The sequence below is a fragment of the Cavia porcellus genome, unplaced genomic scaffold (genome assembly GCF_034190915.1).
Source record: "Cavia porcellus strain 051 isolate PalLab524CR breed Dunkin Hartley unplaced genomic scaffold, mCavPor4.1 scaffold_64, whole genome shotgun sequence".
In the NCBI taxonomy this organism is placed as follows: Eukaryota; Metazoa; Chordata; class Mammalia; order Rodentia; family Caviidae; genus Cavia; species Cavia porcellus.
Genome location: NW_026947547.1, coordinates 1,552,483 through 1,624,571, shown reverse-complemented (window position 1 = coordinate 1,624,571; position 72,089 = coordinate 1,552,483). Strand labels below are relative to the sequence as shown.

The 72,089-nt window shown below is 43.3% G+C and overlaps 1 protein-coding gene across 1 annotated transcript; it reads left to right on the top strand.

Annotated features, from left to right (window-relative positions):
• The first annotated feature begins 36,501 nt into the window (after positions 1-36,501).
• On the top strand, positions 36,502-44,546 carry LOC134475123 (endogenous retrovirus group K member 18 Env polyprotein-like). The gene is made up of 2 exons (XM_063244510.1): positions 36,502-37,090; positions 41,960-44,546. Exon 2 carries the CDS (start codon positions 43,007-43,009, stop codon positions 43,970-43,972), a length of 966 nt encoding a protein of 321 aa, XP_063100580.1. The 5' UTR covers positions 36,502-37,090; positions 41,960-43,006; the 3' UTR covers positions 43,973-44,546.
• The last annotated feature ends 27,543 nt before the right edge of the window (positions 44,547-72,089 follow it).

The following is a 72,089-nucleotide window of genomic DNA, read 5'->3' as shown; positions in this document are numbered from 1 at the left end:
CCAAAGTCTAACCCTAACCCTAACCCAAACAATAAAACCTGACCCAACCCTAACCCTAACTCTAACACTAAACCTAATCCTATTTCTAATCCTAACCCTAGGTCTAAGACTAACGTTAAACCTGACCCTAACCCTAACCCTAACCCTAACCCAACCCTAACCCTAACCCTAACCCTAACAAAAACCCTAACACTAACCCCTAAACCTAACCCTAACTAGAACCCAAACCCTAACCCTATCAGTTACCCTAACCCAACCCTAACCCTAACACTAACGGAAACCATAACACTAAGCCTAAGCCTTAACCTAAACCTAATCCTAATGCTAACCGTAACCCTAACACTAAGCCTAACCAAATATAACCAAACCTAACCCTAACCCTAACCCTAACCCAACCCTAACACTAACTCTATCCCTAACACTGACACAGCCCTAACCCTAAACCTAACCCTAACTCTAACTCTAACACTAGCCCTAACCCTGACTCTGAACCTGATCCTCACCCTAACCCTAAATCTAATCCTCACCCTAACTCGAAACCAATCCTAACCCTAACCTAACCCTCACCCTCACCCTAACGCTAACCCCAAGGCTAACCCTAACCGTAATCGAAAACTAACCTTAAGCCTATCCATAAGCATAACCCCTAACCCTAATCCTAACCGTAAACCTAACCCTAAACCTAACTCTAACCGAACACTAATCCTAACCCTAGCCCTAACCCTAAACCTAAACCTAACCTAACCCTAAACCTAAACCAACGCTACACCTAACCCGAGCACTAACCCTAAATTTTACCCTAACCCTCCAACACTAACCCTAACACTCAAACACTAACCCTAGCCCTAACCCTAACCCTAACCATAACACCCACTCAAGCCTAACCCCAACTCTAACCCTAACCTTAAACTAACACTAACCCTAACACTAACTCTAAGCCAACACCTAACCGAACACTAAACGTAACACTAACACTAACCCCAACCCTAACCCTAACCCAACCCTAATTCTAAACCTAACCCAACCCTAAAGCTAACTCTAACCTGAAACCGAACCCAACCCTATAACTAACCCTTACCCAAACACTAACCCTAACCCTAACACCTAAACCTAATGCTGACCATAAACCTAACCCTAAGCTCAAACGAAACCAACCTTAACTCTAATCCCAACCATAACCCTAACCCTAAGTCTAACCCGAACCCTAATCTAAACCTAACCGTAACCCTAACCCTAACCCTATCCCTAACGAACCCTAACCAAAACTAAACCTTACCCTAACCCTAAGCCTAAGCCTAAAGCAACCCTAAACCCTAACCCTAAACTCTAACCATAACCCAAAACTAACCCTAAACCTAACCCTTACGCTAAGCCTAACCAAAAACCTAACCCTAACCAAACCCTAACACTAACCCTATCTCTAATACTAACACAGCCCTAACCCTAAACCTAACCCTAAGCCAAACGTAACCCTAACCCTAAGCATAACCATAACCCAATAATATTAATCCTAGTCCGAACCCTAACCCTAACCCTAACCCTAACTCTAAACCTATCCCTAAAACAACCCTAACCCTAACTCTAACGCTAGCCCTAACCCTGAACCTGAACCTGATTCTCACCCTAACCCTAACCCTAATTCTCACCCTAACTCTAACCCAATCCTAACCCTAACCTAACCCTCACCCTCACCCTAACACTAACCCCAAGGCTAACCCTAACCCTAACTCTAACCCAACACTAATCCTAACCCTAGCCCTAACCCTAAACCTAAACCTAACCTAACCCAAACCCTAAACCGAACACTACACCTAACCTGAGCCCTAACCCTAAATTTTACATTAACCCTCCAACACTAACCCTAACCCTCAAACCCTAAGCCTAACCCTAACCCTAGCACTAACCCTAACCCTAAACGTTACCCCCACCCAAAGCCTAACCCCAACTCTAACCCTAACCTTAAACTAACCCTAACCATAACCGTAACACTAACTCTAAACTTACACCTAATCCAACACTAAACGTAACCCTAACCCTAACTCTAAACCTAACTGTAATCTAACCCTAACCCAAACACTAACCCTAACCCTAACCCTAACACCTAAACCTAATGCTGACCATAAACCTAACCCTAACCCTAACCCTAACCCTAACACAACCCTAACACTAAACATATCCCTAAGACTAACACAACCCTAACCCTAAACCTAACCCTAACCCTAACTCTAACACTAACCCTAACCCTGACTCTGACCCTGATCCTGACCCTAACCCTAAACCTAATCCTCACCCTAAATCTAAACCAATCCTAACCCTAACCTAAACCTCATCCTCACCCTAACACTAACCCCAAGGGTAACCCTAACACTAACCCAAAATTAACCCTAACCCTATCCATAAGCATAACCCCTAACCCTAATCCTAACCGTAAACCTAATCCTAACCCTAACTCTAACCCAACAGTAATCCTAACCGTAACCCTAACCCTAAACTTAAACCTAACTTAACCCTAAACCTAAACCAATGCTACACCTAACCCGAGCCCTTACCCTAAATTTTACCCTAACCCTCCAACACTAACCCTAACGCTCAAACCCTAACCCTATCCCTAACCATAACCCTAACCCTTACACCAACTCAAGCCTAACCCCAACTCTAACCCTAACATTAAACTAACCCTAAACCTAACCCTAACTCTACGCCTAACCCTAATCTAACCCTAACCCAACACAAAATCTAAACCTAACCCAACCCTAAACCTAACTCTAACCCGAAACCAAAACCAACCCTATACCTAACCCTAACCCAAACACTAAGCCTAACCCTAACACCTAAACCTAATGCTGACCATAAACCTAACCCTAACCTTAATCCAAACCAACCTAACACTAACACTAACAACCCTAACACTAACCCTAACACTAAACCTAACCCCACACGAACCCTAACCATAACCATAACACTAACGATAAGAGTACCCTAACCCTAATGCTACCCTTACCCTACCATAGGCCTAACCCTAACCCTAACCCTAACCGTAACACAACCCTGACACTAAACCTAACTCTAAATGTAACCCTAACTCTAAACCTAAGCCTAAGCCTAAGCCTAACCCTAACCAACTGAAACCAACCCTAAATTAACCCTAAACTTAAATCTAACCAAAAGCCTAACCCTAACCCTAACCTGAAACCCAACCCAAAACCTAAACGTAAATCTAACCCTAACCCTAACCCTAAATGTAAGCCTAACACTAACCCTAAGCCAACCCTAACCCTAACCCTAACACTAACCCTACCCTACCCATGGACCTAATCCTAACACTTACCCTAACAAACCCTAACCAAATCTAAACCGTACCCTAACCCTAACCCTATTCCTAAACCTTGCTGTAAACCTATCGCCAACCACAACCACAACCCTAACCCCAAACCCAACCTTAACCATAACCAGAACCATAACACTAACACTAATGAAACCCTAACCCTAACACTAAATCTAACCCTACGCATAACCTTAACCCTAACCCTAACCATAACCTAACCCAAACGTAACCATAACCCTAGCCCTAACCGTAACACTAACCCAACCCGAAACCTAATACTAACCTTAACCCAACCCTACCCAAAACATAACCCTAACCCTAACCCTAACCCTAACCCAAACTCAACCATAAACCTAATCATAACCCTAACCATAACCCAATAACACTAACCCTAACCAAAAACCCTAACCCTAACCCTACCCATAACACTAACACAACCCTAACCCTAAACCTAACCTTAACCCTAACACTAGCCCTAACCCTGACTCTGAACCTGATCCTCACCCTAACCCTAACCCTAATCCTCACCCTAACTCTCAACCAATCCTAACCCTAACCGAACCCTCACCCTCACCCTAACGCTAACCCCAAGGCTAACCCTAACCCTAATCCAAAACTAACCTTAACCCTATCCATAAGCATAACCCCTAACCCTAATCCTAACCGTAAACCTAACCCTAACCCTAACTCTAACCCAACACTAATCCTAACCCTAACCCTAACACTAACACTAACCCTAACCCAACGCTAACCCTAACCCTAACCCTGAACCTAAACCAAAGCCTAACCCTAACCCTAACCCAAACAATAAAACCTAACCCAACCCTAACCCTAACACTAAAACTAAACCTAATCCTATCTCTAATCCTAACCCTAGCCCTAAGCCTAATGCTAACCCTGACCCTAACCATATCAATAACCCAACCCTAACCCGAACCCTAACCCTAACCCCTAATCCTAAACCTCACTTGAACCCTAACCCTAACCCTAACACTTACCCTAACCCAACCCTAACCCTAACACTAACCCAAACCGTAATCCTAACACTAAGCCTAACCCTAACCCTAAGCCGAAAGCTAATCCTAACACTAACCCTAAGGCTAACCAACCCTAACCAAACCTAACCTTAACCGTAACCCTAGCCTTAGCATGTAACATAAACCAAACCCCAATGCCAACACCAAACAGAAACACAACCGCAAACCCTACCCTAACCCAACCCTAAACCTATCCCTAACCCTAACACTAACCCAACCCTAACCCTATCCCTAACCCTAACCCTAGCCTAAACCTAAACTTGAACCTTGCCCTAAACCTATCGCCAACCACAACCACAACCCTAACCCCAACCCCAACCCTAACCATAACCCGAATCATAACACTAACACTAATGAAACCCTAACCCTAACACTAACTCTAAACCTACCCCTAACCTTAAGCCTAACCCTAACCCTAACCTAACCCAAACCCTAACCCAAACTTATCCCTAACCCTAGCCGTAACCCTAACACTAACCCAACCCAAACCCTAATACTAACCCTAACCCAAATCTAACCCAAAACATAACCCTAAACCTAACCCTAACCCTAACCCAAACCCAAACATAAAACCTCACACTAACGCTAACCTTAACCCTTACGCTAAGCCTAACCATAACCCTAACCCTAACCAAACCCTAACACTAACCCTATCCCTAATACTAACACAACCCTAACACTAAACCTAACCCTAAGCCAAACGTAACCCTAAACCTAACCATAACCATAACCCAATAATATTAATCCTAGCCCGAACCCTAACCCTAACCCTAACTCTAAACCTAACCCTAACACAACCCTAACCCTAAACCTAAACCTAACCCTAACTCTAACGCTAGCCCTAACCCTGAACCTGACCCTGATGGTCACCCTAAACCTAACCCTAATTATCACCCTAACTCTAACCCAATCCTAACCCTAACCTAACCCTCACCCTCACCCTAGCACTAACCCCAAGGCTAACCCTAAACCTAACTCTAACCCAACAGTAATCCTAACCCTAGCCCTAACCTTAAACCTAAACCTAAACTAACCCTAACCATAAACCGAACACTACACATAACCTGAGCCCTAACCCTAAATTTTACCCTAAACCTCCAACACTAACCCTAACCCTCAAACCCTAAGCCTAACCCTAACCCTAGCCCTAACCCTAACCCTAACCCTTACCCACACCCAAAGCCTAACCCCAACTCTAACCCTAACCTTAAACTAACCCTAACCATAACCGTAACACTAACTCTAAACTTAGACCTAATCCAACACTAAATGTAACCCTAAACCTAACTATAAGCCTAACCCTAATATAACCCTAACCCAAACGTTAACCCTAACCTTAACGCTAACCATAACCCTAACCCTAAACCAACCTTAATTCTAAACCTAACCCAACCCTAAACCTAACTCTAACCCGAAACCGAACCCAACCCTATACCTAACCCTAACCCAAACACTAACCCTAACCCTAACACCTAAACCTAATGATGACCATAAACCTAACCATAACCCTAACCCAAACCAACCTTAACTCTAATCCCAACCATAACCCTAACCCTAAGCCTAACCTGAACCCTAATCTAAACCTAACTGTAACCCTAACCCTAATCCTATCCCTAAAGAACCCTAACCAACACTAAACCTAACCCTAACCCTAAGCCAAACCCTAACCCAACACTAACCCTAACTCTAAACCTAACACCTAACCTTAACCCTAACACTAACCCTAACCCTAACCCCAACCATAAACCCTCACACTAACTCTAACCCTAAACCTAAACCTAACCCTTATGCTAAGCCTAACCCTAACCCTAAACCTAACCCAACCCTATACCTAACCCTAACCCAAACCCTAACACCTAAACCTAATGCTAACCAAAAACTTAACCCTATCCCTAACCCAACCCAATCTTAACTCTATTCCTACCCGAACCCAAACTCTAACCCTATTGCTAAACCTAAACCTAACCCTCAACCTAACCCTAACCCTAATCTAAACATAAATGTAACCATAACCCTAACCTTAAGCCTAAACCTAAGCAACCCTAACCATCACTAAACCTAACCCTAACCCTAAGGCTAACCCTAACCCAACCCTAACCCTAACCCTTACCCTAACCCCTAACCCTAACCCTAACACTAACCCTAACCCTGACCCTAACCCTAACCCAACTCTAACCCTAATCCTAACCCTGACCCTAACCCAAAGCCTAACCCTAACCCTAACCCAAAAAATAAAACCTAACCCAACCCTAACCCTAACACTAACACTAAACATAATCTTATCTCTAATCCTAAAAATAGCTCTAATCCTAACGCTAATCCTGACACTAACCGTAACCCTAACCCAACCCTAAACCTAACCCTAATTCTAACCCATAATCCTAACCGTAACTCGAACCCTAACGCTAACCCTAACACTTACCCTAAACCAACCCTAACCCTAACACTAACCCAAACCGTAACCCTAACACTAAGCCTTACCCTAACCCTAAGCCTAATGCTAACCCTAACCCTAACCAACCCTAACCATCACTAAACCTAACCCTAACCCTAAAGTTAACCATAAGCCAACACCAACCTTAACGCTAACCCTAACCCCTAACCCTAAACCTAATACTAAACATAACCCTTACCCTAACCCTAACCCAACGCTAACCCTAACCCTAAACCTGACCCTAACCCAAAGTCTAACCCTAACCCTAACCCAAACAATAAAACCTGACCCAACCCTAACCCTAACTCTAACACTAAACCTAATCCTATTTCTAATCCTAACCCTAGGTCTAAGACTAACGTTAAACCTGACCCTAACCCTAACCCTAACCCTAACCCAACCCTAACCCTAACCCTAACCCTAACAAAAACCCTAACACTAACCCCTAAACCTAACCCTAACTAGAACCCAAACCCTAACCCTATCAGTTACCCTAACCCAACCCTAACCCTAACACTAACGGAAACCATAACACTAAGCCTAAGCCTTAACCTAAACCTAATCCTAATGCTAACCGTAACCCTAACACTAAGCCTAACCAAATATAACCAAACCTAACCCTAACCCTAACCCTAACCCAACCCTAACACTAACTCTATCCCTAACACTGACACAGCCCTAACCCTAAACCTAACCCTAACTCTAACTCTAACACTAGCCCTAACCCTGACTCTGAACCTGATCCTCACCCTAACCCTAAATCTAATCCTCACCCTAACTCGAAACCAATCCTAACCCTAACCTAACCCTCACCCTCACCCTAACGCTAACCCCAAGGCTAACCCTAACCGTAATCGAAAACTAACCTTAAGCCTATCCATAAGCATAACCCCTAACCCTAATCCTAACCGTAAACCTAACCCTAAACCTAACTCTAACCGAACACTAATCCTAACCCTAGCCCTAACCCTAAACCTAAACCTAACCTAACCCTAAACCTAAACCAACGCTACACCTAACCCGAGCACTAACCCTAAATTTTACCCTAACCCTCCAACACTAACCCTAACACTCAAACACTAACCCTAGCCCTAACCCTAACCCTAACCATAACACCCACTCAAGCCTAACCCCAACTCTAACCCTAACCTTAAACTAACACTAACCCTAACACTAACTCTAAGCCAACACCTAACCGATCACTAAACGTAACACTAACACTAACCCCAACCCTAACCCTAACCCAACCCTAATTCTAAACCTAACCCAACCCTAAAGCTAACTCTAACCTGAAACCGAACCCAACCCTATAACTAACCCTTACCCAAACACTAACCCTAACCCTAACACCTAAACCTAATGCTGACCATAAACCTAACCCTAAGCTCAAACGAAACCAACCTTAACTCTAATCCCAACCATAACCCTAACCCTAAGTCTAACCCGAACCCTAATCTAAACCTAACCGTAACCCTAACCCTAACCCTATCCCTAACGAACCCTAACCAAAACTAAACCTTACCCTAACCCTAAGCCTAAGCCTAAAGCAACCCTAAACCCTAACCCTAAACTCTAACCATAACCCAAAACTAACCCTAAACCTAACCCTTACGCTAAGCCTAACCAAAAACCTAACCCTAACCAAACCCTAACACTAACCCTATCTCTAATACTAACACAGCCCTAACCCTAAACCTAACCCTAAGCCAAACGTAACCCTAACCCTAAGCATAACCATAACCCAATAATATTAATCCTAGTCCGAACCCTAACCCTAACCCTAAACCTAACTCTAAACCTATCCCTAAAACAACCCTAACCCTAACTCTAACGCTAGCCCTAACCCTGAACCTGAACCTGATTCTCACCCTAACCCTAACCCTAATTCTCACCCTAACTCTAACCCAATCCTAACCCTAACCTAACCCTCACCCTCACCCTAACACTAACCCCAAGGCTAACCCTAACCCTAACTCTAACCCAACACTAATCCTAACCCTAGCCCTAACCCTAAACCTAAACCTAACCTAACCCAAACCCTAAACCGAACACTACACCTAACCTGAGCCCTAACCCTAAATTTTACATTAACCCTCCAACACTAACCCTAACCCTCAAACCCTAAGCCTAACCCTAACCCTAGCACTAACCCTAACCCTAAACGTTACCCCCACCCAAAGCCTAACCCCAACTCTAACCCTAACCTTAAACTAACCCTAACCATAACCGTAACACTAACTCTAAACTTACACCTAATCCAACACTAAACGTAACCCTAACCCTAACTCTAAACCTAACTGTAATCTAACCCTAACCCAAACACTAACCCTAACCCTAACCCTAACACCTAAACCTAATGCTGACCATAAACCTAACCCTAACCCTAACCCAAACCAAACTTAACTCTAATCCTAACCATAACCCTAACTCTAAGTCTAACCTGAACCCGAATCTAAACCTAACTGTAACCCTAACACAAACCCTATCCCTAACGAACCCTACGAACACTGAACCTAACCCTAAACCTAAGCCTAAACATAACCCAACCCTAACCCTAACTCTAAACCTAACACCTAACCCTAACCCTAACACTAACCCTAACTCTAACCACAACCCTAAACCCTCACCCTAACTCTAACCCTAAACCTAAACGTAACACTTATGCTAAGCCTAACCCTAACCCTAAACCTAACCCAACCCTACACCTAATCCTAACCCAAACCCTAACACTAACCCTAACACCTAAACCTAATGCTAACCATAAACTTAACCCTATCCCTAACCCAACCCAACCTTAACTCTATTACTACCCTAACCCAAACTCTAACACTAAACCTAAACCTAAACCTAACCCTCAACCTAACACTAACCCTAACCTAAACCTAAATGTAACCGTAACCCTAACCTTAAGCCTACCCCTAACCAACCCTAACCATCACTAAACCTAACCCTAACCTTAACACTAACCCTAAACCAACCCTAACCCTAACCCTAACCCTAACCCCTAACCCCAACCCTAACACTAACCCTAACCCGAACACTAACCCAAACCAACCCTAACCATCATTAAACCTAACCCTAACCCAAAGGTTAACCCTAACCCAACCCTAACCCTAACACTAACCCTAACCCCTAACCCTAAACCTAACACTTCACCTAACCCTGACCCTAACCCTAACGCAACGCTAACCGTAAACCTAACCCTAACACTAACCCTAACACTAGCCCTAACCCTGACTCTGAACCTGATCCTCACCCTAATCCTAACCCTAATCCTCACCATAACTCTAAACCAATCCTAACACTAACCTAGCCCTCACCCTCACCCTAACGCTAACCCCAAGGCTAACCCTAACCCTAATCAAAAACTAACCTTAACCCTATCCATAAGTATAACCCTTAACCATAGTCCTAACCGTAAACCTACCCTAAACCTAACTCTAACCCAACACTAATCCTAACCCTAGCCCTAACCCTAAACCTAAACCTAACCTAACCCTAACCCTAAACCAATGCTACACCTAACCCGAGCCCTAACCCTAAATTTTACCCTAACCCTCCAAGACTAACCCTAACTTTCAAACCCTAACCCTAGCCCTAACCCTAACCCTAACCCTTACAGCCACTCAAGCCTAACACCAACACTAACCCTAACATTAAACTAACCCTAAACCTAACCCTAACTCTAAGCCAACACCTAACCGAACACTAAACGTAACCCTAACCCTAACGCTCAGCCTAACCCTATTTCTAAACCTAACCCAACCCTAAACCTAACTCTAACCCGAAACCGAACTCAACCCTATACCTAACCCTAACCCAAACACTAACCCTAACCCTAAAACCTAAACCTAATGCTGAACATAAACCTAACCCTAACCTTAACACAAACCAACCTTAACTCTAATTCCAACCATAACCCTAAACCTAAGCCTATTCTGAACCCTAATCTAAACCTAACTGTAACCCTAACCCTAACGCTATACCTAACGAACCCTAACCAACACTAAACCTAACCCTAACCCTAAGCATAACCCTAACCCAACCCTAACACTAACTCTAAACCTAACAACTAACCCTAACCCTAACACTAAGCCTAACACTAACCCTAAACCCTCACCCTAACTCTAACCCTAAACCTAAACCTAACACTTATGCTAACCCTAACCCTAATCCTAAACCTAACCCAACCCTATACCTAACCCTAACCCAAACCCTAACACTAACCCTAACACCTAAACCTAATGCTAACCATAAACTTAACCCTATCCCTAAGCCAACACAACCTTAACGCTATTCCTACCGTAACCCAAACTCTAACCCTAAACCTAAACCTAAACCTAAACCTCAACCTAACCGTAACCCTAACCTAAACCTAAATGTAACCATAACCCTAACCTTAAGCCTTCCCCAAACCAACCCTAACCATCACTAAACCTAACCCTAACCCTAAGGCTAACCCTAACCCAACCCTAAACCTAAACCTAACCCTAACCCCTAACCCTAACCCTAACACTAACCCTAACCCTCAAACCCTAACCCTAGCAATAACCCTAACCATAACCCATACACCCACTCAAGTCTAACCCCAACTCTTACCCTAACGTTAAACTAACCCTAACCCTAACACTAACTCTAAGCCAACACCTAACCGAACACTAAACGTAACCCTAACCCTAACTCTAAGCCTAACCCTAATCTAACCCTAACCGAAACGCTAAAAATAACCTTAATGCTAACCCTAACCCTAACCCTAACCCTAACCGAACCCAACCCTATACCTAACCCTAACCCAAACACTAACCCTAACCCTAACCCTAACACCTAAACCTAATGCTTACCATAACCTAACCCTATCCTTAATCCAAACCAACCTTAACTCTAATCCCAAACATAACCCTAACCCTAAGTCTAACCCGAACCCTAATCTAATCTTAACCGTAACCCTAACCCTAACCCTATCCCTAACGAACCTTAACCAAAACTAAACCTAACCCTAACCCTAAGCCTAATCCTAAGCCAAACATAAACCCTAGCCATAAACCTAAACTCTAACCATAACCCAACACTAACCCTAACCTAACCCTTACGCTAAGCCTAACCATAACCCTAACCCTAACCAAACCCTAACACTAACCCTATCCCTAATACTAACACAACCCTAACCCTAATCCTAACCCTAAGCCAAACGTAACCCTAACCCTAACCATAACCATAACCCAATAATATTAATCCTAGCACGAACCCTAACCCTAACCCTAACTCTAAACCTAACCCTAACACAACCCTAACCCTAAACCTAAACCTAACCCTAACTCTAACGCTAGCCCTAACCCTGAACCTGACCCTGATTCTCACCCTAACCCTAACACTAATTCTCACCCTAACTCTAACGCCATCCTAATCCTAACCTAAACCTCACCCTCACCCTAACACTAACCCCAAGGCTAACCCTAACCCTAACTCTAACCCAACACTAATCCTAACCCTAGCCCTAACCCTAAACCTAAACCTAACCTAACCCAAACCCTAAACTGAACGCTACACCTAACCTGAGCCCTAACCCTAAATTTTACCCTAAACCTCCAGCACTAACACTAAACCTCAAACCCTAAGCCTAAACATAACCCTAGCCCTAACCCTAACCCTAACCCTTACCCCCACCCAAAGCCTAACACCAACTCTAACCCTAACCTTAAACTAACCCTAACCATAACCGTAACACTAACTCTAAACTTACACCTAATCCAACACTAAACGTAACCCTAACCCTAACTCTAAGCCTAACTCAACCTTAATTCTAAACCTAACCCAACCCTAAACCTAACCCTAACCCGAAACCGAACCCAACCCTATACCTAACCCTAACCCAAACACTAACCCTAACCCTAACACCTAAACCTAATGCTTACCATAAACCTAACCCTAACCCTAACCCAAACCAACCTTAACTCTAATCTCAAACATAACCCTAAAACTAAGCCTAACCTGAACCCTAATGTAAACCTAACTGTAACCCTAACCCTAACCCTATCCCTAACGAACCCTACCAACACTAAAACTAACCCTAAACCTAAGACTAACCATAACCCAATCCTAACCCTAACTCTAAACCTAACACCTAAACCTAACCCTAACACTAACCCTAACCCTAAACCCTCACCCTAACTCTAACCCTAAACCTAAACCTAACCCTTATGCTAAGCCTAACCATAACCCTAAACCTAACCGAACCCTATACCTAACCCTAACCCAAACCCTAACACTAACCCTAACACCTAAACCTAATGCTAACCATAAACTTAACACTATTCCTAACCCAACCCAACCTTAACTCTATTCCTACCCTAATCCAAACTCTAACCCTAAACCCAAACCTAAACCTAACCCTGAACCTAACCCTAACACTAACCTAAAACTAAATGTAACCATAGCCCTAACCTTAAGTCTACCCCTAACGAACCGTAACCATCACTAAACCTAACCCTAACCCTAAGGCTAACCTAACCCAACCCTAACCCTAACCCTAACACTAACCCCTAACCCTAAACCCAACCCTAACCCTAACCCTGACCCTAACCCTAACCCAAAACTAATCCTAATCCCAACCCTGACCCAAACCCAAATCCTAACCCTAACCCTAACCCAAACAATAAAACCCAACCCAACCCTAACCCTAACACTAACACTAAACCTATTCTTATCTCTAATCCTAAACCTAGCTCTAAGCCTAATGCTAACCCTAAAGCTAACCCTAACCCCTAACACTAACCATAACACTAACCCTAAACCAACCCTAAACCTAACACTAACCCAAACCATAAACATAACCCTAAGCCTGACCCTAACCCTAAGCCTAATGCTAACCCTAACCCTAACCAACCCTAACCATCACTAAACCTAACCCTAACCCTAAGGTTAACCCTAACCCAACCCTAACACTAACCGTAACCCTAACCCCTAACACTAACCCTAAAACTATCCCTTACCCAGACCCTAACCCTAACCCAACGCTAACCCTAACCCTAACCCTGACCCTAACCCAAAGCCTAACCCTAACCCTAACCCAAACAATAAAACCTAACCCAACCCTAACCCTAACACTAACACTAAACCTAATCCTGTCTCTATCCTAACCCTAGCTCTAAGCCTAACGCTAACCCAGACCCTAACATAACCCTACCACAACCCTAACCCTAACACTAACCCTAACCCTAACCCCTAATCCTAACCCTAACTCGAACCCTAACCCTAACACTTACCCTAACCCAACCCTAACTCTAACACTAACCAAAATCGTAACCCTAACCCTAAGTCTTACCCTAACCCTAAGCCTAATGCTAACCCTAACCCTAACACTAAGCCTAATCAACCCTAACCAAACCTAACCCTAACCCTAACCCTAACCCTAGCACTTACCCTAACCCAAACCCCAACGCCAACCCCAAACCGAAACACAACCGCAAACCCTACCCTAACCCAACCCTAAACCTATCCCTAACCCTAACACTAACCCAACCCTAACCCTACCCCTAACCCTCACCCTACCCTAAACCTAACCCTCAACATAACCCTAACCTTAAACCCAAACCCAACCCCAACCCCAACCTGAACCACAACCCCAACAGCAACCCTAACCCAAACCTAACCCTAACCCTAAACCTAACCCAACACGAACCCTAACCCTAACCCCAACGCCAACCCCAAACCGAAACACAACCGCAAACCCTACCCTAACCCAACCCTAAACCTATCCCTAACCCTAAAACTGACCCAACCCTAACCCTACCCCTAACCCTAACCCTAAACTAAACCTAACCCTAAACCTAACCCTAACCTTAAACCCAAACCCAACCCCAACCCCAACCTGAACCACAACCCCAACAGCAACCCTAACCCAAACCTAACCCTAACCCTAAACCTAACCCAACACGAACCCTAACCCTAACCATAACCATAACCCTAACGATAAGAGTACCCTAACCCTAACGCTACCCTTACCCTACCATAGGCCTAAATCTAACCCTAACCCTATTCCTAACCGTAACACAACCCTGACACTAAACCTAACTCTAAATGTAACCCTAACTCTAAACCTAAGACTAAGCCTAACCCTAAACCTAACCAACCGAAACCAACATTAAATTAACCCTAAACTTAAATCTAACCAAAAGCCTAATTCTAACTCTAACCTGAAATCCAACCCTAAACCTAAACGTAAATCTAACCCTAACCCTAACCCTAACTGTAACCCTAGCACTAACCCTAACCCCACCCTAACCCTAAACCTAACACTAACCCTACCCTACCCATAAACCTAAGCCTAACACTTACCCTAACCAACCCTAACCAAATATAAACCGTACCCTAACCCTAACCCTATCCCTAAAAATTGCCGTAAACCTATCGCCAACCACAACCACAACCCTAACCCCAAACCCAACCCTAACCATAACCTGAACCATAACACTAACACTAATGAAACCCTAACCCTAACACTAACTCTAACCATACATCTAACCTTAACCCTAACCCAACCATAACCTAACCCAAAAACTAACCCAATCGTAACCCTAACCCTAACTCTAACCCTAACACTAACCCAAACTAAACCCTAATACTAACCCTAATGCAAGCCTAACCCTAACCCTAACCCTAACCCTAACCCTAACCCAAACCCAACCATAAACCTAACCATAACCCTAACCATAACCCAATAACACTAACCCTAACCCTAACCCTAACCCTAACCCAACCCTAACACTAACCCTATCCTAAACACTAACACAACCCGAACCCTAACCCTAACCCTAACCCTAACCCTAACCTAGCCCTAACCTCAAATCCAAACCGAACCCAACCCAAACCCGAACTGCAACCCCAACACCAACCCTAACCCAACCGTAACCCTAACCCTAAACCTAACCCAACCCTAATCCTAACCCTAACCCTACTCTACACCTACCCCAAAACCTAACCCTACACCTAAACCTAACCCTAACTCTAACCCTAACCGTAACCCTAACCCTAACCCCAATGCCAACTCTAACCCCTACCCTAAACTAACCCTAACCCTAAAAGTAACACTAAACCTAAACCTACACCTAACCCAACACTAAACGTAACCGCAATCCTAACCTTAACTGTAACCCTAACTCTAAACCTAACACTAAACCTAACCCAACACTAAACGTAAACCTAACCTAACCTTAACCCTAAACCTAACCCTAAACCTAACCCTAAACCTAACACTAACCCTAACGCTAAACCTAACCCTGACGCTAACACAAACCATAACACTAAATCTAACCGTAAAACTTACAAAACCCAACCCAAAAATTAACCCTAACCCTAAGTCTAACCTTAAGCAAACATTTACCCTAAACATAACCCTAAGCCTAACCATACACCTAACCCAACACTAAACGTAACCCTAACCCTAACCATAACCCTAATCCTAACCCTCACCCTCAAGCTAACACTAACCCTAACCCTAACCCTGAACCTAACACTATAACACTAACCCTAAACGTAAACCTAAACCAACCCAAACCTAAACCTAAACCTAACCCTAACCCTAACGTGAAAACAACATATACCCTAAACTTAAACTTAACCCTAATTCTAGCCCTAAACCCTAACCCTGACCCTAACCCTAAAACTAACCCAACACTAAACCTAACCCTAACCCTAACCCTAAACCTAAACCTAACCCTAACCCAACGCTAAACCTAACCCTAACCCTGACCCTAACCCAAAGCCTAACCCTCACCCTAACCCAAACAATGAAACCTAACACAACCGTAACCCTAACACTAAACCTTATCCTATCTCTAATCCTAACCCTAGCCCTAAGCCTAACGCTAACCCTAACCCTATCCCTAACCGTAAGCCAACCCTAACCCTAAACGTAACCCCTAATCCTAACCCTAACTCTAACCCCAACCCTAACCCTAACCCTTACCCTAACCCAACCCTAACCCTAACACTAACCCAAACCGTAACCCTAACCCTAAGCCTAACCCTAACCCTAAGCCTAACCCAACCCTAACACTAACCCTATCCCTAACACTAACACAACCCTAACCCTAAACCTAACCCTAACCCTAACTCTAACACTAGCCCTAACCCTGACTCTGACCCTGATCCTCACCCTAACCCTAACCCTAACCCTGACCCTAACCCTAACACTAATCGAACCCTAACCCTAACCCTAACCCTATCCCTATCCGTAACCCTAACCCCTAACCCTAAACCTAACTATAAATTAATGCTAACCATAACCCTAACACTAGCCCAAACCAACACTAACCCTAAACCTAACCCTAAACCTAAGCCTACCAGTAACACTAACGCTAACACTTAACCTAAAAAACACTAACCAAATCTAACCCTAAATCTAACCCTATCCCTAACCCTTGCCCTATCCCTAACCCCAACCCCAACCAAAACCACAACCCTAACCCAAACCCCATCCCTAATGTAACCCTAACCATAAACATAAACCTAAACCAAACCCTAACCATAACCCTAACCCTAAACCTAACACTAACGCAACCCTAACCCTAAACCTTACCCTAAACCTAACCCTAACCATAACCCTAAACATAACCCTAACCCTTAACCTAGCCCTAACCTCAAACCCAAATCCAATCCCAACCCCAACCCGAAACTCAACCCCAGCAACAACCCTAACCTAACCCTAACACTAACCCTATACCTAACACAACACGAACCCTAACCATAACCATAACGATAACCGTAGCCTAACTCTAACGCTACCCTAACCATCCCATAGCCCTAAAACTAACCCTAACCCTAACCCTAACCCTAACCCTAACCCTAACCCTAACCCTAACCGTAACACAACCCTAACAGTAAACCGAACCCTAAACCTAACGTTAAACGTAAACCTAAGCCTAAGCCTAACCCTAACCCTAACCGTGACCAACACACACAAACCCTAAATTAACCCTAACCCTAAACATAACCAAAAGCCTATCCTTAACCCTAATTTGAAACCAAATCCTAACCCTAAATCATCCTTAACCCAAACCCTAAACCAAACCCAACCCTAACCCTAAACCTAACCCTAACTGTGACCCTAACACTAACTCTAACCCAATCGTAACCCTAACCCTAACACTAACACTAAGCCGTCCCATAAACCTAACCCTAACACTTACCCTAAACAACCCTAACCAAATCTAAACCAAACCCTAACCCTAACCCTATCCCTAACCCTTGTTCTAAACCTAACGCCAACCCCAACCACAACCACATCCTTAACCACATCCCCAAACCTGAAGCAACCTTAACCCTAATCCTAAACCTAACCCTAACCCTAAACCTAAACCTAACAATAACACTAACCCTAACACTAACCCTTACCCTAACACTCACCTTAACACTAACCCTAACCGTATACCTAACAAAACACCACCCTAAGCCAACCCTAAACCTAACCCTAACCATAACCATAACCTTAACCCAACATTTACCCTAAATTTAACCCTAACCCTAACTCAAGATCTAAACCCTGACCCTAACCCTGACCTTGACCCTAAACCTAACAATAACCCTAACCCTAACCCTAACCCTGACCCTAACACTCACCATAACACTAACCCTAACCATATACCTAACCCAACCCAACCCTAAACCTAAACCTAACCCTAAGCTAATCCTAACCCTAACACAACTCTAGCCCTAACACAATCCCTAAACCTAACGTTTAGCATAACCCTAACACTAACCCTAAACATACCCAACACTAACCCTAACCCTAAACCTAACGAAAACCAACACTAAACCTAACCCAGCCCTAAGCTTAACCCTAACCCAACACTAAACCTAACCCTAACTCTAACCCAAATCATGACCCTAAAGTAACCCAAACCCTAACTCTAACCCTAACCCTAAACCTAACCCTAAACCTAATCCTAACCCAACGTTAACCCTAAACCTAAACGTAACCGAAAACTAAACCTAACCCTAACCATAAGCTAAGCCTAACCCAAACACTACCCCTAATCCTAAACCTAACCCTAACATTAAACCTAAACCTAAACCTAAACCTAACTCTAAACCTAACTGTAAACCTAACCCTAACCCTTAACCTAGCCCTAACCTCAAATCCAAACCGAACCCAACCCCAACCTGAACCGCAACCCCAACACCAACCCTAACCAAAACCATAACCCTAACCCTAAACCTAACCCAACCCTAACCCTAACCCTAACCCAACTCTAAACCTACCCCAAAACCTAACCCTAACCCTAACCCTAACGCTAACCCTAACCTTAACCCAACATTTACCCTAACCCTCACCCTAACCCTAACCCTAACCGTAACCCATACCCACACCCTAACCCCAATGCCAACTCTAACCCCTACCCTAAACTAACCCTAACCCTAAACGTAACACTAACCCTAAACCTACACCTAACCCAACACTAAACGTAACCCTAACCCTAGCCTTAACTGTAATCCTAACTCTAAACCTAACACTAAACCTAACCCAACACTAAACGTAACCCTAACCCTAACCTTAACCTAACCCTAACCCTAAACCTAACCCTAAACCTAACACTAAGCCTAATGCTAACCCTAACCCTGATGCTAACACAAACCATAACACTAACTCTAACCATAAACCTTACCCAACCCAACCCTAAAATTAACCCTAACCATAAGTCTAACCTTAACCAAACATTTACCCTAAACATAACCCTAAGCCTAACCGTACACCTAACCAAACACTAAACGTAACCCTAACCCTAACCATAACCCTAATCCTAACCCTAACCCTCAACCTAACACTAACCCTAACCCTAACCCTGAACCTAACAGTATAACACTAACCCTAAATGTAAACCTAAACCAACCCAAACCTAAACCTAAACCTAACCCTAACCTTAACGTTAAAACAACATATACCCTAAACTTAAACTTAACCCTAATTCTAGCCCTAAACCCTAACCCTGACCCTAACCGTAAACCTAAACCAACACTAAACCTAACCCTAACCCTAACTATAACCCTAACCATAACACAACAATAGCCCTAACATTATCCCTTATCCTAACGCTAAGCATAATTCTAACACTAACCCTAAACCTAACCCAACACGAAACCTAACCCTAACCCTAACCGAAACCAACCTAAAACAACCCTAACCTTAACCCTAACCCTAAGATTAATACTAACCCTAACCCTAAACAACCCTAACCCAACCCAGAACCTAACCCTAATAATAACCCAAAGCATAACCTTAACCTAAACCTAACACTAACCCTAACGCTAAACTTAAAACTAACACTAATACAAACCCAAAGTTAACCCAAAACTAAACCTAACCCTAACCCTAAAGCTAACGCAAACGCTAAACCTAACCCTTAACCTAGCCCTAAACTTAAACCCAAACCCAACCCCAACCACAACCTGAACCACAACCCCAAAAGCAACCCTAACCCAACCCTAACCCTAAAACTAAACCTAACCCAACACGAACCCTAACCCTAACCATAACCATAACCCTAACGATAAGAGTACCCTAACCCTAAGGCTACCCTTACCCTACCAGAGGCCTAAAACTAACCCTAACCCTTACCCTAAACGTAACACAACCCTGACACTAAACCTAACCCTAAATCTAAAGCTAACACTAAACCTAAGCCTAAGCCTAAGCCTAACCCTATCCCTAACCAACCGAAACTAACCCTAAATTAACCCTAAACATAAACCTAACCAAAAGCCTAACCCTAACCCTAACCTGAAACCCAACCCTAACCTTAAACATAAATCTAAGCCTAACTGTAACCCTAACAGTAACCCTAACCCAACCCTAACCCTAACCCTAACACTAACCCTACCCAACCCATAAATCTAAGCCTAACACTTAACCTAACAAAACCTAACCAAATCTAACCCGAACCCTAACCCTAACCCTACCCCTAAACCTTGCCCTAAACCTATCGCCAACCACAACCACAACCCTAACCCCAACCCCAACCCTAACCATAACCCGAACCATAACACTAACACTAATGAAATCCTAACACTAACACTAACTCTAAACCTACCCTTAACCTTAACCCTAACCCTAACCCTAACCTAACCCAAAACCTAACCGAAATGTAACCCTAACCCTAGCCGTAACCCTAAAACTAACCCAACCCGAACCCTAATACTAACCCTAACCCAAACCTAACCCAAAACATAACCCTAAATCGCACCCTAACCCTAACCCAAACCCAACCATAAACGTAACCATAACCCTAACCATAACACAATAACTCTAACACTAACCCTAACCCTAACCCTAACTCAACCCTAACACTAACCCTATCCCTAACACTAACACAACCCTAACCCTAAACCTAATCCTAAGCCAAACGTAACCCTAACCCTAACCATAACCATAACCCAATAATATTAATCCTAGCCCGAACCCGAACCCTAACCCTAACTCTAAACCTAACCCTAACACAACCCTAACCCTAAACCTAAACCTAAACCTAACTCTAACGCTAGCCCTAACCCTGAACCTGACCCTGATGCTCACCCTAATCCTAACCCTAATTCTCACCCTAACTGTAACCCAATCCTAACCCTAACCTAACCCTCACCCTCACACTAACACTAACCCCAAGGCTAACCCTAACCCTAACTCTAACCCAAATCTAATCCTAACACTAGCCCTAACCCTAAACCTAAACCTAACCTAACCCTAACCCTAAACCGAACACTACACCTAACCTGAGACCTAACCCTAAATTTTACACTAAACCTCCAACACTAACCCTTACCCTGAAACCCTAAGCCTAACCCTAACCCTAGCCCTAACCCTCACTTCACCCTTACCCCCACCAAAAGCCTAACCCCAACTCTAACTCTAACTTTAAACTAACCCTAACCATAACCGTAACACTAATTCTAAACTTACACCTAATCCAACAAAAAACATAACCCTAACCCTAAATCTAAGCCTAACCCTAATCTAACCCTAACCCAAACGTTAACCCTAACCTTAACGCTAACCCTAACCCTAACCCTATCCCAACCTTAATTCTAAACCTAACCCAACCCTAAGCCTAACCCTAACCCGAAACCGAACCCAACACTATACCTAACCCTAACGCTAACCCTAACCCTATCCCTAATGAACCATAACCAACACTAAACCTAAACTTAACCCTAAGCCTAATCCTAACCCAACACTAAAACTAACTCTAAACCTAAAACCTAACCCTAACCCTAACACTAAACCTAACCCTAAACCCAACCCTAAAGCCTCATCCTAACTCTAACCCTAAACCTAACACTAACCCTTATGCTAAGCCTAAATCTAACCCTAAACCTAATGCAACCCTAACCCTAACCCTACCCAAATCCTAACATTAAAATTAACACCTAAACCTAATGCTAACCATAAACATAACCCTAACACTAACCCAACACAAACTTAACTCTAATCCTACCCTAACCCAAACCCTAACCCTAAACCTAAACCTAAACCTAACCCTCAACCTAACCCTAACCCTAACCTAAACCTAAATGTAACTGTAACCCTAAGCTTAACCCTAACCTTAACCAACCCTAACCATCACTAAACCTAACCCTAACCCTAAGGCTAACCCTAAACCAACACTAAACCTAACCCAAAACCTAACCCCTAACACTAACCCTAACCCTAACCCCAACCCTAACCCTAACCCTAAACCAACGCTAACCCTAACCCTAACACTGACCCTAACCCAAACCTAACCCTAACCCTAACCCAAACAATAAATCCTAACCGAACTCTAACCCTAACACTAACACTAAACCTAATCCTATCTCTAATCCTAACCATAGCCCTAAGCCTAATGCTAACCCTGACCCTAACCCTAACCCTAACCCAACACTAACCGTATCTCTAACCCTAACCCTAACCCCTAATCCTAACCCTAACTCTAACCCTAACCCTAAACATAACCCTTACCCTAACCCAACCCTAACCTTAACACTAACCCAAACCGTAACCCTAACCCTAAGCCTAACCCTAACCCTAAGCCTAAAGGTAACCCTAACCCTAAACCGAAGCCTAACCAATCCTAACCAAACCTAACACTAACCCTAACCCTAACCCTAGCACTTACCCTAACCCAAACCCCAACGCCAACCCCAAACCGAAACACAACAGCAAACCCTACACTAACCCAACCCTAAACCTATCCCTAACCCTAACACTAACCCAACCCTAACCCTATCCCTAACCCTAACCCTAACCTAACCCTAACCCTAACCCTAAACCTAACCCTAACCCTAAACCTTACCCAACACGAAACCTAACCCTAACCATAACCATAACCCTAACGATGAGTACCCTAACCCTAACGCTACCCTTACCCTACCATAAGCCTAAACCTAATCCTTACCCTAACACTAAACGTAACACAACCCTGACACTAAACCTAAACCTAAATCTAACCCTAAACCTAAACCTAGGCCTAAGCCTAACCCTAACCAACCGAAACCAACCCTAAATTAACCCTAAACTTAAACCTAGCCAAAAGCCTAACCCTAACCCTAACCTGAAACCCAACCCTAAACCTAAACGTAAATCTAACCCTAAACCGAACCCTAACTGTAACCCTAACACTAACCCTAACCCAACCCTAACCCGAACCGTAACACTAACCCTACCCTACCCATAAACCTAAGCCTAACACTTACCCTAACCAACCCTAACCAAATCTAAACCAAACCCTAACCCTAACCCTAACCCTAAACCTTGCCCTAAACCTATCGCCAACCACAACCACAACCCTAACCCCAACCCCAACCCTAACCATAACCCGAACCATAACACTAACACTAATGTAACCCTAACCCTAACACTAACTCTAACCCTACCCCTAAACTTAACCCTAACCCTAAACCTAACCCTAACCTTACCCAAAAGCTTACCCAAACGTAACCCTAACCCTAGCCATAACCCTTACCCTAACACTAAACCTAAGCCGACCCGTAAACCTAACCCTAACACTTACCCTAAACAACCCTAACCAAATCTAAACCAAACCCTAAACCTAACCCTATCCCTAACCCTTGTTCTAAACCTAATGCCAACCACAACCACAACCACAACCTTAACCACATCCCCAAACCTGAAGCAACCTTAACCCTAATCCTAACCCTAACCCTAACCCTAAACCTAACACTAACACTAACCCTAACCCTCAAACCCTAAGCCTAACCCTAACCCTAGCCCTAACCCTAACCCTAACCCTTATCCCCAACCAAAGCCTAACCACAACTCTAACCCTAACCTTAAACTAACCCTAACCATAACCGTAACACTAACTCTAAACTTACACCTAATCCAACACTAAACGTAACCCTAACCCTAACTCTAAGCCTAACCATAATCTAACCCTAAACCAAACGTTAACCCTAACCTTAACACTAACCCTAACCCTAACCCTAACCCAACCTTAATTGTAAACCTAACCCAACCCTAAACCTAACCCTAACCCGAAACCGAACCCAACCCTATACCTAATCCTAACCCAAACACTAACCCTAACCCTAACACCTAAATCTAATGATGACCATAAACCTAACCCTAACCCTAACCCAAACCAACCTTAACTCTAATCCCAACCATAACCCTAACCCTAAGCCTAACCTGAAACCTAATCTAAACTTAACTGTAACCCTAACCCTAACCCTATCCCTAACGAACCCTAACCAACACTAAACCTAACCCTAACCCTAAGCCTAACCCTAACCCAACCCTAACCCTAACTCTAAACCTAACACCTAACCCTAACCCTAACACTAACCCTAACCCTAAACCCAACCCTAAACCCTCACCCTAACTCTAAACCTAAACCTAAAACTAACCCTTATGCTAAGCCTAACCCTAACCCTAAAGCTAACCCAACCCTATACCTAACCCTAACCCAAACCCTAACACTAACACTAACACCTAAATCTAATGCTAACCATAAACTTAACCCTATCCCTAACCCAACCCAACCTTAATTCTATTCTTACCCTAACCCAAACTCTAACCCTAAACCTAAACTTAAACATAACCCTCAACCTAACCCTAACCCTAACCCTAAGCCTAACAACAACCTAAACCTAAATGTAACCGTAACCCTAACCTTAAGCCTACCCCTAACCAACCCTAACCATCACTAAACCTAACCCTAACCCTAAGGCTAACCCTAACCCAATCCTAACCCTAAATCTAACACTAACCCTAACCCTGACCCTCACCCTAACCCAACGCTAACCCTAACCCTAACCCTGACCCTAACCCAAAGCCTAACCCTAACCCTTACCCAAACAATAAAACCTAACCCAACCCTAACCCTAACACTAACACTAAACCTAATCCTATCTCTAATCCTAACCCTAACTCTAAGCCTAACGTTAACCCTGACCCTAACCCTAACCGTAACCCAACCCTAACCCTAACCCTAACCCCTAATCCTAACCCTAACTCGAACCCTAACCCTAACCCTAACACTTGCCCTAACACAACCCTAACCCTAACACTAACCCAAACCGTAACCCTAACCCTAAGCCTTACGCTAACCCTAAGCCTAATGCTAACCCTAACCGTAACACTAAGCCTAACCAACCCTAACCAAACCTAACCCTAGCACTTACCCTAACCCAAACCCCAACGCCAACCCCAAACCGAAACACAACCGCAAACCAGACACTAACCCAACCCTAAACCTATCCCAAAGCCTAACACTAAACCAACCCTAACCCTATCCATAACCCTAACCTTACCCTAAACCTAACCCTAACCTAAAACTCAAACCCAACAAAAAACCCAACCTGAACCACAACCCCAACAGCAACCCTAACACAACCCTAACCCTAACCCTAAACCTAACCCAACACGAACGCTAACCCTAACCATAACCATAACCCTAACGATAAGAGTACCCTAACCTTAACGCTACCCTTACCCTACCATAGTCCTAAACCTAACCCTAACCCTAACCCTAACCGTAACACAACTCTGACACTAAACCTAACACTAAATGTAACCCTAACTCTAAACCTAAGCCTAAGCCTAAGCCTAACCCTAACCCTAACCAACCGAAACCAACCCTAAATTAACCCTAAACTTAAATCTAACCAAAAGCCTAACCCTAACCCTAACCTGAAACGCAACCCTAACCCTAAACGTAAATCTAGCCCTAACCCTAACGCTAACTGTAACCCTAACACTAACCCTAACCCAACCCTAACCCTAATCCTAACACTAACCCTACCCTACCCATAAACCTAAGCTTAACACTTACCCTAACCAACTCTAACCAAATCTAAACCGTACCCTAACCCTAACCCTATCCCTAAACTTTGCCGTAAACCTATCGTCAACCACAACCACAACCCTAACCCCAAACCCAAGCCTAACCAGAACCCGAACCATAACATTAACACTAATGATACCCTAACCCTAACACTAACTCTAACCCTACCCCTAACCTTAACCCTAACCCTAAACCTAACCTAACCCAAAACCTAACCCAAACATAACCCTAACCCTAGCCCTAACCCTAACACTAACACAACCTGAAAACTAATACTAACCCTAACCCAAACCGCAACCAAAACATAACCCTAACCCTAACCCTAACCGTAACCCTAACCAAAACCCAACCATAAACCTAACCATAACCCAATAACACTAACCCTAACCCTAACCCTAACCCTAACCCAACCCTAACACTAACCCTATCCCTAACACTAACACAACCCTAAACCTAAACCTAACCCTAACCCTAACTCTAACACTAGCCCTAACCCTGACTCTGACCCTGATCCTCAACCTAACCGTAACCCTAATCGTCACCCTAACTCTAAACCAATTCTAAGCCTCACCTAACCCTCACCCTCAACCTAACGCTAACCCCAAGGCGAACCCTAACCCTAATCCAAAACTAAACTTAACCCTATCCATAAGCATAACCCCTAACCCTAATCCTAACAGTAAACCTAACCCAAACCCTAAATCTAACCCAACACTAATCCTAACCCTAGCCCTGATCCTAAACCTAAACCTAACCTAAACCTAACCCTAAACCAACGCTACACCTAACCCGAGCCCTAACCCTAAATTTTACCCTAACCCTCCAACACTAACCCTAACCCTCAAACCCTAACCCTAGCCCTAACCCTAACCCTTACTCCCACTCAAGCCTAACCCCAACTCTAACCCTAACCTTAAACTAACCCTAACCCTAACACTAACTCTGAGCCAACACCTAACAGAACACTAAACGTAACCCTCAATCTAACTCTAAGCCTAACCCTAATCTAACCCTAACCCAAACGCTAAACCTAACATTAACGCTAACCCTAACCATAACCCGAACCCTAATACTAACCCAACCCTAAATCTAAAACTAAGCCAACCCTAAACCTAACTCTAACCTGAAACCGAACCCAACCCTATACCTAACCCTAACCCAAACATTAACCCTAACCCTAACACCTAAACCTAATCCTGACCATAAACCTAACCCTAACCTTAACCCAAACCAATCTTAACTCTAATACCAACCCTAACCCTAACCCTAAGCCTAACCTGATCCCTAATCTAAACCTAACCGTAAGCCTAACCCTATCCCTAACGTACCGTAACCAAAACTAAACCTAACCCTGAACCTAACCATAACCGTAATGATAACCGTAGCCTAACTCTAACGCTACCGTAACCCTCCCATAGCCCTAAACCTAACTCCTAACCCTAACACTAACCCTAACCCTAACCCTAACCCAATGCTAACCCTAACCCTAACCCTGACCCTAACACAAAGCCTAACCCTAACCCTAACCCAATCAATGAAACCTAACCCAACCATAACCCTAACACTAACACTAAACCTAATCCTATCTCTAATCCTAACCGTAGTCCTAAGGCTAACGCTAACCCTGACCCTAACCCTAACCCTAACCCAAAACTAACCCTAACCCTAATCCCAAACCTTACCCCTAATCCTAACCGTAACTCTAACACTAACCCTGACCCTCACCCTTACATTAACCCAACCCTAACCCTAACACTAACCCATACCGTAACCCTAACCCTAAGCCTAACCCTAACCCTAAGAATAAACAACCCTAACCAAACCTAAACCTAACCCTAAACCTAACCCTAGCACTTACCCTAACCCACACCCAAACGCCAACCACAAACCGAAACACAACCACAAACCCAACCCTAACCCAAACCTAAACCTATCTCTAACCCTAACACTAACCCAACCCTAACCATATCCCTAACCATAACCCTACCCTAACCCTAACCCTAACCCTAACCCTAAACCTAACCCTAACCTTAAAACCAAACCCAACCCCAACCCCAACCTGAACCCGAACCCCAACAGCAACCCTAACACAACCCTAACCCTAACCCTAAACCTAACCCAACACGAACCCTAACCTTAACCATAACCATAACCCTAACGATAAGAGTACCCTAACCGTAACGCTACCCTTACCCTACCATAGGCCTAAACCTAACCCTAACCCTAACCCTAACTGTAACACAACCCTGACACTAAACCTAACCCTAAGGCTAAGCCTAAGCCTAACCATAGCCCTAACCCTAACCAACCGAAACCAACCCTAAATTAACTCTAAACTTAAACCTAACCAAAAGCCTAACCCTAACCCAAATCTGAAACCCAACCCTAACCCTAAATGTAAATCTAATCCTAACCCTAACCCTAACTGTAACCCTAACACTAACCCTAACCCAACCCTAACCCTAACCCTAACACTAACCCTATCCTACCCATAAACCTAAGCCTAACACTTACCCTAACCAACCCTAACCAAATCTAAACCGAACCCTAGCCCTAACCCTATCCCTAAACCTTGCCCTAAACCTATCGCCAACCACAACCACAACCCTAACCCCAACCCCAACCCTAACCATAACCCGAACCATAACACTAACACTAATGAAACCCTAACCCTAACACTAACTCTAACCCTACCCCTAACCTTAACCCTAACCCTAACCCTAACCTAACCCAAAAACTAACCCAAACGTAACCCTAACGCTAGCCGTAACACTAACCCTAACACTAACCCTAAGCCGACCCGTAAACCTAACCCTAACACTTACCCTAAACAACCCTAACAAAATCTAAACCAAACCCTAAACCTAACCCCATCCCTAACCCTTGTTCTAAACCTAACGCCAACCCCAACCACAACCACATCCTTAACCGCATCCCAAAACCTGAAGCAACCTTAACCCTAATCCTAACCCTAACCCTAACCCTAAACCTAACACTAACACTAACCCTAACCCTCAAACCCTAAGCCTAATCCTAACCCTAGCCCTAACCCTAACCCTAACCCTTATCCCCAACCAAAGCCTAACCACAACTCTAACCCTAACCTTAAACTAACCCTAACCATAACCGTAACACTAACTCTAAACTTACACCTAATCCAACACTAAACGTAACCCTAACCCTAACTCTAAGCCTAACCATAATCTAACCCTAAACCAAACGTTAACCCTAACCTTAACACTAACCCTAACCCTAACCCTAACCCAACCTTAATTGTAAACCTAACCCAACCCTAAACCTAACCCTAACCCGAAACCGAACCCAACCCTATACCTAATCCTAACCCAAACACTAACCCTAACCCTAACACCTAAACCTAATGATGACCATAAACCTAACCCTAACCCTAACCCAAACCAACCTTAACTCTAATCCCAACCATAACCCTAACCCTAAGCCTAACCTGAAACCTAATCTAAACTTAACTGTAACCCTAACCCTAACCCTATCCCTAAAGAACCCTAACCAACACTAAACCTAACCCTAACCCTAAGCCTAACCCTAACCCAACCCTAACCCTAACTCTAAACCTAACACCTAACCCTAACCCTAACACTAACCCTAACCCTAAACCCAACCCTAAACCCTCACCCTAACTCTAAACCTAAACCTAAAACTAACCCTTATGCTAAGCCTAACCCTAACCCTAAACCTAACCCAACCCTATACCTAACCCTAACCCAAACCCTAACACTAACACTAACACCTAAATCTAATGCTAACCATAAACTTAACCCTATCCCTAACCCAACCCAACCTTAATTCTATTCTTACCCTAACCCAAACTCTAACCCTAAACCTAAACTTAAACATAACCCTCAACCTAACCCTAACCCTAACCCTAAGCCTAACAACAACCTAAACCTAAATGTAACCGTAACCCTAACCTTAAGCCTACCCCTAACCAACCCTAACCATCACTAAACCTAACCCTAACCCTAAGGCTAACCCTAACCCAATCCTAACCCTAAATCTAACACTAACCCTAACCCTGACCCTCACCCTAACCCAACGCTAACCCTAACCCTAACCCTGACCCTAACCCAAAGCCTAACCCTAACCCTTACCCAAACAATAAAACCTAACCCAACCCTAACCCTAACACTAACACTAAACCTAATCCTATCTCTAATCCTAACCCTAACTCTAAGCCTAACGTTAACCCTGACCCTAACCCTAACCGTAACCCAACCCTAACCCTAACCCTAACCCCTAATCCTAACCCTAACTCGAACCCTAACCCTAACCCTAACACTTGCCCTAACACAACCCTAACCCTAACACTAACCCAAACCGTAACCCTAACCCTAAGCCTTACGCTAACCCTAAGCCTAATGCTAACCCTAACCGTAACACTAAGCCTAACCAACCCTAACCAAACCTAACCCTAGCACTTACCCTAACCCAAACCCCAACGCCAACCCCAAACCGAAACACAACCGCAAACCAGACACTAACCCAACCCTAAACCTATCCCAAAGCCTAACACTAAACCAACCCTAACCCTATCCATAACCCTAACCTTACCCTAAACCTAACCCTAACCTAAAACTCAAACCCAACAAAAAACCCAACCTGAACCACAACCCCAACAGCAACCCTAACACAACCCTAACCCTAACCCTAAACCTAACCCAACACGAACGCTAACCCTAACCATAACCATAACCCTAACGATAAGAGTACCCTAACCTTAACGCTACCCTTACCCTACCATAGTCCTAAACCTAACCCTAACCCTAACCCTAACCGTAACACAACTCTGACACTAAACCTAACACTAAATGTAACCCTAACTCTAAACCTAAGCCTAAGCCTAAGCCTAACCCTAACCCTAACCAACCGAAACCAACCCTAAATTAACCCTAAACTTAAATCTAACCAAAAGCCTAACCCTAACCCTAACCTGAAACGCAACCCTAACCCTAAACGTAAATCTAGCCCTAACCCTAACGCTAACTGTAACCCTAACACTAACCCTAACCCAACCCTAACCCTAATCCTAACACTAACCCTACCCTACCCATAAACCTAAGCTTAACACTTACCCTAACCAACTCTAACCAAATCTAAACCGTACCCTAACCCTAACCCTATCCCTAAACTTTGCCGTAAACCTATCGTCAACCACAACCACAACCCTAACCCCAAACCCAAGCCTAACCATAACCCGAACCATAACATTAACACTAATGATACCCTAACCCTAACACTAACTCTAACCCTACCCCTAACCTTAACCCTAACCCTAAACCTAACCTAACCCAAAACCTAACCCAAACATAACCCTAACCCTAGCCCTAACCCTAACACTAACACAACCTGAAAACTAATACTAACCCTAACCCAAACCGCAACCAAAACATAACCCTAACCCTAACCCTAACCGTAACCCTAACCAAAACCCAACCATAAACCTAACCATAACCCAATAACACTAACCCTAACCCTAACCCTAACCCTAACCCAACCCTAACACTAACCCTATCCCTAACACTAACACAACCCTAAACCTAAACCTAACCCTAACCCTAACTCTAACACTAGCCCTAACCCTGACTCTGACCCTGATCCTCAACCTAACCGTAACCCTAATCGTCACCCTAACTCTAAACCAATTCTAAGCCTCACCTAACCCTCACCCTCAACCTAACGCTAACCCCAAGGCGAACCCTAACCCTAATCCAAAACTAAACTTAACCCTATCCATAAGCATAACCCCTAACCCTAATCCTAACAGTAAACCTAACCCAAACCCTAAATCTAACCCAACACTAATCCTAACCCTAGCCCTGATCCTAAACCTAAACCTAACCTAAACCTAACCCTAAACCAACGCTACACCTAACCCGAGCCCTAACCCTAAATTTTACCCTAACCCTCCAACACTAACCCTAACCCTCAAACCCTAACCCTAGCCCTAACCCTAACCCTTACTCCCACTCAAGCCTAACCCCAACTCTAACCCTAACCTTAAACTAACCCTAACCCTAACACTAACTCTGAGCCAACACCTAACAGAACACTAAACGTAACCCTCAATCTAACTCTAAGCCTAACCCTAATCTAACCCTAACCCAAACGCTAAACCTAACATTAACGCTAACCCTAACCATAACCCGAACCCTAATACTAACCCAACCCTAAATCTAAAACTAAGCCAACCCTAAACCTAACTCTAACCTGAAACCGAACCCAACCCTATACCTAACCCTAACCCAAACATTAACCCTAACCCTAACACCTAAACCTAATCCTGACCATAAACCTAACCCTAACCTTAACCCAAACCAATCTTAACTCTAATACCAACCCTAACCCTAACCCTAAGCCTAACCTGATCCCTAATCTAAACCTAACCGTAAGCCTAACCCTATCCCTAACGTACCGTAACCAAAACTAAACCTAACCCTGAACCTAACCATAACCGTAATGATAACCGTAGCCTAACTCTAACGCTACCGTAACCCTCCCATAGCCCTAAACCTAACTCCTAACCCTAACACTAACCCTAACCCTAACCCTAACCCAATGCTAACCCTAACCCTAACCCTGACCCTAACACAAAGCCTAACCCTAACCCTAACCCAATCAATGAAACCTAACCCAACCATAACCCTAACACTAACACTAAACCTAATCCTATCTCTAATCCTAACCGTAGTCCTAAGGCTAACGCTAACCCTGACCCTAACCCTAACCCTAACCCAAAACTAACCCTAACCCTAATCCCAAACCTTACCCCTAATCCTAACCGTAACTCTAACACTAACCCTGACCCTCACCCTTACATTAACCCAACCCTAACCCTAACACTAACCCATACCGTAACCCTAACCCTAAGCCTAACCCTAACCCTAAGAATAAACAACCCTAACCAAACCTAAACCTAACCCTAAACCTAACCCTAGCACTTACCCTAACCCACACCCAAACGCCAACCACAAACCGAAACACAACCACAAACCCAACCCTAACCCAAACCTAAACCTATCTCTAACCCTAACACTAACCCAACCCTAACCATATCCCTAACCATAACCCTACCCTAACCCTAACCCTAACCCTAACCCTAAACCTAACCCTAACCTTAAAACCAAACCCAACCCCAACCCCAACCTGAACCCGAACCCCAACAGCAACCCTAACACAACCCTAACCCTAACCCTAAACCTAACCCAACACGAACCCTAACCTTAACCATAACCATAACCCTAACGATAAGAGTACCCTAACCGTAACGCTACCCTTACCCTACCATAGGCCTAAACCTAACCCTAACCCTAACCCTAACTGTAACACAACCCTGACACTAAACCTAACCCTAAGGCTAAGCCTAAGCCTAACCATAGCCCTAACCCTAACCAACCGAAACCAACCCTAAATTAACTCTAAACTTAAACCTAACCAAAAGCCTAACCCTAACCCAAATCTGAAACCCAACCCTAACCCTAAATGTAAATCTAATCCTAACCCTAACCCTAACTGTAACCCTAACACTAACCCTAACCCAACCCTAACCCTAACCCTAACACTAACCCTATCCTACCCATAAACCTAAGCCTAACACTTACCCTAACCAACCCTAACCAAATCTAAACCGAACCCTAGCCCTAACCCTATCCCTAAACCTTGCCCTAAACCTATCGCCAACCACAACCACAACCCTAACCCCAACCCCAACCCTAACCATAACCCGAACCATAACACTAACACTAATGAAACCCTAACCCTAACACTAACTCTAACCCTACCCCTAACCTTAACCCTAACCCTAACCCTAACCTAACCCAAAAACTAACCCAAACGTAACCCTAACGCTAGCCGTAACACTAACCCTAACACTAACCCTAAGCCGACCCGTAAACCTAACCCTAACACTTACCCTAAACAACCCTAACAAAATCTAAACCAAACCCTAAACCTAACCCCATCCCTAACCCTTGTTCTAAACCTAACGCCAACCCCAACCACAACCACATCCTTAACCGCATCCCAAAACCTGAAGCAACCTTAACCCTAATCCTAACCCTAACCCTAACCCTAAACCTAACACTAACACTAACCCTAACCCTCAAACCCTAAGCCTAATCCTAACCCTAGCCCTAACCCTAACCCTAACCCTTATCCCCAACCAAAGCCTAACCACAACTCTAACCCTAACCTTAAACTAACCCTAACCATAACCGTAACACTAACTCTAAACTTACACCTAATCCAACACTAAACGTAACCCTAACCCTAACTCTAAGCCTAACCATAATCTAACCCTAAACCAAACGTTAACCCTAACCTTAACACTAACCCTAACCCTAACCCTAACCCAACCTTAATTGTAAACCTAACCCAACCCTAAACCTAACCCTAACCCGAAACCGAACCCAACCCTATACCTAATCCTAACCCAAACACTAACCCTAACCCTAACACCTAAACCTAATGATGACCATAAACCTAACCCTAACCCTAACCCAAACCAACCTTAACTCTAATCCCAACCATAACCCTAACCCTAAGCCTAACCTGAAACCTAATCTAAACTTAACTGTAACCCTAACCCTAACCCTATCCCTAAAGAACCCTAACCAACACTAAACCTAACCCTAACCCTAAGCCTAACCCTAACCCAACCCTAACCCTAACTCTAAACCTAACACCTAACCCTAACCCTAACACTAACCCTAACCCTAAACCCAACCCTAAACCCTCACCCTAACTCTAAACCTAAACCTAAAACTAACCCTTATGCTAAGCCTAACCCTAACCCTAAACCTAACCCAACCCTATACCTAACCCTAACCCAAACCCTAACACTAACACTAACACCTAAATCTAATGCTAACCATAAACTTAACCCTATCCCTAACCCAACCCAACCTTAATTCTATTCTTACCCTAACCCAAACTCTAACCCTAAACCTAAACTTAAACATAACCCTCAACCTAACCCTAACCCTAACCCTAAGCCTAACAACAACCTAAACCTAAATGTAACCGTAACCCTAACCTTAAGCCTACCCCTAACCAACCCTAACCATCACTAAACCTAACCCTAACCCTAAGGCTAACCCTAACCCAATCCTAACCCTAAATCTAACACTAACCCTAACCCTGACCCTCACCCTAACCCAACGCTAACCCTAACCCTAACCCTGACCCTAACCCAAAGCCTAACCCTAACCCTTACCCAAACAATAAAACCTAACCCAACCCTAACCCTAACACTAACACTAAACCTAATCCTATCTCTAATCCTAACCCTAACTCTAAGCCTAACGTTAACCCTGACCCTAACCCTAACCGTAACCCAACCCTAACCCTAACCCTAACCCCTAATCCTAACCCTAACTCGAACCCTAACCCTAACCCTAACACTTGCCCTAACACAACCCTAACCCTAACACTAACCCAAACCGTAACCCTAACCCTAAGCCTTACGCTAACCCTAAGCCTAATGCTAACCCTAACCGTAACACTAAGCCTAACCAACCCTAACCAAACCTAACCCTAGCACTTACCCTAACCCAAACCCCAACGCCAACCCCAAACCGAAACACAACCGCAAACCAGACACTAACCCAACCCTAAACCTATCCCAAAGCCTAACACTAAACCAACCCTAACCCTATCCATAACCCTAACCTTACCCTAAACCTAACCCTAACCTAAAACTCAAACCCAACAAAAAACCCAACCTGAACCACAACCCCAACAGCAACCCTAACACAACCCTAACCCTAACCCTAAACCTAACCCAACACGAACGCTAACCCTAACCATAACCATAACCCTAACGATAAGAGTACCCTAACCTTAACGCTACCCTTACCCTACCATAGTCCTAAACCTAACCCTAACCCTAACCCTAACCGTAACACAACTCTGACACTAAACCTAACACTAAATGTAACCCTAACTCTAAACCTAAGCCTAAGCCTAAGCCTAACCCTAACCCTAACCAACCGAAACCAACCCTAAATTAACCCTAAACTTAAATCTAACCAAAAGCCTAACCCTAACCCTAACCTGAAACGCAACCCTAACCCTAAACGTAAATCTAGCCCTAACCCTAACGCTAACTGTAACCCTAACACTAACCCTAACCCAACCCTAACCCTAATCCTAACACTAACCCTACCCTACCCATAAACCTAAGCTTAACACTTACCCTAACCAACTCTAACCAAATCTAAACCGTACCCTAACCCTAACCCTATCCCTAAACTTTGCCGTAAACCTATCGTCAACCACAACCACAACCCTAACCCCAAACCCAAGCCTAACCATTGTGGGGGATGAGGTGTCACTTTGTAGGCCCAACCCCCTCTAACCTGCAATTTACAATAGCCGCCCTGGTATGCGAGAAGGAGGTAGAACGGGAATGCCTGTTTTCAGTGAGCCCTCACCCTCTGGAATCTATACTGTGAGCTGGCTTTGTTTTGCAGAAGTCTTGAGGAAGTGGCTGGCCACCCTTTGTGACACTAACAGCAGACAAATTAACAACATTCTTGAGCTAATAAATTTTTTCCTGGGCTAGAGAAGTTGTGAGAACTGGTTGTGATTATTTACTTTACTTAGATAGTTTTAAAATAAACATTGTAGTCTGTCACGTTGTAGCTTGCCACAAAGAATGCCTTTTCACTACTTAATTATCTGGGCTCTGTAAATTGATCGGGTTTACTATATATAAATCCTAAAATAAAGATTGTGCGTACAGTGCAGTGCAGTGCAGTGTAACGCGGTGCAGACAGCAAAGGTGTCTCTCCTGTCTTTCTTTTCCAAGCGCTGTACCCCCCGTGTCCCGACAAGGCGTGCGTGTTTACCTTGCCCGGAGTTCAGAGTGCTCTAGACACTCACGACAAGTGGCGCCCGAATTCAGGGACTCCGAAGGTCGCTTAGGAAGGTAAGTATAATTTTATTACGGGGAAATGGGACAATCTGCTTCCTCTCCTTTCTTAAAAATTCTTAAACATTTATTATCTATATATGGCATATCGCTCAGGTCAGCTGACTTGGATATGTGTATTGATACAATTAAAGAATATAATCCTTGGTTTCCAGATGAAGGAACTTTGGATGTAGAAGTATGGAGGAAGGCAAGGGTTAGTATAGAAAGGGCTATGCAACAGGAGGAGAAGATTCCTTTACGTTTTTGGGCTATTTGGTCGGTTGTGTACTCTTTATTAAAAGCTATGGAAGATGAACATATTGTAGAAAATCTTCAACTAGAAATTAAGCCAGTTATTCAGGAATTGCCCCTCACAGAGGAGGAGCAGAATGTAGTTCAAAATGACGCTATCGCTTTAAGTAGTGAAAAGGCGTCCAAACTAAAAGTAAAATCCACTACAGCCGACTCAGCTTTAGCTGCCGCAGCAATATCAAATTATGACAATCGCCCAATTTTACAGGCTATACAGCATTTAACACAAGAGGTGAAACAACTCTCCGTTAAGCAGAACCCGCCTGTAGTTCCCTCTGCACCTCCTCCATCTAACCCTAATTGGAGTAAAGCCAAGCTAGCTTTGGCTGATTTACCAAAATTAGGGGATTCTGATGAGGAAAAGCCTGCCTTTGCTTTCCCTGTAATCAGACCTCAGCCAATAGATGGAGAGGCAGTTCCCCCTAGATGGGAAGCATTTAATATGGATGATTTAGCAAAATTAAAAAAGGCTGTAACCCTTTATGGCCCTCAGGCTCATTACACTAGAGAATTAATAACATCGGTAACAGATCACTATGGTAATCTTGCTCCTTATGATTGAAAAGCCTTGGCCAAAATTCTTTTAAAGGAGCCAGAATATTTACAGTGGCACATGTGGTTTATGGAAGGTTGTGCGGAAAAGGCAAGACAAAATGCTGACGATCGAGATCCGAATATTAGACTCCTTTCTTATCCCATGCTCTCTGGTACAGGTTTCTTTGATACTGTTGAGCATCAGGCAGGAGCTCCAAGAGAGATTCATGCTCAATTAAAAGATATTGCTTTAAAAGCTTGGGATAAAATACGGCCTAAAGGATCAGAATATGGATCTTGGGCTAAAGTTCTGCAAGGAGCCAATAAACCGTATGTTGAGTTCGTTGCAAGACTTCAAAATGTTATAGAAAAAACAGTAGTGGGACAAGACTTACAAGAGCATCTCTTAAAAATGTTAGCTTTTGAAAATGCTAATGATGAATGCAAAAGGGCTTTAATTCCAATAAAAGATACTGGAACGATTGACAATTTTATAAAACAATGTAAAGATTTAAATTCAGAATCTAGGAAAATACAACTGTTTGCTGAGACCATGGCAACCACGTGAACTAATTGGCAATCTAAAAAGGAACAGTCTTTAAAATGTTTTAATTGTGGTCAGATAGGACATGTAAAGAGGGCCTGTCCAAAACTTGTAGGCAATGATCAAAAAAAGAGATCTAGAGCTCCTGGCTTATGTCCAAAATGCAAGAAGGAAAATCATTGGGCTCGTGAATGCAGGAGTAAACAAGTTAATTCAGCTAAACAAAAGGGAAACGGGAGAACGGGCCCTACCCCGGGCCCCGGACAAATCAATGGGGTAAATCTACCATATTCTCCCTACAGCCAGCCACCCAACACAGTGCCGCAGTGGACATACCAGCCTTAAAAGATGTAAAATTAAGAGGAGGACAATCTCCCGTGAGAATTCCTACAGGAATTTTTGGTCCTCTGCCTGCGGGAACTTTTGGCTTGCTCACGGGTAGATCTAGTTTAAATCAAAAAGGCATTACTGTTCACTTAGGAATTATAGATGCAGACTATACTGGAGAAATTCAAATTCTGATGTCCTCACTTACAGATTATAAATTATTAAAGGGAGAACGTATAGCTCAACTCATTTTACTGCCTTATATCCCAATAGGATCCTCTGTTGTTCAGCGAACAGGAGGGTTCGGCAGCACTAACCCTATTAATGTAATGTGGACAGCTAAATTATCTCAACAACAACCTCTTATTAATATTTTTATTGAGCATAAGAAAATTCAGGCTCTTATAGATACAGGCTCGGATATTACTATTGTTAAACCTACTGATTGGCCTTCTCATATTACTTATACTATTATTCCATGTAATACAAAAGGAGTAAGTAAAACTCCAGTAAATACAATTGGACAAGCCACAATGCATATACATATAAAAAATGAAGAGGGTCAAGTTGCTGTTATTAAACCTTATATCTTAGAGGTACCAGTTTCTATTTTAGAAAGAGATGTATTAAAACAATGGGGAGCTTATATACATTTTTAATATTTTGCATGTTTCTACAGCCTAGGGAAATGAATCCTTTAAAGCTTAATTAAAAAAATGATGACCCAATTTGGATAGATCAGTGGCCTATGACTACTCAAAAGTTACAGGCAGCGCAGGAATTGATTGATCAACAGCTTTTTCTACATCACATAGAACCATCCACATCTCCTTGGAATTCTCCAATATTTGTGATAAAAAAAAAATCAGACAAGTGGAGACTTTTAACGGACTTACGTGCTGTAAATTCATCCTTAATTCAAATGGGAGCCCTTCAGCCCGGTATTCCTTTACCCTCAGCGCTCCCTGCTGGTTGGTTTGTATATGTTATAGATTTACAAGATTGTTTTTTTAACATCCCATTACATCCAGAAGATAAAAAACGGTTTGCTTTTTCAATTCCTCAAACAAATTATCAAAGACCTTATCAAAGATATCAATGGAGGACTTTACCCCAAAAAATAAAAAATTCCCCAACTATATGTCAAATTTATGTTGATGCAGCATTAAAACCAGTGCGTGCACGATGGCCTCAGGTTTATACGGCTCATTTCATGGATGATATTTTATTCTCATATAGTGATAGAAATGTTTTAAAAGATATTTTAAAAACTTTACCTCAATATTTTTCTCCGTTTGGACTTGTAATAGCACAGGATAAAATTCAAAAAAAAAAAGTTAGTCATTATTTGGGATATATTCTTACTAGACAAAAGGTGATTCCACAAAAAATGTCTATTAGGAGAGATAAGTTATCCACTTTAAATGATTTTCAAAAATTATTAGGGGATATTAATTGGCTTCGTCCCACACTAGGTATTCCTACCCATACATTACAGCATTTGTTTGCTACTCTACAGGGCTCTTCAGATCCATCCAGCCCTCGTTCTTTAACAACAAAAGCCGAGCAAAAATTACAGTTTATAGAACAACAAATTAAGGATACATTTTTAATTAGGATTGATCCTAAATTGCCTCTAACTTTATATATTATTAATACTTTTCAATATCCCTCTGCAGTTTTAGGTCAAAATGCTATGCCAGTAGAATGGGTATTCACTAAAACTAAACAATCTAAAAATGTTATGCCTTATATTGACATGGTTGCAGCTTTAATTATAAATGGTAGAGCTCGTTCTATAACTTTGATAGGAAAAGATATAAACAATATAGTTATCCCTTTAACTAAAAAACAATAAAAATATTTGTTGTCAATTACTAAAACCTTACAAATTGCTTTAGCAGATTTCATGGAAACTTTTTCATATCATTTTCCTAAAAGTAAATTATGAGATTTTTTTAGACGTCAACAATTTGTGGTTAATACCTTATTAGCTATACAGCCAATTCCACAAGCTTTGACTATATTTACAGATAGATCTAAAAATAAAGCTGCATATTGGACTCAAAAATCTTACTGGGTACGTCAGACAAATTTTAACTCTGTACAACAAAATAAACTTTTTGCTATATTACAAGTGTTTTTAGATTTTCATAACCAACCTATTAATATTATAGCCGATTCGGCCTATTCTGTTGGAGTAGTGACAAATATCTATTCAGCTGTGTTATATTCTAATAAGCCTGCTTTATTGTCTTTATTTCAAAATTTACAAATACATGTTCAAAAAAAAAATCATTCTTATTTTATTACTCATTTACGTTCTCATTCTCAGTTACCCAGACCATTAATATCAGGTAACAATACAGTAGATTCCTTAGTTATGTTCACCACACCCGTTAAAAAACATCAATTTAATCATGCAAATGCAGGACATTTGCATCTTAAATATAAGATACCTTTTACAAAAGCTAAACAGATTGTAAAAGCCTGCCCTATTTATAGACCATTACATTTAAAAATTATTCCCACAGGTGTCAACCCTCGAGGAACTCAACCTAATAAATTATGACAAATAGATATTACACATATACCTTCTTTTGGTCGGCTTTCTTATGTACATGTAGTTATTGATACCTATTCTTCATTTCTATGGGCTACTGCTCAACAGGGAAAATCCACTAAAAATGTTATTATACATTTATTGGAGACTTTTACAGTTATAAAAATTCCTTCTAAAATCAAAACAGATAATAGACCTGCTTATACTAGCAAAACATTTAAACAATTTTGTGATCTCCATAATATTATTCATATTACAGAGATTAAATATAACCCCCAGGGTCAAGCTATTGTTAAAAGAGCACATGACACTCTTAAGTTACAAATTAAAAAATTAAAAAGGAGGAGTCAGGAGGATATTCAGATACCAATACTGTTTAAATTGCAAAACAGTCCAAAAACATTACTGCATCAAGCATTGTTTATTTTAAATTTTCTCAATTTACCACAAGGTGAAATATTAACAAGAGCTGAAAAACATTTTGAACAGCAACAACAGCCTTTTGTGATTAATAAACCTATTTGGACTAAAACAGCTCCAGAGGCTGAATGGGAGAGGGGCACATTGCTCTATAGGGGGAAAGGTTTTGGTTATATCTCCACAGAAAATGGAATTCAGCAGTGGGTCCCTGGACGATGGATCAGGACCCGCGTCTCCAGATCCTGTTCACCAGCCCCGGAGACAACTCCCCAAAGAACCGGAACCGTGCCTTCAGAAGCGAGCGCGAAACCAGCTAGAAGCTGAGGATGCTGAGTTTGTTCCTATCGCAGCCATGGCCAGATTACAGCTAAGAAAATCCCGCCGCTCACAGCGACCAAATTTAAATCCCCTCCCTACATGGGGACAATTAAAGAAATTGACCATAGAAGGGCAACGGCTTGTCCTTCAAGCAGGAAAGCCTTTAAACCCCGAAAACTTGTTTTTAGCTTTATGTGCCTTGCTCACTGTTGCGTCGGGGACTGAGGTACCTCCGCATTCGTACCGGGCATATATTCCAAACCCCCCTTTATTAGAACCTATAAAATGGGGAACTAGTGATATTTTACTTTATACCACACCTAGAGAAATTTTGTCAACACCGTGGGCTGATTTAACCCCCCACAATCAAGATGATGGGACATTATTCAATTTTACTTATTATGGTAATCAAAGGCCTATTTGCATTGGGAAACCGCCTTGCATCCCTCTGGGATGGCAGTATTGGATTCAACATGGAATAAAAGCAGGCAACAAAAGGACAAGGCTTCAAGCCTTGGCTGCTCAAACCTTTAATGTTACCTGAAAAAATTTAACAGCACCTGATACAAATACATTTCCTGTATGCCCTAAATTCACTTATAAAAATATTTCTTATAATCCCATAATTTGGCAACTATGTATGGGAAAATTTGCTAAAAATATTGATGGGTATATTATTTGGGGACCATTTGGAAAATTCGTTAATGGATGTGCTGAATGGAATGAGACAAGATGTAATCTCTCTGTTGTGTATAGTCTTCCAGATCCAAAGAAAATAACTGACGGAGCTCCTATATTTCAACAAAAGACGGCTCTCTTGTGGTGGGGAGATGGTGGAATCGCTAACCCTGCTGTTGCAGCCGAAGAATACCCTCATCACCTTCAAAATCATATTTAGAAGATCCCAGCCGCTATGCAACCTGTAACCTTGTACAATGTTTCATATTCAGGGACTAGTCGATCTGTATCTACTACTTATAATTTTACTAGGTTTAAAATGTATAATATTACTGTTTGTGCACCTCTACCTTATGTCTTTTTAGTGGGAACTTTTAATTTTACACATTTTTCTTGTACTTGTTTAAATTGTCAATTGTTTACATGCTTAAATAGCACACTAAATTTCACTAAGCCTTATACAGTTATGCTATTACAACAAAAAACTCATATTTGGTTGCCTGTAAATTTAACTCGACCTTGGTCTCAAGACCCGGTAATTTCTGTTACTACTGAATTTTTTAAACATCTGTTAAAACGTACAAAAAGATTTATTAGAATAGTGGTTGCTGTACTGTTAAGTCTGATAACTGTAGCCTCTCTAACAGCAGTCTCAGGAGTAGCTTTACAAACCTCTTTGCAAGAAAAACATGTTGTAGAATTATGGCATAAAAATTCTCATGAACTTTGGTTAACTCAGTGGCAAATAAACGCCAGACTACAACAACAAATAAACCTCCTTAAACAAACAGTTAAATGGATGGGTAGAAAAATATTGGCTCTTCAGCATCAAGTGTTTTTAAAATGTGATTGGAATTCAACTACTTTCTGTATAACCCAACGACCTTATAATCAGACAGAACTTAAATGGGAAATGATTAGAATGTATTTAAATAAAAACACCTCTGCCCAGGAGGAAATAGAATCTTTGCATAATCAAATTGACAAGGATTTTGCAAAGCAAAATGATGATGAATCTCTAGCACAATTCGCGCAATTGCTTGCTCAATCTTTGAAAGGATTAGATTCCAAAGAAATCTGGCAGAGCATTACCCACACTTTTAGTGGCATGGGACTTAGTTTAATTATAGTTCTCATTGCCATAGTTCTTGTGTATTTTTACTGCATAAGACGAAATGCTATTAATAACCTGATCTTATGAAAATTGTTGTTAAAAAATAAAAAGGAAGGAAGTGTGGGGGATGAGGTGTCACTTTGTAGGCCCAACCCCCTCTAACCTGCAATTTACAATAGCCGCCCTGGTATGCGAGAAGGAGGTAGAACGGGAATGCCTGTTCTCAGTGAGCCCTCACCCTCTGGAATCCATACTGTGAGCTGGCTTTGTTTTGCAGAAGTCTTGAGGAAGTGGCTGGCCACCCTTTGTGACACTAACAGCAGACAAATTAACAACATTCTTGAGCTAATAAATTTCTTCCTGGGCTAGAGAAGTTGTGAGAACTGGTTGTGATTATTTACTTCACTTAGATAGTTTTAAAATAAACATTGTAGTCTGTCACGTTGTAGCTTGCCACAAAGAATGCCTTTTCACTACTTAATTATCTGGGCTCTGTAAATTGATCGGGTTTACTATATATAAATCCTAAAATAAAGATTGTGCGTACAGTGCAGTGCAGTGCAGTGTAACGCGGTGCAGACAGCAAAGGTGTCTCTCCTGTCTTTCTTTTCCAAGCGCTGTACCCCCCGTGTCCCGACAAGGCGTGCGTGTTTACCTTGCCCGGAGTTCAGAGTGCTCTAGACACTCACGACAAACCATAACCCGAACCATAACATTAACACTAATGATACCCTAACCCTAACACTAACTCTAACCCTACCCCTAACCTTAACCCTAACCCTAAACCTAACCTAACCCAAAACCTAACCCAAACATAACCCTAACCCTAGCCCTAACCCTAACACTAACACAACCTGAAAACTAATACTAACCCTAACCCAAACCGCAACCAAAACATAACCCTAACCCTAACCCTAACCGTAACCCTAACCAAAACCCAACCATAAACCTAACCATAACCCAATAACACTAACCCTAACCCTAACCCTAACCCTAACCCAACCCTAACACTAACCCTATCCCTAACACTAACACAACCCTAAACCTAAACCTAACCCTAACCCTAACTCTAACACTAGCCCTAACCTTAACCCTAACCCTAACCCTAACCTAACCCAAAAACTAACCCAAACGTAACCCTAACGCTAGCCGTAACACTAACCCTAACACTAACCCTAAGCCGACCCGTAAACCTAACCCTAACACTTACCCTAAACAACCCTAACCAAATCTAAACCAAACCCTAAACCTAACCCCATCCCTAACCCTTGTTCTAAACCTAACACCAACCCAAACCACAACCACATCCTTAACCGCATCCCAAAACCTGAAGCAACCTTAACCCTAATCCTAACCCTAACCCTAACCCTAAACCTAAACCTAACAATAACCCTAACCCTAACCCTAACCCTTACTCTAACACTCACCATAACACTAACCCTAACCGTATACCTAACACAACACCATCCTAAGCCAACCCTAACCCTAACCATAACCATAACCTTAACCCAACATTTACCCTAAATTTAACCCTAACCCTAAATCAAGATCTAAACCCTGACCCTAACCCTAACCCTGACCCTAAACCTAACAATAACCCTAACCCTAACCCTAAGTCTGACCCTAACACTCACCATAACACTAACCCTAACCGTATACCTAACCCAACCCAACCCTAAACCTAAACCTAACCCTAAGCTAATCCTAACCCTAACACAACTCTAGCCCTAACACTATCCTTAAACCTAATATTTAGCGTAACCCTAACACTAACCCTCAACTTACCCAACACTAACCCTAACCCTAAACCTAACGCAAACCAACGCTAACCCTAACCCTAACCCTAAGCTTAACCCTAAACCAACCCTAAACCTAACCCTAATTCTAACCCAAACCATAACCCTAACGTAACCCAAACCCTAACTCTAACCCTAACCTTAAACCTAACCCTAAACCTAATCCTAACCCAACCTTAACCGTAAACCTAAACGTAACCGAAAACTAAACCTAACCTTAACCATAAGCTAAGCCTAACCCAAACACTACCCCTAATCCTAACCCTAACCCTAACACTAAACCTAAACCTAACCCTAAACCTAACTCTAAACCTAACTGTAAACCTAAACTTAACCCTAACCCTTAACCTAGCCCTAACCTCAAATCCAAAACGAACCCAACCCCAACCCGAACCGCAACCCCAACACCAACCCGAACCCAACGATAACCCTAACCCTAAACCTAACCCAACCCTAACCGAACTCTAAACCTACCCCAAAACCTAACCCTAAACCTAACCCTAACCCTAACCCTAACCTTAACCCAACATTTACCCTAACACTCACCCTAACCCTAATCCTAACCGTAACCCTTACCCACACCCTAACCCTACCCTAAACTAACCCTAACCCTAAACGTAACACTAACCCTAAACCTACACCTAACCCAAAACTAAACGTAAACCTAACCCTAACCTTAACCCTAACCCTAACCCTAAACCTAACCCTAAACCTAACACTAACCCTAACGCTAACCCTAACCCTGACGCTAACACAAACCATAACACTAACTCTAACCGTAAAAATTACAAAACCCAACCCTAAAATTAACCCTAACCCTAAGTCTAACCTTAACCAAACATTTACCCTAAACATAACCCTAAGCCTAACCATACACCTAACCCAACACTAAACGTAACCCTAACCCTAACCATAATCCTAATCCTAAACCTCACCCTCGAGCTAACACTAACCCTAACCCTAACCCTGAACCTAACACTATAACACTAACCCTAAACGTAAACCTAAACCAACCCAAACCTAAACCTAAACCTAACCCTAACCCTAACGTGAAAACAACATATACCCTAAACTTAAACTTAACCCTAATTCTAGCCCTAAAACCTAACCCTGACCCTAACCCTAAAACTAACCCAACACTAAACCTAACCCTAACCCTAACCCTAACCCTAACCCTAACCCTAAACCTAACCCTAAACCTAACCCTAACCCTGACCCTAAACCAAAGCCTAACCCTCACCCTAACCCAAACAATGAAACCTAACACAACCCTAACCCTAACACTAAACCTTATCCTATCTGTAATCCTAACATTAGCCCTAAGCCTAACGCTAACCCTAACCCTAACCCTAACCGTAAGCCAACCCTAACCCTAAAGCTAACCCCTAATCCTAACCCTAACTCGAACCCTAACCCTAACCCTAAGCCTTACCCTAACCCAACCCTAACCCTAATACTAACCCAAACCGTAACCCTAATCCTAAGGCTAACCATAACCCTAAGCCTAACCCAACCCTAACACTAACCCTATCCCTAACACTAACACAACCCTAACCCTAAACCTAACCCTAACCCTAACTCTAACACTAGCCCTAACCCTGACTCTGACCCTGATCCTCACCCTAACCCTAACCCTAACCCTGACCCTAACCCTAACACTAATTGAACCCTAACCCTATCCCTATCCCTAACCCTAACCCCTAACCCTAAACCTAACTATAAAATAATGCTAACCATAACCCTAACACTAGCCCAAACCAACACTAACCCTAAACCTAACCCTAAACCTAAGCCTACCGGTAAAACTAACACTAACACTTAACCTAACAAACACTAACCAAATCTAACCCTAACCCTAACCCTATCCCTAACCCTTGCCCTATCCCTAACCCCAACCCCAACCAAAACCACAACCCTAACCCTAACCCCATCCCTAATGCAACCCTAACCATAAACCTAAACCTAAACCAAACCCTAACCATAACCCTAACCCTAAACCTAACACTAACGCAACCCTAACCCTAACCTTTACCCTAAACCTAACCCTAACCTTAACCCTAAACCTAACCCTAACCCTTAACCTAGCCCTAACCTCAAACCCAAATCCAATCCCAACCCCAACCCGAAACTCAACCCCAACAACAACCCTAACCTAACCCTAACACTAACCCTAAACCTAACCCAACAAGAACCCTAACCCTAACCCTATCCATAACCCTAATGATAACCGTAGCCTAACTCTAACGCTACCCTAACCCTCCCATAGACGTAAAACTAACCCTAACCCTAACCCTAACCCTAACCCTAACCGTACCACAACCCTAACAGTAAACCAAACCCAAACCTAACGTTAAACCTAAACCTAAGCCTAAGCCTAACCCTAACCCTAACCGTGACCAACCCAAACCAACCCTAAATTAACCTTAACCCTAAACCTAACAAAAAGCCTATCCCTAACCCTAATTTGAAACCAAATCCTAACCCTAAACCATCCTTAACCCAAACCCTAAACCAAACCCAACCCTAACCCTAAACCTAACCCTAACTGTGACCTAACACTAACTCTAACCCAATCGTAACCCTAACCCTAACACTAACCCTAAGCCTTCCCGTAAACCTAACCCTAACACTTACCCTAAACAACCCTAACCAAATCTAAACCAAACCCTAACCCTAACCCTATCCTTAACCCTTGCTCTAAACATAACGACAACCACAACCACAACCACAACCTTAACAGCATCAACAAACCTGAAGCAACCTTAATCCTAACCCTAATCCTAACCCTAACCCTAACCCTAAACCTAAACCTAACAATAACCCTAACCCTAACCCTAAACCTAACCCTTACCCTAACCCTTACCCTAACCCTCACCTTAACACTAACCCTAACTGCATACCTAACACAACACCACCCTAAGCCAACCCTAACCCTAACCATAACCATAACCTGAACCCAACATTTACCCTAAATTTAACGATAAACCTAACTCAAGATCTAAACCCTGACCCTAACCCTAACCTTGACCCTAAACCTAACAATAACCCTAACCCTAACCCTAACCCTGACCCTAACACTCACCATAACACTAACCCTAACCGTATATCTAACCCAACCCAAACCTAAACCTAAACCTAACACTAAACTAATCCTAACCATAACACAACTCTAGCCCTAACACTATCCCTAAACCTAACGTTTAGCATAACCCTAACACTAACCCTAAACATACCCAACACTAACCCTAAGCCTAAACCTAAGGAAAACCAACACTAACCCTAACCCTAACCCTAAGCTTAACCCTAACCCAACACTAAACCTAACGCTAACTCTAACCCAAATCATAACCCTAACATAACCAAAACCCTAACTCTAGCCCTAACCTTAAACCTAACCCTAAACCTAATCCTAACCCAACCTTAACCGTAAACCTAAACATAACCGAAAATTAACCTAACCCTAACCATAAGCTAAGCCTAACCCAAACACTACCCCTAATCCTAACCCTAACCCTAACACTAAACCTAAACCTAACCCTAAACCTAACTATAAACCTAACTGTAAACCTAAACCTAACCCTAACCCTTAACATAGCCCTAACCTCAAATCCAAACGGAACCCAACCCCAACCCGAACCGCAACCCCAACACCAACCCTAACCCAACCATAACCCTAACCCTAAACCTAACCCAACAATAACCCTAACCCTAACCCAACTCTAAACCTACCCCAAAACTTAACACTAACCCTAACCCTAACCCTAACCCTAACCCAAAGACAACCATAAACCTAACCATAACCCTAACCATAACACAATAACACTAACCCTAACCCTAATCCTAACCCTAACCCTAACCCAACGCTAACACTAACCCTATCCCTAACACTAACACAACCCTAACCCTAAACCTAACCCTAACCCTAACTCTAACACTAGCCCTAACGCTGACGCTGAAACTGATCCTCACCCTAACCCTAAACCTAATCCTCACGCTAACTCTAAACCAATCCTAAACCTAACCTAACCCTCACCCTCACCCTAACGCTAACCCCAAGGCTAACCCTAACCCTAATCGAAAACTAACCTTAACCCTATCCATAAGCATAATCCCGAACCCTAATCCTAACCGTAAACCTAACCCTAACCCTAAATCTAACCCAGCACCAATCCTAACCCTAGCCCTAACCTTAAACCTAAACCTAGCCTTACCCTAACCCTAAACCAACGCTACACCTTACCCGAGCCCTAACCCTAAGTTTTACCCTAACCCTCCAACACTAACCCTAACCCCAAACCCTAAACCTAGCCCTAACCCAAACCCTAACCCTTACACCCACTCAAGCATAACCCCAACTCTAACCCTAACCTTAAACTAACGCTAACACTAAGACTCACTCTAAGCCAACACCTAACCGAACACTAAACGTAACCCTAACCCTTACTCTAAGCCTAACCCTAATCTAACCCTAACCCAAACGCTAAACCTAACCTTAACGCTAACCCTAACCCTAACCCTAACCCTAGCCCAACCCTAATTCTAAACCTAACACAACCCTAAACCTAACTCTAACCCGAAACCGAACCCAACCCTATACCTAACCCTAACACAAACACTAACCCTAACCCTAACCCTAAAACCTAAACCTAATGCTGACCATAAACCTAACCATAACCTTAACCCAAACCTACCTTAATTCTAATCCCAAACCTAAACGTAACCCTAAGTCTAACCCGAACCCTAATCTAAACCTAACCGTAACCCTAACCCTAAACCTATCCCTAACGAACCATAACCAAAACTAAACCTAACCCTAACCCTAAACCTATCCCTAACCCAACACTAAACCCTAGCGCTAAACCGAAACTCTAACCATAACCCAACACTAACCCTAACCCTAACCCTTACGCTAAGCCTAGACATAACCCTAACCCTAACCAAACCCTAACACTAACCCTATCCCTATTACTAACACAAACCTAGCCCTAAACCTAACCCTAAGCCAAACGTAACCCTAACCCCTAACCCTAACCCTAACCCTAACCCTAACCCTAACCCAACACTAATCCTAACCCTAGCCCTAACCCTAAACCGAAACCTAACCTAACCCTAACCCTAAACCGAACAATACACCTAACCTGAGCTCTAACACTAAATTTTACACTAAACCTCCAACACTAACCCTAACCCTCAAACCCTAAGCCTAACCCTAACCCAAGCCCTAACACTAACTCTAACACTTACCCCCACCCAAAGCCTAACCCCAACTCTAACCCTAACCTTAAACTAACCCTAACCAAAACCGTAACACTAACTCTAAACTTACACCTAATCCAACATAAACGTAACCCTAACCCTAACTCTAAGCCTAACCCTAATCTAACCCTAACCCAAACGTTAACCCTAACCTTAACGCTAACACTAACCCTAACCGTAACCCAACCTTAATTCTAAACCTAACCCAACCCTAAACATAACCCTAACCCGAAACCGAACCCAACCCTATACCTAACCCTAACCCAAACACTAACACTAACCCTAACACCTAAACCTAATGATGACCATAAACCTCAGCCTAACACTAACCCGAACCAACCTTAACTCTAATCCCAACCATAACCCTAACCCTAAGCCTAACCTGAAACCTAATCTAAACCTAACTGTAACCCTAATCCTAAACCTATACCTAACGAAACCTACCAACACTAAACCTAACCCTAACCCTAAGCCTAACCGTAACCCAATCCTAGCCCTAACTCTAAACCTAACACCTAACCCTAACCCTAACACTAACCCTAACCCTAACCCCAACCCTAAAGCCTCACCCTAACTCTAAACCTAAATCTAAACCTAACCCTTATTCTAACCCTAACCCTAACCCTAAACCTAACCCAACCCTATACCTAACCCTAACCCAAACCCTAACACTAACCCTAACACCTAAACCTAATGCTAACCATAAACTTAACCCTATCCCTAACCCAACCCAACCATAACTCTATTCCTATCCTAACCCAAACTCTAACCCTAAACCTAAACCTAAACCTAACCCTCAACCTAACCCTAACCTAAACCTAAATGTAACCGTAACCCTAACCTTAAGCCTACCCCTAACCAACCCTAACCATCACTAAACCTAACCCTAAACCTAAGGCTAACCCTAACCCAACCCTAACCCTGACCCTAACCCTAACCCCTAACCCTAACACTAACCCTAACCCTGACCCTAACCCTAACCCAACGCTAACCCTAATGCTAACCCTGACCCTAACCCAAAGCCTAACCCTAACCCTAAGCCAAACAATAAAACCTAACCCAACCCTAACCCTAACACTAACACTAAACCTAATCTTATCTCTAATCCTAAACCTAGCTCTAAGCCTAACGCTAACCCTGACCCTAACCCTAACCCAACCCTAACAGTAACCCTAACCCTAACACCTAATCCTAACCCTAACTCGAACCCTAACCCTAACCCTAACACTTACCCTAAACCAACGCTAACCCTAACACTAACCCAAACCGTAACGCTAACACAAAGACTTACACTAACCCTAAGCCTAATGCTAAGCCTAAACCTAACCAACCCTAAACATCACTAAACCTAACCCTAACCCTAAGGTTAACCCTAACCCAACCCTAACCCTAACCCCTAACCCTAAACCTAACACTAACCCTAACCCAACCCTAACAGTAACCCTATCCCTAACACTAACATAACCCTAACCCTAAACCTAACCCTAACCCTAAATATAACACTAGCCCTAACCCTGACTCTGACCCTGATCCTCACCCTGACCCTAACCCTAATCCTCACCCTAACTCTAAATCAATCCTAACCCTAACCTAACCCTCATCCTCACCCTAACACTAACCCCAAGGGTAACCCTAACCCTAACCCAAAATTAACCCTAACCCTATCCATAAGCATAACCCCTAACCCTAATCCTAACCGTAAACCAAATCCTAACCCTAACTCTAACCCAACACTAATCCTAACCCTAACCCTAACCCTAAACTTAAACCTAACTTAACCCTAACCCTAAACCAACGCTACACCTAACACAAGCCCTAACCCTAAATTTTACACTAACCCTCCAGCACTAACCCTAACCCTCCAATCCTAACCCTAACCATAACCATAACCATAACCCTTACACCCACTCAAGCCTAACCCAACTCTAACCCTAACCTTAAACAAACCCTAACCTTAAACTAACCCTAACCCTAACACTAACTCTAAGCAAACACCTAACTGAACACTAAACGTAACCCTAACCCTAACTCTAAGCCTAAGCCTAATCTAACCCTAACCCAAACGATAAACCTAACCTGAACGCTAACCCTAACCTTAACCCTAACCCAACCCTAATTCAAAACCTAACCCAACCCTAAACCTAACTCTAACCCAAAACCGAACCCAACCCTATACCTAACCCTAACCCAAACACTAACCATAACCCTAACACCTAAACCTAATGCTGACCATTAACCTAACCCTAACCTTAACCCAAATCAACCTTAACTCTAATCCCAACCCTAACCCTAACCCTAAACATAACCATAACCCAAACCCAACCCTAACAGTACCTCTAACTTTTAACCTAACACTATCCCTAATAGTATCCCTAACCCTAACCCTAACCCTAACCCTAACCCAACGCTAACCCTAACCCTAACCCTGACCCTAACCCAAAGCCTAATCCTATCCCTAACCCAAACAATAAAACCTAACCCAACCCTAACCCTAACACTAACACTAAACCTAATCCTATCTCTAATACTAACCCTAGCCCTAAGCCTAATGCTAACCCTGACCCTAACCCTAACCCTAACCCAACCCTAAATCTAACCCTAACCCCTAATCCTAACCCTAACCCTAACCCTAACCCTAACCCTAAATCTAACCCTAACCCTAACCCTAACCCTAACCCTAACCCTAGCACTTACCCTAACACAAACCCAAACGCCAAACACAAACAGAAACACCACCGCAAACCCTACCCTAACCCAACCCTAAACCTATCCCTAACCCTAACACTAACCCAACCCTAACCCTATCCCTCACCCAAACCCTACCCTAACCCTAAACCTAACCCTAAACATAACCCTGTCATTAAACCCAAACCCAACCCCAACCCCAACCTGAACCACAACCCCAACAGCAACCCTAATAAAACACTAACCCTAAACCTAAACCTAACACAACACGAACCCAAACCATAACCATAACACTAACGATAAGAGTACCCTAACCCTAACGCTACCTTTACACTCCCATAGGCCTAAACCTAACACTAACTCTAACCCTAAACGTAACACAACCTTGACACTAAACCTAACTCTAAATATAACACTAACTCTAAACCTAAGCCTAAGCCTAAGCCTAACCCTAACCCTAACCAACCGAAACCAACACTAAAATAACCCTAAACTTAAATCTAACCAAAAGCCTAACCCTAACCCTAACCTGAAACCCAACCCTAACCCTAAACGTAAATCTAACCCTAACCCTAACCCTAAGTGTAACCCTAACACAAAACCTAACCCAACCCTAACCCGAACCCTAACACTAACCCTACCCTACCCATAAACCTAAGCCTAACACTTACCCTAACCAACCCTAACCAAATCTAAACCGTACCGTAACCCTAACCCTATACCTCAACCTTGCCGTAAACCTATCGCCAAACACAACCACTACCCTAACCAAAACCCCAACCCTAACCATAACCCGAACCATAACACTAACACTAATGAAACCCTAACCATTACCCTAACCCTAACCATAACCTAACCCAAAACCTAACCCAAACGTAACCCTAACCCAAGCCCTAACCCTAAAACTATCCCATCCGGAGCTCTAATACTAACCCTAACCCAACCCTAACCCAAAACATAACCATAACCCTAACCCTAACCCTAACCCTAAACCTAACCCTAACCCTAACCCAAACCCAACCATAAACCTAACCATAACCCTAACCATAACACAATAACACTAACCCTAAACCTAACCCTAACCCAACCCTAACACTAACCCTATCCCTAACACTAACACAACCCTAACCCTAAACCTAACCCTAACCCTAACTCTAACACTAGCCCTAACCCTGACTCTGAACCTGATCCTCACCCTAACCCTAACCCTAACACTAACCCTAACCCAACACTAACCCTAACCCTAACCCTGACCCAAACCCAAATCCTAACCCTATCCCTAACCCAAAAAATAAAACCTAACCCAACCCTGACCCTAACACTAACACTAAACCTAATCCTATCTCTAATCCTAACCCTAGCCCTAAGCCTAATGCTAACCCTGACCATAACCCTAACCCTAACTGAACCCTAAACCTAACCCTAACCCCTAATCCTAACCCTAACTCTAACCCCAAACCTAACCGTAACCCTTACCCTAACACAACACTAACCCTAACACTAACCCAAACCGTAAGCCTAACCCTAAGCCTAACCATAACCCTAAGCCTAATGCTATCCCTAACACTAACCCTAAGCCTAACCAACCCTAACCAAACCTTACACTAACCCTAACCCTAACCCTAGCACTTACCCTATCCCAAAACCCAACGCCAACCCCAAACCGAAACACAACCGCAAACCCTACCTAAACCAACCCTAAACCTATCCCTAACCCTAACACTAACCCAACACTAACCCTATCCCTAACCCTAACCCTACCCTAATCCTAAACCTAACCCTAAACATAACCCTAACCATAAACCCAAACAAAACCCCAACCCCAACCTGAACCACAACCCCAACAGCAACCCTAACCCAACACTAACCCTAACCCTAAACCTAACCCAACACGAACACTAACCCTAACCATAACCATAACCATAACGATAAGAGTACCCTCACCCTAACGCTACCCTTACCCTACCATAGGCCTAAATCTAACCCTAAACCTAACCCTAACCGTAAACCTAATCCTAACCCTAACTCTAACCCAACACTAATCCTAACCCTAACCCTAACCCTAAACTTAAACCTAACTTAACCCTAACCCTAAACCAATGCTTCACCTAACCCGCGCCATAACCCTAAATTTTACGCTAACCCTCCAACACTAACCCTAACCCTCAAACCCTAACCCTAGCCTTAACCATAACCCTAACCCTTACACCCACTCAAGCCTAACCCCAACTCTAACCCTAACCTTAAACTGACCCTAACCCTAACACTAACTCTAAGCCAACACCTAACCGAACACTAAACGTAACCCTAACCCTAACTCTAAGCCTAAGCCTAATCTAACCCTAACCCAAACGACAAACATAAGGTTAACGCTAACCCTAACCCTAACCCTAACCCTAACCCAACCCTAATTCTAAACCTAACCCAACCCTAAACCTAACTCTAACCGAAACCGAACACAACACTATACCTAACACTAACACAAACTGACCATAAACCTAACCCTAACTTTAACGCAAACCAACCTTAACTCTAATCCCAACCCTAACCCTAACCCTAACAATAACCATAACCCAAACCCAACCCAAACAGTAAATCTAACATTTAACCTAACCCTACCCCTAATAGTATCCCTAACCCTAACCTTAACCCTAACCCTAACCCAATCCTAAACCATAACCCTAAACCTAAACTCTAACCATAACTCAAAACTAACCCTAACCCTAACCCTGACCCATACCCTAAGCCAAAGCCTAACCCTAACTCTAACCCTAACCATAACCATAGCCGAAACCCAATCCTCAGAGTACCTCTAACATTTAACCTAACCCTACCCCTAATAGTATCCCTAACCCTAACCCTAACCCTAACCCTAACCCTAACCCAATGCTAACCCGAACCCTAACCCTGAACCTAACCCAAAGCCTAATCCTATCCGAACCCAAACAATAAAACCTAACCCAACCCTAACCCTAACACTAACATTAAACATAATCCTATCTCTAATACTAACCCTAGCCCTAAGCCTAATGCTAACCCTGACCCTAACCCTAACCCTAACCCAACCCTAAACCTAACCCTAACCACAAATCCTAACCCTAACTCTAACCCTAACCCTAACCCTAACCCTTACCCTAACCCAACCCTAACCCTAACACTAACCCAAACCGTAACCCTAACCCTAAGCCTAACCCTAACCATAGGCCTAATGCTAACCCTAACCATAACCCTAAGCCTAACAAACCCTAACCAAACCTAACCCTAACCCTAACGCTAACCCTAGCACTTACCCTAACACAAACCCCAACGCCAAACCCAAACCGAAACACAACCGCAAACCCTACCCAAACCAACCCTAAACCTATCCCTAACCCTAACACTCACCGAACCCTAACCCTATCCCTAACCCTAACCCTACTCTAACCCTAAACCTAACCCTAAACATAACCCTATCATTAAACCCAAACCCAACCCCAACCCCAACCTGAACCACAACCCCAACAGCAACCCTAACACAACCCTAACCCTAACCCTAAACCTAACCCAACACGAACCCTAACCCTAACCATAACCATAACCATAACGATAAGAGTACCCTAACCCTAAAGCTACCCTTACCCTACCATACGCCTAAACCTAACCATAACCCTAACCCTAACCAACCGAAACCACCACTAAATTAACCCTAAACTTAAATCTAAACAAAAGCCTAACCCTAACCCTAACCTGAAACCCAACCCTAACCCTAAACGTTAATCTAACCCTAACCCTAACCCTAACTGTAACCCTAACACTAACCCTAACGCAGCCCTAACACTAACCCTAACACTAACCCTACCCTACCCATAAACCTAAGCCTAACACTTACCCTAACCAACCCTAACCAAATCTAAACCGTACCCTAACCCTAACCCTATCCCTAAACCTTGCCATAAACCTATCGCCAACCACAACCACAACCCTAAGCCCAACCCCAACCATAACCATAACCCGAACCATAACACAAACACTAATGAAACCCTAACCCTAACACTAACTCTAAACATACCCCTAACCTTAACCCTAACCCTAACCCTAACCCAACCCTATACCTAACCCTAACACAAACACTAACCCTAACCCTAACCCTAAAACCTAAACCTAATGCTGACCATAAACCTAACCATAACCTTAACCCAAACCTACCTTAATTCTAATCCCAAACCTAAACGTAACCCTAAGTCTAACCCGAACCCTAATCTAAACCTAACCGTAACCCTAACCCTAAACCTATCCCTAACGAACCATAACCAAAACTAAACCTAACCCTAACCCTAAACCTATCCCTAACCCAACACTAAACCCTAGCGCTAAACCGAAACTCTAACCATAACCCAACACTAACCCTAACCCTAACCCTTACGCTAAGCCTAGACATAACCCTAACCCTAACCAAACCCTAACACTAACCCTATCCCTATTACTAACACAAACCTAGCCCTAAACCTAACCCTAAGCCAAACGTAACCCTAACCCCTAACCCTAACCCTAACCCTAACCCTAACCCTAACCCAACACTAATCCTAACCCTAGCCCTAACCCTAAACCGAAACCTAACCTAACCCTAACCCTAAACCGAACAATACACCTAACCTGAGCTCTAACACTAAATTTTACACTAAACCTCCAACACTAACCCTAACCCTCAAACCCTAAGCCTAACCCTAACCCAAGCCCTAACACTAACTCTAACACTTACCCCCACCCAAAGCCTAACCCCAACTCTAACCCTAACCTTAAACTAACCCTAACCAAAACCGTAACACTAACTCTAAACTTACACCTAATCCAACATAAACGTAACCCTAACCCTAACTCTAAGCCTAACCCTAATCTAACCCTAACCCAAACGTTAACCCTAACCTTAACGCTAACACTAACCCTAACCGTAACCCAACCTTAATTCTAAACCTAACCCAACCCTAAACATAACCCTAACCCGAAACCGAACCCAACCCTATACCTAACCCTAACCCAAACACTAACACTAACCCTAACACCTAAACCTAATGATGACCATAAACCTCAGCCTAACACTAACCCGAACCAACCTTAACTCTAATCCCAACCATAACCCTAACCCTAAGCCTAACCTGAAACCTAATCTAAACCTAACTGTAACCCTAATCCTAAACCTATACCTAACGAAACCTACCAACACTAAACCTAACCCTAACCCTAAGCCTAACCGTAACCCAATCCTAGCCCTAACTCTAAACCTAACACCTAACCCTAACCCTAACACTAACCCTAACCCTAACCCCAACCCTAAAGCCTCACCCTAACTCTAAACCTAAATCTAAACCTAACCCTTATTCTAACCCTAACCCTAACCCTAAACCTAACCCAACCCTATACCTAACCCTAACCCAAACCCTAACACTAACCCTAACACCTAAACCTAATGCTAACCATAAACTTAACCCTATCCCTAACCCAACCCAACCATAACTCTATTCCTATCCTAACCCAAACTCTAACCCTAAACCTAAACCTAAACCTAACCCTCAACCTAACCCTAACCTAAACCTAAATGTAACCGTAACCCTAACCTTAAGCCTACCCCTAACCAACCCTAACCATCACTAAACCTAACCCTAAACCTAAGGCTAACCCTAACCCAACCCTAACCCTGACCCTAACCCTAACCCCTAACCCTAACACTAACCCTAACCCTGACCCTAACCCTAACCCAACGCTAACCCTAATGCTAACCCTGACCCTAACCCAAAGCCTAACCCTAACCCTAAGCCAAACAATAAAACCTAACCCAACCCTAACCCTAACACTAACACTAAACCTAATCTTATCTCTAATCCTAAACCTAGCTCTAAGCCTAACGCTAACCCTGACCCTAACCCTAACCCAACCCTAACAGTAACCCTAACCCTAACACCTAATCCTAACCCTAACTCGAACCCTAACCCTAACCCTAACACTTACCCTAAACCAACGCTAACCCTAACACTAACCCAAACCGTAACGCTAACACAAAGACTTACACTAACCCTAAGCCTAATGCTAAGCCTAAACCTAACCAACCCTAAACATCACTAAACCTAACCCTAACCCTAAGGTTAACCCTAACCCAACCCTAACCCTAACCCCTAACCCTAAACCTAACACTAACCCTAACCCAACCCTAACAGTAACCCTATCCCTAACACTAACATAACCCTAACCCTAAACCTAACCCTAACCCTAAATATAACACTAGCCCTAACCCTGACTCTGACCCTGATCCTCACCCTGACCCTAACCCTAATCCTCACCCTAACTCTAAATCAATCCTAACCCTAACCTAACCCTCATCCTCACCCTAACACTAACCCCAAGGGTAACCCTAACCCTAACCCAAAATTAACCCTAACCCTATCCATAAGCATAACCCCTAACCCTAATCCTAACCGTAAACCAAATCCTAACCCTAACTCTAACCCAACACTAATCCTAACCCTAACCCTAACCCTAAACTTAAACCTAACTTAACCCTAACCCTAAACCAACGCTACACCTAACACAAGCCCTAACCCTAAATTTTACACTAACCCTCCAGCACTAACCCTAACCCTCCAATCCTAACCCTAACCATAACCATAACCATAACCCTTACACCCACTCAAGCCTAACCCAACTCTAACCCTAACCTTAAACAAACCCTAACCTTAAACTAACCCTAACCCTAACACTAACTCTAAGCAAACACCTAACTGAACACTAAACGTAACCCTAACCCTAACTCTAAGCCTAAGCCTAATCTAACCCTAACCCAAACGATAAACCTAACCTGAACGCTAACCCTAACCTTAACCCTAACCCAACCCTAATTCAAAACCTAACCCAACCCTAAACCTAACTCTAACCCAAAACCGAACCCAACCCTATACCTAACCCTAACCCAAACACTAACCATAACCCTAACACCTAAACCTAATGCTGACCATTAACCTAACCCTAACCTTAACCCAAATCAACCTTAACTCTAATCCCAACCCTAACCCTAACCCTAAACATAACCATAACCCAAACCCAACCCTAACAGTACCTCTAACTTTTAACCTAACACTATCCCTAATAGTATCCCTAACCCTAACCCTAACCCTAACCCTAACCCAACGCTAACCCTAACCCTAACCCTGACCCTAACCCAAAGCCTAATCCTATCCCTAACCCAAACAATAAAACCTAACCCAACCCTAACCCTAACACTAACACTAAACCTAATCCTATCTCTAATACTAACCCTAGCCCTAAGCCTAATGCTAACCCTGACCCTAACCCTAACCCTAACCCAACCCTAAATCTAACCCTAACCCCTAATCCTAACCCTAACCCTAACCCTAACCCTAACCCTAAATCTAACCCTAACCCTAACCCTAACCCTAACCCTAACCCTAGCACTTACCCTAACACAAACCCAAACGCCAAACACAAACAGAAACACCACCGCAAACCCTACCCTAACCCAACCCTAAACCTATCCCTAACCCTAACACTAACCCAACCCTAACCCTATCCCTCACCCAAACCCTACCCTAACCCTAAACCTAACCCTAAACATAACCCTGTCATTAAACCCAAACCCAACCCCAACCCCAACCTGAACCACAACCCCAACAGCAACCCTAATAAAACACTAACCCTAAACCTAAACCTAACACAACACGAACCCAAACCATAACCATAACACTAACGATAAGAGTACCCTAACCCTAACGCTACCTTTACACTCCCATAGGCCTAAACCTAACACTAACTCTAACCCTAAACGTAACACAACCTTGACACTAAACCTAACTCTAAATATAACACTAACTCTAAACCTAAGCCTAAGCCTAAGCCTAACCCTAACCCTAACCAACCGAAACCAACACTAAAATAACCCTAAACTTAAATCTAACCAAAAGCCTAACCCTAACCCTAACCTGAAACCCAACCCTAACCCTAAACGTAAATCTAACCCTAACCCTAACCCTAAGTGTAACCCTAACACAAAACCTAACCCAACCCTAACCCGAACCCTAACACTAACCCTACCCTACCCATAAACCTAAGCCTAACACTTACCCTAACCAACCCTAACCAAATCTAAACCGTACCGTAACCCTAACCCTATACCTCAACCTTGCCGTAAACCTATCGCCAAACACAACCACTACCCTAACCAAAACCCCAACCCTAACCATAACCCGAACCATAACACTAACACTAATGAAACCCTAACCATTACCCTAACCCTAACCATAACCTAACCCAAAACCTAACCCAAACGTAACCCTAACCCAAGCCCTAACCCTAAAACTATCCCATCCGGAGCTCTAATACTAACCCTAACCCAACCCTAACCCAAAACATAACCATAACCCTAACCCTAACCCTAACCCTAAACCTAACCCTAACCCTAACCCAAACCCAACCATAAACCTAACCATAACCCTAACCATAACACAATAACACTAACCCTAAACCTAACCCTAACCCAACCCTAACACTAACCCTATCCCTAACACTAACACAACCCTAACCCTAAACCTAACCCTAACCCTAACTCTAACACTAGCCCTAACCCTGACTCTGAACCTGATCCTCACCCTAACCCTAACCCTAACACTAACCCTAACCCAACACTAACCCTAACCCTAACCCTGACCCAAACCCAAATCCTAACCCTATCCCTAACCCAAAAAATAAAACCTAACCCAACCCTGACCCTAACACTAACACTAAACCTAATCCTATCTCTAATCCTAACCCTAGCCCTAAGCCTAATGCTAACCCTGACCATAACCCTAACCCTAACTGAACCCTAAACCTAACCCTAACCCCTAATCCTAACCCTAACTCTAACCCCAAACCTAACCGTAACCCTTACCCTAACACAACACTAACCCTAACACTAACCCAAACCGTAAGCCTAACCCTAAGCCTAACCATAACCCTAAGCCTAATGCTATCCCTAACACTAACCCTAAGCCTAACCAACCCTAACCAAACCTTACACTAACCCTAACCCTAACCCTAGCACTTACCCTATCCCAAAACCCAACGCCAACCCCAAACCGAAACACAACCGCAAACCCTACCTAAACCAACCCTAAACCTATCCCTAACCCTAACACTAACCCAACACTAACCCTATCCCTAACCCTAACCCTACCCTAATCCTAAACCTAACCCTAAACATAACCCTAACCATAAACCCAAACAAAACCCCAACCCCAACCTGAACCACAACCCCAACAGCAACCCTAACCCAACACTAACCCTAACCCTAAACCTAACCCAACACGAACACTAACCCTAACCATAACCATAACCATAACGATAAGAGTACCCTCACCCTAACGCTACCCTTACCCTACCATAGGCCTAAATCTAACCCTAAACCTAACCCTAACCGTAAACCTAATCCTAACCCTAACTCTAACCCAACACTAATCCTAACCCTAACCCTAACCCTAAACTTAAACCTAACTTAACCCTAACCCTAAACCAATGCTTCACCTAACCCGCGCCATAACCCTAAATTTTACGCTAACCCTCCAACACTAACCCTAACCCTCAAACCCTAACCCTAGCCTTAACCATAACCCTAACCCTTACACCCACTCAAGCCTAACCCCAACTCTAACCCTAACCTTAAACTGACCCTAACCCTAACACTAACTCTAAGCCAACACCTAACCGAACACTAAACGTAACCCTAACCCTAACTCTAAGCCTAAGCCTAATCTAACCCTAACCCAAACGACAAACATAAGGTTAACGCTAACCCTAACCCTAACCCTAACCCTAACCCAACCCTAATTCTAAACCTAACCCAACCCTAAACCTAACTCTAACCGAAACCGAACACAACACTATACCTAACACTAACACAAACTGACCATAAACCTAACCCTAACTTTAACGCAAACCAACCTTAACTCTAATCCCAACCCTAACCCTAACCCTAACAATAACCATAACCCAAACCCAACCCAAACAGTAAATCTAACATTTAACCTAACCCTACCCCTAATAGTATCCCTAACCCTAACCTTAACCCTAACCCTAACCCAATCCTAAACCATAACCCTAAACCTAAACTCTAACCATAACTCAAAACTAACCCTAACCCTAACCCTGACCCATACCCTAAGCCAAAGCCTAACCCTAACTCTAACCCTAACCATAACCATAGCCGAAACCCAATCCTCAGAGTACCTCTAACATTTAACCTAACCCTACCCCTAATAGTATCCCTAACCCTAACCCTAACCCTAACCCTAACCCTAACCCAATGCTAACCCGAACCCTAACCCTGAACCTAACCCAAAGCCTAATCCTATCCGAACCCAAACAATAAAACCTAACCCAACCCTAACCCTAACACTAACATTAAACATAATCCTATCTCTAATACTAACCCTAGCCCTAAGCCTAATGCTAACCCTGACCCTAACCCTAACCCTAACCCAACCCTAAACCTAACCCTAACCACAAATCCTAACCCTAACTCTAACCCTAACCCTAACCCTAACCCTTACCCTAACCCAACCCTAACCCTAACACTAACCCAAACCGTAACCCTAACCCTAAGCCTAACCCTAACCATAGGCCTAATGCTAACCCTAACCATAACCCTAAGCCTAACAAACCCTAACCAAACCTAACCCTAACCCTAACGCTAACCCTAGCACTTACCCTAACACAAACCCCAACGCCAAACCCAAACCGAAACACAACCGCAAACCCTACCCAAACCAACCCTAAACCTATCCCTAACCCTAACACTCACCGAACCCTAACCCTATCCCTAACCCTAACCCTACTCTAACCCTAAACCTAACCCTAAACATAACCCTATCATTAAACCCAAACCCAACCCCAACCCCAACCTGAACCACAACCCCAACAGCAACCCTAACACAACCCTAACCCTAACCCTAAACCTAACCCAACACGAACCCTAACCCTAACCATAACCATAACCATAACGATAAGAGTACCCTAACCCTAAAGCTACCCTTACCCTACCATACGCCTAAACCTAACCATAACCCTAACCCTAACCAACCGAAACCACCACTAAATTAACCCTAAACTTAAATCTAAACAAAAGCCTAACCCTAACCCTAACCTGAAACCCAACCCTAACCCTAAACGTTAATCTAACCCTAACCCTAACCCTAACTGTAACCCTAACACTAACCCTAACGCAGCCCTAACACTAACCCTAACACTAACCCTACCCTACCCATAAACCTAAGCCTAACACTTACCCTAACCAACCCTAACCAAATCTAAACCGTACCCTAACCCTAACCCTATCCCTAAACCTTGCCATAAACCTATCGCCAACCACAACCACAACCCTAAGCCCAACCCCAACCATAACCATAACCCGAACCATAACACAAACACTAATGAAACCCTAACCCTAACACTAACTCTAAACATACCCCTAACCTTAACCCTAACCCTAACCATAACCTAACCCAAAACCTAACCCAAACGTAACCCTAACCCTAATCCAACGCTAACACTAACCCTATCCCTAATACTAACACAATCTTAACCCTAAACCTAACCCTAACCCTAACCCTAACACTAGCCCTAACCCTGACACTGAACCTGATCCTCACCCTAACCCTGACACTAACCCTAAGCCCTCATCCTAACCCTAACTCGAACCCTAAGCCTAAGCCTAACACTTACCGTAAACCAACCCTAAACCTAAAACCAACCCAAACCGTAACCCTAACACTAAGCCTTACCCTAACCCTAAGCCTAATGCTAACCCTAAACCTAACAAACCCTAACAATCACTAAACCTTACCCTAACCCTAAGGTTAACCCTAACCCAACCCTAACACTAACGCTAATCCTAACCACTAACCCTAACCCTAACACTAACCCTAACCCTGACCCTAGCACTAACCCAATGCTAAACCTAACCCTAACCCTGACCCTAACCCAAAGCCTAAACCTAATTCTAAATCAAACAATAAAATCTAACCCAACCCTAACCCTAACAATAACACTAAACCTAATCCTATCTCTAATCCTAACCCTAGCTCTCAGCCTAACGCTAACCCTGACCCTAACCCTAACCCTAAACCAACCCTAACCCTAACCCTAACCCTAACCCCTAATCCTAACACTAACTCGAACCCTAACCCTTACTTTAACAAAACGCTAACCCTAACACTAACCCAAAATGTTACCCTAACCTTAAGCCTAACCCTAACCCTAAGCCTAATGTTAACCCTAACCTTAACCATAAGCCTAACCAACCCTAACCAAACCTAACCCTAACGATAACCCTAACCCTAACCCTAGCACTTACCCTAACCCAAACCCCAACGCCACCCCCAAACCGAAACACAACCACAAACCCTACACTAACTCAACCCTAAACCTATCCCTAACCCTAACACGAACCCAACCCTAATCCTATCCCTAACCCTAACCTTAACCTAACCCTAACGCTAACCCTAACCCTAACCGTAACACAACCCTGACACTAAACCTAACTCTAAATGTAACCCTAACACTAAACCTAAGCCTAAGCCTAAGCCTAACACTAACCCTAACCCCTAATCCTAACACTAACTCGAACCCTAACACTAAACCTAACCCTAACACTTACCCTAACCCAATGCTAACATTAACACTAACCCAAACCGTAACTCTAACCATAAGCCTTACCCTAACGCTCAGCCTAATGCTAACCCTAAACCAAACCAACCCTAACCATCACTAAACCAAACACTAACCCTGAGGTTAACCATAACACAACCCTAACCCTAACACTAACCCTAACCCCTAACCCTAACCCTAACACCAACCGTAACCCTGACCCTAATCCTAACCCCTTATCCTAACCCTAACTCGAAACCTAACCCTAACACAAACACTTAACCTAACCCCACCCTAACCCTAACACTAACCCAAACCGTAACACTAATTCTAAGCCTTACCCTAACCCTAAGCCTAATGCTAGCCCTAATCCTAAGCAACCCTAACCATCACTAAACCTAACCCTAACGCTGAGGCTAAACCTAACCCAACCCTAACCATAATTCTAACCCTAACCCTAACACTAACCGTAACCCTGACCCTAATCCTAACCCTAACCCTAACCCCTTATCCTAAACCTAACTTGAACCCTAACCCTAATCCAAACACGAACCCTAACCATGACCCTAACCCTAACCCTAACCCTAACCCCTTATCCTAACCCTAACTCGAACCCTAACCCTAACCCTAAGCCCTAATCCTAAACCTAACTAGAACCCTAAACCTAACCCTAACACTTACCCTAACCCACCCGATACCCTAACACTAACTCAAACCGTACCCCTAACCCGAAGCTTTACCCTAACCCTAAGCCTAATGCTAACCCTAACCCTAACACCAAGCCTAAACAACCCTAACCAAACCTAACCCTAACCCTAACCCTAACCCTAGCACTTACCCTAACCCAAACCCCAACGCCAACCCCAAAACGAAACACAACCTCAAACCCTACCCTAACCCAACACTAAACCTATCCCTAACCCTAACACTAACCCAAACCTAACCCTATCCCTAACCCTAACCCTACACTAAACCTAACCCTAAACCTAACCCTAACCTTAAACCCAAACCCAACCCAAACCCCAACCTGAACCACAACCCCAAAAGCAAACCTAACCCAACCCAAACCCTAACCCTAAACCTAACCCAACACGAACACTAACCCTAACCATAACCATAACCCTAACGATAAGAATACCCTAACCCTAACGCTACCCTTACCCTACCATAGGCCTAAACCTAACCCTAAGCCTAACCCTAAACGTAACACAACCCTGACACTAAACTAACTCTAAATGTAACACTAACTCGAAACCTAAGCCTAAGCCTAAGCCTAACCCTAAACCTAACCAAACGAAACCAACCCTAAATTAACCCTAAACTTAAATCTAACCAAAAGCCCAACCCTAACCCGAACCTGAAACCCAACCCTAACCCTAAACATAAATCTAACCCAAATCCTAACCCTAACTGTAACCCTAACACTAACCCTAACCCAACCCTAACCCTAAACCTAACACTAAACCTACCCTACCCATCAACCTAAGCCTAACACTTACCCTAACCAAACCTAACCAAATCTAAACTGTACTCTAACCCTAACCCTATCCCTAAACCTTGCCATAAACCTATCGCCAACCACAACCACAACCCTAATCCCAACCCGAACCCTCACCATAACCCCAACCATAACACTACCACTAATGAAACCTTAACCTAACACTAACTCTAATCCTACCCCTAACCTTAACCCTAACCCTAACCATAACATAACCCAAAACCAAACCCAAACGTAACCCTAACCCTAGCCCTAACCCTAGCACTAACCCAACCCGAACCCTAATACTAACCCTAACCCAAACCTAACCCAAAACATAACCCTAACCCTAATCCTAACCCTAACCCAAACGCAACCATAAACCTAACCATAACACAATAACACTAACCCTAACCCTAACCCTAACACAACCCTAAAACTAACCCTATCCCTAACACTAACACAACCCTAACCCTAAACCTAACCCTAACCCTAACTCTAACACTAGCCCTAACCCTGACTCTGACCCTGTTCCTCACCTTAACCCTAACCCTAATCCTCACCCTAAATCTAAACCAATCCTAACCCTAACCTTACCATCACCCTCACCCTAACGCTAACCCCAAGGCTAACCCTAACCCTAATCCTAAACTAACCTTAACCCTATCCATAAGCATAACCCCTAACCCCAATCCTAACCGTAAACCTAACCCTAACCCTAACTCTAACCCAACACTAAACCTAAACCTAGCCCTAACCCTAAACCTAAACTTAAGCTAACCGTAACCCTAAACCAACGCCACACCTAACCTGAGCCCTAACCCTAAATTTTACCCTAACGCTCCAACACTAACCCTAACCCTCAAACCATAACCCTAGCCCTAACCCTAACCCTAACCCTTACAACAACTGAAGCCTAACCCCAAATCTAACCCTAACCTTTAACTAACCCTAACCCTAACACTAACTCTAACCCAACACCTAACCGAACACTAAACGTAACCCTAACCCTAACTCTAACCCTAACCCTAATATAACCCTAACCCAAACGCTAAACCTAACCTTAACGCTAACCCTAACACTAACCCTAACCCTAACCCTAACCCAACCCTAACCCTAACCCTAACCCAACCATGATTCTAAACCTAACCCAACTCTAAACCTAACTGTAACCCGAAACCCAACCCAACCCTATACCTAACCCTAACCCAAACACTAACCCTAACCCTAACACTTAAACCTAATGCTGACCATAAACCTAACTCTAACCTTAACCCAAACCAACCTTAACTCTAATCCCAACCCTAACCCTAACCCTAAGCCTAACCCGAACCCTAATCTAAACCTAACCGTAACCCAAACCCTAAAACTATACCTAACGAACCCTAACCAAAACTAAACCTAACCCTAATCCTAAGCCTAACCCTAAACCAACCCTAAACCCTAACCCTAAACCTAACCATAACCCAACACAAACCCTAACCATAACCCTTACGCTAAGCCTAGCCATAATCCTAACCCTAAACAAACACTAACACTAACCCTATCCCTAATACTAACACAACCCTAACCCTAAACCTAACCCTAAGCCAAACGTAACCATAACCCTAACCATAACCATAACTCAATAATATTAATCCTAGCCCAAACCCTAACCCTAACCCTAACTCTAAACCTAACCCTAACACAACCCTAACCCTAAACCTAAACCTAACCCTAACTCTAATGCTAGCCCTAACCCTGAACCTGACTCTGATTCTCACCATAACGCTAACCCTAATTCTCAGGCTAACTCTAACCCAATCCTAACCCTAACCTAACCCTCACCCTCACCCTAACACTAACCCCGAGGCTAACCCTAACCCTAACCCTAATTCTAACCCAACACTAATCCTAACCCTAGACCTAACCCTAAACCTAAACCTAACCTAACCCTAACCCTAAATCGAACGCTACACCTAACCTGAGGCCTAACCCTAAATTTTACCCTAAACTTCCAACACTAACCCTAACCGTCAAACCTAAAGCCTAACCCTAATTCTAGCCCTAACCCTGATCCTAGCCCTTAACCCCACCCAAATCCTAACCCAAACTCTAACACTAACCTTAAACTAACCCTAACCATAACCGTAACACTAACTCTAAACTTAAACCTAATGCAACACTAAACGTAACCCTAATCCTAACTCTAAGCCTAAACCTAATCTAACCCTAACGCAAACGTTAACCCTAACCTTAATGCTAACCCTAACCCTAACCCTACCCCAACCTTAATTCTCAACCTAACCCAACCCTAAACCTAACCCTGACCCGAAATCGATCCCTACCCTATACCTAACCCTAACCCAAACACTAACCCTAACCCTAACACCTAAACCTAATGATGACCATAAACCTAACCCTAACCTTAACCCAAAACAACCTTAACTCTAATTCCAACCATAACCCTAACCCTAACCCTAACTCTAACCCAATCCTAACCCTAAGCCAACGCTAACCCAACACTAACCCTCACACTAACACTAACCCCAAGGCTAACCCTAACCCTAACTCTAACCCAACACTAATCCTAACCCTAGCCCTAACCCTAAACCTAAACCTAACCTAAACCTAACCCTAAACCGAACGCTAAACCTAACCTGAGACCTAACCCTAAATTTTACACTAAACCTCCAACACTAACCCTTACCCTCAAACCCTAAGCCTAACCCTAACCCTAGCCCTAACCCTCACCCTAACCTTACCCCCACCCAAAGCCTAACCCTAACTCTAACCCTAACTTTAAACTAACCCTAACCATAACCGTAACACTAACTCTAATCTTACACCTAATCCAACACTAAACGTAACCCTAACCCTAACTCTAAGCTTAACCCTAATCTATCCCTAACCCAAACGCTAACCCTAACCTTAACGCTAACCCTAACCCTAACCCTAACCCAACCTTAATTCTAAACCTAACCCAACCCTAAGCCTAACCCTAACCCGAAACCGAACCCAACACTATACCTAACCCTAACGCTAACCCTAACCCAATCCCTAATGAACCATAACCAACACTAAACCTAAACTTAACTCTAAGACTAACCGTAACCCAACCCAAAACCTAACGCTAAACCTAACACCTAACCCTAAACCTAACACTAACCCTAACCCTAAACCCAACCCTAAAGCCTCAACCTAACTCTAACCTTAAACCTAACCCTAACCCTTATGCTAAGCCTAACCCTAACCCTTATGCTAAGCCTAACCCTAATCCTAAACCTAACACAACCCTATACCTAACCCTAACCCAAACCCTAACATTAACATTAACACCTAAACATAATGCTAACCATAAACTTAACCCTAACCTTAACCCAACCCAAATTTAACTCTAATCCTACCCTAACCCAAACCCTAACCCTAAACCTAAACCTAACCCTAACCCTCAACCTAACGCTAACCCTAACCTAAACCTAAATGTAACTGTAACCCTAACCTTAATCCTAACCTTAACCAACCCTAACCATCACTAAACCTAACCCTAACCCTAAGGCTAACCCTAAACCAACACAAACACTAAACCTAAACCTAACCCCTAACTCTAATCCTAACCCGAACCCTAACCCTAAACCAACGCTAACCCTAACCCTAACACTGATCCTAACCCAAACCTAAACCTAATCATAACCCAAACAATAAATCCTAATCAAACCCTAACCTTAACACTAACACTAAACCTAATCCTATCTCTAATTCTAAACCTAGCCCTAAGCCTAACGCTAACCCTGACCCTAACCCTAACCCTAACCCAACCCTAACCGTAACCCTAACCCTAACCCAAACCCAAATCCTAACCCTAAATCTAACCCTAACCCTAACAATAACCCTTACCCTAACCCAACCCTAACCCTAACACTAACCCAAACCGTAACCCTAAACTTAAGCCTAACCCTAACCCTAAGCCTAATGCTAACCCTAACCCTAACCCTAAGCCTAACCAACACTAACCAAACCTAACCCTAACCCTAACCCTAACCTTAGCACTTACCCTAACCCAACCCCAACGCCAACCGCAAACCGAAACACAACCGCAAACCCTACTCTAACCCAACCCTAAACCTATCCCTAACCCTAACACTAACACAACCCTAACCTTATCCCTAACCCTAACCCTACCCTAACACTAACGCTAACCCTAAACCTAACCCTAACTCTAAACCTAACCCAACACGAACCCTAACCCTAACCATAACCATAACCGTAACGATAAGAGTACCCTAACCCTAAGGCTACCCTTACCCTACCATAAGCCTAAACCTAATCCTAACCCTAACCCTAACCG

Coding starts and splice junctions, on each gene's coding strand:
- LOC134475123 (XM_063244510.1), top strand. CDS start 43,007: ATGCAACCTGTAACCTTGTACAATGTTTCATATTCAGGGACTAGTCGA.